General features: G+C 36.6%; 4 protein-coding genes across 10 annotated transcripts; 3 read left to right on the top strand and 1 right to left on the bottom strand.

Annotated features, from left to right (window-relative positions):
* Positions 1 to 42,558: 42,558 nt before the first annotated feature.
* LOC104232230 (transcription factor MYB3R-1-like) lies at positions 42,559 to 55,201 on the top strand. 5 transcript variants are annotated; one of them, XM_009785385.2, is made up of 13 exons: positions 42,559 to 42,667; positions 45,048 to 45,239; positions 45,819 to 45,867; positions 46,805 to 46,862; positions 47,469 to 47,563; positions 47,899 to 48,002; positions 50,159 to 50,287; positions 50,414 to 52,151; positions 52,867 to 53,183; positions 53,299 to 53,413; positions 53,570 to 53,773; positions 54,424 to 54,567; positions 54,733 to 55,201. In XM_009785385.2, the coding sequence occupies exons 2-12, from the start codon at positions 45,130 to 45,132 to the stop codon at positions 54,550 to 54,552; spliced, it is 3,048 nt and encodes a 1,015-aa protein (XP_009783687.2). In that variant the 5' UTR covers positions 42,559 to 42,667; positions 45,048 to 45,129; the 3' UTR covers positions 54,553 to 54,567; positions 54,733 to 55,201. The 5 variants fall into 5 exon arrangements, with proteins under 5 accessions (XP_009783687.2, XP_009783676.2, XP_009783680.2 ...); XM_009785374.2 differs by having other exon boundaries at positions 54,424 to 55,201; XM_009785378.2 differs by having other exon boundaries at positions 42,568 to 42,667; positions 45,053 to 45,239; positions 54,424 to 55,201.
* On the bottom strand, positions 55,202 to 62,572 carry LOC104232198 (8-hydroxygeraniol oxidoreductase-like). Of its 3 annotated transcripts, XM_009785340.2 has the most exons (8): positions 62,380 to 62,570; positions 61,890 to 62,032; positions 61,591 to 61,628; positions 59,279 to 59,681; positions 57,901 to 58,140; positions 56,542 to 56,700; positions 55,937 to 56,029; positions 55,202 to 55,423 (listed from the first exon to the last, which is right to left on the bottom strand). In XM_009785340.2, exons 1-8 carry the CDS (start codon positions 62,414 to 62,416, stop codon positions 55,286 to 55,288), a joined length of 1,251 nt encoding a protein of 416 aa, XP_009783642.1. In that variant the 5' UTR covers positions 62,417 to 62,570; the 3' UTR covers positions 55,202 to 55,285. The 3 variants fall into 3 exon arrangements, with proteins under 3 accessions (XP_009783642.1, XP_009783660.1, XP_009783657.1); XM_009785358.2 differs by lacking the exon at positions 56,542 to 56,700 and having other exon boundaries at positions 62,380 to 62,572; XM_009785355.2 differs by lacking the exon at positions 55,202 to 55,423 and having other exon boundaries at positions 55,685 to 56,029.
* Positions 62,573 to 67,581: 5,009 nt separating this feature from the next.
* On the top strand, positions 67,582 to 68,600 carry LOC138876927 (uncharacterized mitochondrial protein AtMg00810-like). The gene is made up of 2 exons (XM_070156182.1): positions 67,582 to 68,080; positions 68,140 to 68,600. The coding sequence occupies exons 1-2, from the start codon at positions 67,582 to 67,584 to the stop codon at positions 68,598 to 68,600; spliced, it is 960 nt and encodes a 319-aa protein (XP_070012283.1).
* Positions 68,601 to 71,280: 2,680 nt separating this feature from the next.
* Positions 71,281 to 71,868, top strand: LOC104232307 (serine/threonine-protein kinase-like protein CCR1). The gene has a single exon (XM_009785486.2). The coding sequence runs from the start codon at positions 71,281 to 71,283 to the stop codon at positions 71,866 to 71,868; it is 588 nt and encodes a 195-aa protein (XP_009783788.2).
* The last annotated feature ends 221 nt before the right edge of the window (positions 71,869 to 72,089 follow it).

Raw genomic sequence — 72,089 nt, 5'->3', positions numbered from 1 at the left:
CGCCTTACTTGAATTCTGTGCAGTATGCTAGGCTAGAATCACTTATTTCCTTAATATGAATTTTTGCCATTTCTGTATACCTTCTTTCTGCTGCTGTGTATTTATTTTGGAACTACGGATGTGGGATTTCGGTAGCTCCCCCTTGTTTGTTTACTTTGGGACTACTTGTTAGATTCCCAATAGATCCCCCTGCACATTTACTTTGGGACTACGGGTTAGATTTCTGGTAGATCCCCCTACACAGTTATATGGAACTACGGGAATGCACCCGGTAGATTCCCTCAGTACTGGGTATTTACATTTGGGACTACGGAACGGAATTCCGGTAGATCCCCACGCACTATGAGTTGGACTACGGGATGGTATCCCGGGAGATTCACTGGATATGTAAAGATGGGACTACAGGATGGTATCCTGGGAGATCCCCGATTGTTACTATCGGTGCTGAACTGTATTTCCTTTCCATGTTTACCTTGTTCTGTATAGTTATTGTTGTTCTATTCATCCTGTGTTATTTTACTGCTGTAATTATTTATACTGTTCCGTTCTATACCGTTGATCTTTATATTTTATTTGACCTCAGTAGGGCCCTGACCTTCCTCATCACTACCGAACCGAGGTTAGGCTTGGCACTTACTGAGTACCGTTGTGGTGTACTCATGCCTCTTCTGTGCATGTTTTTCATGTGCAGATCCAGGTACCACTGATCAGGTCTACTATCCTTGAGGGAGGCGACCGCTCTAGAGACTTCGAGGTACATCTGTCGCGTCCGCAGACCGAGAAATCCCTTTTTATTCCTGCTTTTAGTATTTAGCCCTTCTGTACCTTCCTGTTCTTATTAGACATTCCGGAGTTAGAGCTATGTAGTATTGATCTTAGCTTGTGATTCATGGGTTTCTAGGTCTTGGATTTATGTTTGGTATTGAGAGTTAAACATGGTGTATGCCGAGCGGCACATTTAAACATTGTTACTGCTTTATTTCTATTTTAAATTGTTTACTTCGGCAAATTTTGGTTTTTCTTCTGCAAATTAGGCTTACCTAGTCGTAAAGACTAGGTGCCGTCACGATGGTTCACGGAGGGTGAACCGGGGTCGTGACAGAGAATCTTCTCGGGAACTTGTCATTAAAGTTAATGAGTTTGAAATTGGAAAAGGCCATGGTGATTCCGATGAGCAAATTTGTGGCTAAATGTAAAGCTTAGAAATTGAAAAATCATTCCCTCCTCACTAGGAAGGAATCTTGGTAGCTTGTTTTGATGTTTTTTCTACTATCTGGGTTATTTCAGGGTTGTGATCCAGGTTTTATTTGTTTTATTTAGTCAAACTCTTCTATTTTGTATTCTGTTTGCTTGAGTCTTGTCTCTCTATTTTATTGCTATTTTCATTATCCAGGTTATTTTAGAGTTATAACTCGGATTTTAGGGTTGTTTGTCTTGTTATTTACTCAATAAAATACAGTTTGTCCTTCTGTGTTATTCCATGTTTAGTTCTTTTCCCCCTAGTTTTAGTGACATGACATGCATGCGGAATTTTTGGCCAGATTTTAGAAAATTGATTTAAGCTTGAATTAGATAACTGAGAAAAAAACACTTTTGAGGATGAAAATGAGTTGAAATACCTTGGAATTATGACCGAGTAAAATTTAAGTGGAACTAGAATGGTCATACCTGTGGAGGTCGAGAAAATTCACCTTCAAATCATTGTGAAGATCAGGCTTGAGGATATTGAATCAATTGAAGCTTGGTCGAAAGTTTGACATTAATGGATGGAAAGTGTCTTTCGACCATGACACACCAAGAAGATAAACATGCTCATCAATGTTGTGATCATAAAAGGATATTATAATTAGCATTCTCGAGGCTGGGAGGCCCTTTTCTGCTATCCAAATACTTTATATTCTTCGCTACCCCTATTGAGCATGTGTTATTTTCTTTGACCACCCTCTTTTGGAATCAAGTTTAGAGTCAAGAGTCAAAAAAAAGGTGAAAAAAAAGAAAAAGAAAAAGAGAAAAAAAAGTCCATGTCCGAAAAGTACAAACTGGGGCAATTCTTAGAAAGTTCAAATGAAAAAAAATGAAGAAGAAAAGAATTGTCGAAATTCCATGCCCTCAGAAGATAGAAGTCGGGGCAATTTATTTTTTAAAAAAAAAAGAAAAAAGAAAAAAGAGAAACAAAAAGAAAGATGAAAAGTACTTAGGTCAGATGTTTGAACTACGTTCGACCTGATTCCTTAAAAAGGGATGCGTAGGCAGCCTCACAGTTTGGTCCAACCAAATAAGAATTAAAAAAATAAAAAACTTCCCAATAGCTGAAACTGGGGCAGAGATTTTATTTCACTTTTGAAAGAGTCGATTTCAAGAGTTGTAAGTCCACAACCCCCTTTACTTTGAGTCTATTTTGAGCCTTCGTGATGTCCTTTCTTTCCAACCCTATCCAAAATCCTTCCAAATAAAGACCTCCTGATACGCTTTCAAGAAAATCCAAAAGAAGCATGCAATGAGCAACGGTTGTCACACGACATAGAGCACTGTCAAGTTGCTCACACAAGAAAACAAAAGAAAAAGAAAAATGAAAGAAATAAGAGAGTCTTACTAGTGAAAACCCTCACGGGCACTGCAAGGCGACGGTAAGCAGAGAAGAATAAATGAGAGAGACTTGTTGGTGAAAACCCCTTGGGGCACTACTAGTCGAAAGTGAGTCATGAAGCTGATGCAAAGAATTGGCACGAACAAGCCCGACTTCAAAGTCATAAGAATGGTAAAAGGGAAGGTTTGGTCAGTTTGATGGATCGGTTGTTAAGTCCAAAATGCATGTCATGATCATTAAGGCTTGTTATTAAAAAAAAATATTCCTTCTGTCCTTCCGACAGGGGCATCTCTTGTTAATACTATTTCTTTGCGATATTGTGTCCTTCACCCTGGGTCAGTCCTTCTCAAAACAAGCAAGAAAAGATTTCAAAATCTGCTACCAGCTTTTCAGTTGCATAAAGTAAATTTGGCCAGCACACTCAGTTGTTAATGTCAACATGCCTTGAGGATTCATGCAAAGGCTTCCCCAAAAAAGACTCTTGTCAGCCTACTTGGCGCAAAAAAGATAACGGGTAATTCTCTCTGACAGACAAATTGCTCAAAAAGCAGGAAGTCATTCAAGATATCAAAAAAGGTCACCTAAGCAAAGATCTCCAGTTGGGATAAGGCTGTTTGAGCTGCAAATACAAATGGTACTGGGTGTGAAACAATCAGAGTTGGTGCAGAACAAAAGTCTCTTGAGACCGACTCAGGCTGATCGAGCAAAAGCCAAGCTGCTCAAGACTCAAGGCCACAAACCGATCACCACTTTTTAAAACTGACAAAGTTTTCTTTGTTTGAAACATGAACAAAGCAGTGCAAGGAAAGTGGTTCAAAAAAAAATATAGAAAAAAAAAGATAAAAAGAGAAGAAAAAGAAAAGAAGAGAAGAGCCGACAAAGGGAAGTTTCTCAAATCTTTGCCTTTATTTGTCTTGCTATTGTGCATAAAATCTTTCCATTGATCTTCACATTTTTCCTCCTAGGATAAAAAGTCCTAGTCTAATGGATTTTCTCCCAATCAAAATCTTAGTCTGATAAATCTTTCTCCTAAGATAGAAACCCTAGTCTGAAGAATCTTTCTCCTAGGATAAACGTCTTAGTCTGATGAAGCTTTCTTCTAAGATAATAACAAAAAGGAAACCTAGTCTGATGAACTTTCTCCTAGGATGAAAATCTTAGTCTGATGAATTTTTTTCCTAAGACAAGAAAACGTAGTCTGATGAATTTTCTCCTAGGATAGAAATCTTAGTCTGATGAATCTTTCTCCTAAGATAACAAAAAAGGACCTAGTCTGATGAATTTTCTCCTAGGATCAAAATCTTAGTATGATGAATCTTTCTCCTGAGATAGAAGACATAGTCAGATGAATTTTCTCCTAGAATCAATGTCTTAGCCTGATGAATGTTTCTCCTGAGATAAGAAAACGTCGTCTGATGAACTTTCTCCTAGGATCAAATCTTAGTCTGATGAACGTTTCTCCTAAGATAACAAAAAAGGACCTAGTCTGATGAATTTTCTCCTAGGATCAAAATCTTAGTCTGGTGAATCTTTCTCCTAAGATAGAAAACCTAGTCTGATGAATTTTCTCCTAGGATAAAAATCTTAGTCTGATGAATCTTTCTCCTAAGATAACAAAAAAAGGGAACCTAGTCTGACGAATCTTCTCCTAGGATCGCAATCTTAGTCTGATGAATTTTTCTCCTAAGATAGAACACCTAGTCTGATAAACTTTCTCCTAGGATGGAAATCTTAGTCTGATGAATCTTTCTCCTATGATACCAAAAAAGAAGTAGAAAAGAGACCTAGTCTGATGAACTTTCTCCTAAGATCAAAATCTTAGTCTGATGAATCTTTCTCCTAAGATAGAAAACCTAGTCCGATGAATTTTCTCCTAGGATAATACTTTAAAAAAAGGAAAGTTTGAATTTGAAAAAAACAGGGGTCAATTTTTAGTTTTCGTAAGTTATCAATGTTTAGTTTTCTTGAAATCAGGAGCCCCGCCTTGAGAATAGGGTCGGTCTTTACTTTAGTCAAGCTTAGTTTATAGTTTTCCGCAAGTTCATTAGGAGACACACATCCTAGTCGAGTCATTAATTTTACTCTCATTATTGCATCATTCATCAGCAGCGTAGGTGATTTTATAGTTTTGCTAACAACTCACAAATCTTCCTAGTGCAAACTGGAGCAGAAAAATTTCTTTTGTTATCTGTTTTGCTGTAGTATCAGGCGCCCACCTGGAGTAGAGTCATTTCAAGATTCAAGTCAGTAGCAGGTGCCCACCTGGAGAACAAGGGAAGTTATTGCATAATTCAATCCAAGTTAGAAGTTGTAGAAGCTCGTGGCAAGAATGCGATTCAACAATCCGAGATGACCAACAAAAGTAGTCTCAATTCAAAAAAGAAAAAAAAGAAAGAGGGAAGTGAATCCAAATGCAGAAGCAGATGAAAGATGTGAATTGCTCAAGACATGGCTGAAGTCACAAGCTCTGCATGTCCGGTCTTGATCCGAAGAAGTCATGGAAGAATGACCTAACACCTGCAACTAACAAGCATCAAGATTCAGATCAGAGTCCGCATGAAGAACTATCCAAAACTCAAGATCAAGCTTCAGAAAACTCATAGATAGGAATCTTGTAACTCATAGCTGATAGGCTTAGTTGGTCTTTTTCATTTTTGATTTTGATGTAATAATAGGACCGTGGACTGGAACCTCGACGGAACGGCACCTCAATCGGCTTTCTACCTCGGTACTCTATCACCTCATTCACTTCTGAACTACACGTGGCCTGATTCCTTTATAGCCAAGGATATGTAGGCAGCTCAGATACCAGGGCTCGGTCACATTCTCCTTTCTTTTAGTTTTTGTTCTCTCCAAATAAAGGTCGGTCAAAAAACATGTCTCGTCGTTCTTTGTCTGAAAACTCTTCGCATTTCCAGTCAAAGAAGGGCAGCTGTAGATATGTGATTTTTGACCCTCTCCAAGATTTTACACATTTTTAGCATAAAATATTTAGTTTAGGTTTAATATTGTTATTTTAAATAGTTTTGACTCTTTTACTTTATTTTATCACAAAAAAATAAAAATACAAAAAAATAAAATAAATATTTTCATCTTTAGGTTAAAGTCAATTAGTATATTTATATTTATAGTATTATGACTTTTGAAATACAAAAAAAATTAGTTTCACTCGTAGTATTTAGTTTTATATTAGTTTATTTTAATTTAGAGTGATTTTTACATTTTTATAGATATATTATATTATTTGGTCTTTTTAGCCTAAGTTCAAACCCAAAAGACATGGTCCAATCCAATTACCCTTAGCTCATTCTTCCCAACCCATTAGCTCATTCCAATCCAATTACCCTTAGCTCATTCTTCCCAACCCATTAGCTCATTTAAGTGCAAGATTTAATCCTAGCCATCTATTTCCTTCTAATCTAATGACCATCATTCCTTCCTACCTCTATATAAAATACCCAATTATAGAAACCCTACCCCAAGTTTTCAATTGCTAGACCTAGACTCTAAACTAAGAACAGCGGGCTTCCCTCTCATTTTCCGATTTCAGCTAGCCCACCCCAATCTGACTTCCTTTTTCCTGATTGTTAGGGGCGAAAATCTAGGAATGAAAATCTGACTTCCTTTTTCCTAAATCTCATTTGTCTACTATTGGTGTACAATCAAGAAACTTTGGCGTTGGAAAATAATGGTGGCTACTCGTTACCATCACGTTATATGGATGCTGATTTCCAGGAACATTTCCTTTTTGAAACATTGAGCATTCACTTGTGTGTCAATCTTTTGGGAACAAGCATCATATCCTCTATCGAGGTTTTTCTGGTCCAAGGTCCAACATATATTTTGAAGTGGTTGTTCGAGTTTGCTATCGACATAGCCCGATTGATTTGTAATTTTCAGCTTTATTCATCAATAAAAGGTCTATTTCTCAATTTTCATTCTCATTTTTATTGTGTTATGATAGCTCGGTGCGCGTGTTGGCTGATTTGTGATTCTACGTTGTTTGAGTAGCATGTTTTAATTTTCATTTAAATTGTTTTAATTAGTTTATTTCGATCGTGATGTATGTAGTCTTGTTTCTTGAATACATGCTTTTACTTGGGTAGATGGAAAAATCGGAGTTGTTTCTTTCTTGGCAAGGAATAAGAATGCACCATAAGGTGGATTTCGGACCATGAGGAATCTACCAAGTAATAGATCATGTTAGCTAGCCTTTTTGCCCCAATAATATCTTATTCATAAATTTGGCCTCACAACAATCTTAAACTAGTTTTTAGAATAAATAATCCATGAACATTCGTGGCTTGCTTTAGACGCGATTTAATATAAATTGTGATTGTGTACACATTCGCGTGACATAATTACGATCTTAAAAACAAAATCGGGGTATGCATTCGCGTAGCTTCGACTAAACGGTCTTAATAATAATAAAGCGTTATCGAGTGTGGACATGTTCGCGTAACATAATTTTTTGACGCACCAAACGAAATGAGTACACGTACGCGTGACTTATTTTAGTATAGTTTCTTAATTAAAAAAGGCACATACACATAGGTTCTAAAATGAGTAATTAGATAATTTAACAAGCCAAGTATGATCAAAGAGACCGTGCTAAAACCACGGAACTCGAGAATGCCTAACACCTTCTCCCGGGTTAACAAAATTTCTTACCTGGATTTCTGTGTTCGCAGACCGTAAATAGAGTTAACTTCCCCGATTCGGGATTTTAACTGGTGATTTAGGACACTAAAAATTATCCCAAGTTGCGACTCTGATTTTTAAATAAATAATCCCGTTTCAATTGTCACTTAAATTGGAAAAAACTCCCTTATACCCTTCCGGAGGGGATAGAAAAAAGGAGGTGTGACAAGTAAAACAAGACAATCTATCTCCTACCTCCTATTAGTTCTTCTATCCAGCAGTCTAATTCTATACATGTAAAGCTAGGCTATGGATTGCATATTTAAAAGATCAACTTCTGTAGTTGGTTCCTCATGTCACTCGTGCCTCTAATGTTACATACACATGCTATCTCTCTAGCTATGCTCTCTTGATCTCTAGTTTCTCCTTTGAAAATTCTGTTGTTTCTTTCCTTCCATATTGCATGTATGAACTCTGCATATGTTATTTTGATAATCTTTGTTGTAGTTGTTCTCCCTTTAGCTTTCTACATTATCCATGTGAAGAGAGCATTCCATGTTTGTCCTATTGAACTTTGCATATGCAACCATTGTAGTAGTCTGCTCCACAATCCTCTTGAAAAATTGCATTTCCCAAAGAGGCGATTCATGCTTTTATTTGAGACTTGATACAACACACAAATTGATTGCACTGTGATACCTCATTGTGAAGTCTGTCTGTAGTAGCAAGCTTCCCATGACAGTGCAACCATACAGAGAAAGTAGCTTTGGGTCTGACTCTGTTATGGTACATCAACTTCCTCCATTCAACTTTAGGATGATCCCCTAGCAGCTGATTGTAGATGTATCTGATAATAGTTGATTGTAGATGTATCTGATAATAGTTTTCTTCTGTACAGTAGGCCTTATTTGCTTGATATCATCCCTTGCCCCTAATATCTTCTTTACCATCCAACTTGCCTGGTTTGGTATGCTCATTTCAAAGATGTTTTGTCCTTTGATATAGTAGAGATGAATCCATTTTATCCACATTTTATCCTCCGCTTGGGGCATGGATGTCATCGGTGCGATCGAACCTGCTGCTTCAAATAGATATAAATTTATTCTGGTGGCCATAGACTATTTCACAAAATGGGTTGAAGTTGCATATTACAAAGTTGTAACTAAGAAGGTCGTCACAAACTTTGTTCGGGATCGCATTGTTTGTCGATTCGGAGTGCCAGAGTCAATCATCTCCAACAATGCCGCCAATCTCAACAGTGATCTGATAAAGGCTATGTGCGAAACTTTCAATATCAAGCATAAGAACTCCAAATCATATAGGCCGTAAATGAAGGGAGCCGTAGAAGCCGCCAACAAAAATATCAAGAAGATACCGAGGAAAAGGGTAGATAATTACAAACAATGGCACGAGAAGCTACCATTTGCTCTTCTTGGATATCGTACCATAGTTCGCACATCGACTGGAGCAACTCCTTATTTATTGGTTTACGGTACTGAAGCAGTTATCCCGGCCAAAGTAGAAATCCCTTCTCTAAGAATCATACAAGAAGCCGTGCTCAGCGATGCAGAATAGATACAAAGCCGATACGAACAACTAGATCTCATTGATGGAAAGAAAATGAATGCAGTATGTCACATTCAACTCTACCAGAAGAGAATGACAAGAGCTTTCAACAAAAAGGTCAGACCAAGGCAATTCACACTGGGGCAAATAGTGCTAAAACAAATTTTCTCGTATCAAGATGAAGCTAAAGGAAAGTTTTCACCCAATTGGCAAGGTCCCTACATTGTTTATCGAGTATTAACAGGAGGAGCACTAATACTTGTAGGAACCCTCAAAATTCTAAGTCAAGGAGGTTGCAATATCCACAATATGTGTCACAGTCAGCGGTTCATCTAAATTATTTGATATCGCATACTACTACATTTTTAAACAATTATATTTATCAAATGCATGCATATTTTTCAAAAACTTTATTTCTATAGCAGCTAGATGTTGCCCAAGGTAACTCAAACAGGATCTCAAGACAGGAGCACAGGCAAAGCAGAAGACAGGAGCGCGAACCAACCTTCTCCCCACAGAACTCACAATTTTTCTTTGAATGCAGGCACAATAAGACAAATATACTCGTAGATACATCAAGACACTGCTTTCAAGACAACAAATTATCTAGCACAAACATCTTTAACTAAGAAATACTTTACTTTCCCATTTGCCTCCTATTCTTTGCATGAGGCTAAGCATTGCCTCCCTAATGGCATAAGGCTGAGCACCGGCTTTCCTTGCATGAGACTAAGCATTGTCGCTAAGCATTGACTCCTCAATTGGATAAGGTTAAGCACTGCCTTTCTCTATATGAGACTAAGCATTGTCTCCTCTTTGCATGAGGCTAAACATTGTCTCCCCAATTACATAAGGCTAAGCAATGCCTTTCTCTGCATGAGACTAAGCATTGTCTCATTTTTACATGAGGCTAAGCATTGCCTCCCCAATTGCATAAGGCTAAGCACAACCTTTCTCTGCATGAGACTAAGTCTCCTCTTTGCATGAGATTACGCATTGCCTCCTTAATTGCATAAGGCTAAGCATTGCCTCCCCAATGCATAAGGCTAAGCACTACCTTTCTCTGCATGAGACTAAGCATTGTCTCCTCTTTCCAGGAGGCTAAGCATTGCCTCCCCAATTGCATAAGGCTAAGCACTGCCTTTCTCTTTGCATGAGGCTAAGCATTGCCTCCCTAATTGCATAAGGCTAAACATTGTCTCCCTAAGGCTAAGCATTGTTTTTCCTTGCATGAGAGTAAAGATTGTCTTCTCCTCTGCATGAGGCTAAGCATTGCCTCCCTAAGGCTAAGCACTGTCTTTTCTTGCATTGAGACTAAGCATTGTCTCCTCTTCTTGTATGAGGCTAAGCACTGCCTTCTCAATTGCCTAAGGCTAAACATTGCCTTGTCCTTTAATAAGACCAAATGCTATCTCCATTACGCTATTTAACACCTAACATTATGCTCTATTCACCAGGGGCTAAGCTCTGCCCTAATCTTATACAGGACTAAGCTTTATCTTGTTTTATTTCGCATATGACCAAGCATCATTTCCTTGCATATCATGGGTTGAAACATCGCCATTTTTGTCCAAAGGCGTCATAGTCCAAAGGCATCATCCTCATCTCCATAAGATACCATTCCATGGCCTGAGGATATCTCAATATTGCACATCATTATGCAAAGGCATCATCGTCCGGAAGCACCATCTTCATGGCTTGAGGACATCATTTCATGGCCTACGAATCCCTTATCGCATGATTCATGGCCCAGGACGTCATGGTCTAAGGACATCATCCCCACCGTCTGAAGCCAACCTTCATGGTCCAAAGGGAATTTTCATCATGTTTAAAGTCTCGCAATAACCCATATATATCTGCATGCATCGTGTTTTAAGTTTTGCAGGTAAGTCAGGAAGTAATCGTTCTCCAAAGGGGAGCAAACTTTGCTCTGGTTTCCGTTCATAGCATTCACATCCATCAATTGTATCAAGCATAACCGACCACCATCAATCACCCTCCTTTTACTCTATGACTGTTCAGATATTGGGTCTGTGATACACCCATAGCGTTTCAAACTCACATTTATGACTTCGCATAAATTCATCTGATACTTTCCTACCCCAAAAGAACCCTTTCCAAAACATATGACCATTTCTATAACAACTCCATCGATTTCGTTCACCGTTGGATCCAGAACTACACACGACCTGATTCCCATAACACCAGGTATATGTAGGCAACTCAAGAACCTAGACTCCCCCCCCCCCCATTTTTTCCAAATCACATCATCCCTCACTCAATTCGGCCAAAATTGGTCATTATTTTCTTTACCCGACAACTCTTTCATCATTCCTGGGTAAAGAGAGGCAGTTGTTGATACCCAATTTTGCCCTCATATATTTTTTAAAATATATATATACACTTTCAAAATATCATTTTTGCATCATTATTTAGTTTTCAAATCTATACAAGCAGTTTCAATAATTTTTCATAATTTTTAGAGCTTTTAAATTGATTTTTCCGCATTTAAATTACTTGAATAATTATTAATTACTCCTTCAAATTACTTTGCATTTTCATAATATTTTTTACTTTATTTCGTATAATTATTTTTGCATTTTTAAGCTATTTACCTAATTTTGTAATAATAGTCTATATTCATATATAATTGCTTTTTATCTATATTATTTGTGTCAAAATAACCTTCTATATTTTCACAGTGCTAAATTATTATTTATAATTATTTTAGTACATAAAAAGTATTTTTACTCATTTACTAATTATTTTATAATACATAAAGCGCCCCTTTAAGTTATCCACGACGGTCATTTGAACACCTCAACTGAGAACTTTTTCACTTAAATATATCACGTGACTAAAAACTGAACTCAATAAACACACGACCTCACCCGAACAGCCCCCGTCGCATGTGTTACACCTCCGGATTCGCACATGTGTAAGTAATCCCAACGGTAATGTAACCGTTTTTTTGTGAAATTCCAAAAAAACCCTTAATGAACTCCCTAATATAAATACCCAAACCCAACCCTAAAAATTTATTTCACTTCTCTCACCTCTCCAGCCACGTATATCTTCTTCCCCTTTAGCAAAACAGCAAAATTTCTTTTCTTCTCTCTCTACTTCTTCTATTTCAATGGAACCTGTTGTTAATTGAATGTGGCCAAATTGCTCCTTTAAAACTTTCATGGTTACCATTTAATCCGGGTAGAAGATTCTATTGCTGTAGATTTGGGAAAGCTGCCAATGCTGGATGCGATTTTTTCCGTTGGTATGATGTTCAATTGTCCGAACACTATACCAAAGTCATGTATGGATTATTAAAGAGGGTAAAAAATCATGAAGAAGAGAAGTCGAAGTTGATGAAGAAATAGAGGATTTTGGTTTGGCTGCTTGTAATTGTAATTGTGACTTGGTTTTTGAGGGAATCTTCTATTATTTAGGTGTATGGTATATGTATATGGGCATGTAACCCCATTTATTTTACTGCAATATTATTTTTGATTTATTGCCAATATTGCCTATTCAATGTAGTTGAAATTTACAATGTGTATGATGAACTTTTCAATGATAAACTTGATCATATCAACTTGCATACTCATCATTTTGTTCCTAATTTCTTCAAGCATAGTGATGACAGATTTATGCCTAGGACTTAATATTCAGGAATTAAATGTTTCACACATGTTGTTTTCTACAATATCACATCTAACCTTCTCATTGAAATATGCCCTACAACAGTATTCTTTATCATAGGATAATAAACTTTCACAAATACCATTTCCTAATTCATCCAATTTCTTCATTTCTTCTCTTAACTTTACCTGAAAAGGAGCCTTAACACATCTCCAAAATTGCTTCCTTCTCTTCTCTCCCTGCCAAGATTTCTGCCAGTTTTCCCAATTGTGTCTTGCACACATTCCTGTTTCAGTAAGATGTAGCAAATCAACAACAACAGATGATAGTCCCTAATAACAACAACAGCAACATGCAATATTAGTGAGATACAATAGCAACAAGAATAATAATGGTAACAAACAACCAACATAATAAATGGATTGCAGTACCTTTTGCATGTCAGACACTGTTAAATCTTTACCATTCCTTAACTCTAAATATGTTTTGAGATAGTTGATGAATCAACTCCATGAATGTGCAGTCTCTTTATCTACCAAAGCCCAAGCAATAGGATACATCTGATTATTTTCATTTTTCCCAACAGCCACTAACAATTCACCTTTGCAAGCTTCCTTTAGGAAACAACCATCAAAACCTATGATTCTTCGACAGCCTGTCATCCATCCCTTCTTCATAGCCTCAAAGCATACACAAAAATATTTAAATAGATGTTTCCCAAGAACTGTTTCTCTATCTGTTCTCACCCAACATGAACTTCCAGGATTGGTGGACTTAATTATGTCGGCATAGTCCAACAACCTAGAAAATTCAAGGTTCCAGTCACCCATAAAATGACTAATTGCCTTTATCTTGGCTCTATATAAAAGTGATCTTCCTACATACAAACCCCATTTAACCCTTATAACCTCTTGCAACTCATGCACTGTGATATTTGGAGTTGAGATAATTCTATCTTGGAGCTTTCTTGCAATGTACTTGGTTGTGCAAAGTTTGTTCTTGTTCTTTGTTGGGCATTTAAGGACAGGTATATAAGTCTTCAGAGTAAAGTTCCTTGAATCCTTATCCTTACTAGAAAATATTTGCCACTTACACTTTTCATGCCTACACGTAGCTCTATCTCTATCTTTCTCATTAGGTTTAAGCTTTACAGACACTTTATATTGAATAGCATAGTCAGCAATAGCTTTCCTAAAATCTTCAGCATTATCAAAGATCATGCCCAACTCAAACAGAGGAATTTTAGCATCAAAATCATACTTGATCTTTTGACTTCTTCTTCTAGGAGGAAGATCAACACCAGGCTTAGCAAGTGGGTCTAACTCTTTATCATTGTCTACACTCCCACCATCTGAGCTGTCCAAATACTCTTCATCCCCACCTAGCTTTCCAACATATTTATCCTTCTTATTTATTCATATATCTTCAAACCCCTTATCAATTCCAGCCTCACCAAGAATTACCTCTTCTATAAAATAGGTTTTTTCCTCTGTTTCCTCTTACTCTGTGATCTAGAATTATTTACCTTTTTTTTCAGCTTGTTTCTCTTTACTTCCCTGACAGCATTCCTCACAGATCTTAACTCATCATCTATCTCACTGTCATCTTCTTCTGGAATATCTTCAAGGTCATCTTCACCAAAATCTGTAAGGTCATCTTCAAGATTTGTATCTGTTTCATGGTTTCATGCTCTGTAGCTGCACTCTCTTCAACATTTATATCCTCATCTGAAAATATAGCCCTAGTTTGTTCTGTGTTTACAGCACTACCCTCAGCAGTATTTACTTTTATATCCTCAATCATACTTACTCCAATACTCTCATCAACATTTACTCCAATACCCTCATCAATAGTTACATTAATACCTTCATCAACAGTTACATTAATACCCTCATCAACAGTTACATTAATATCCTCATCACAATTTACACCAATTCCCTCATCAACATTTACACCAATTCCCTCACCAACATGTACACTAACCCCTGGACCACCCCTATTTTATGTATTAGTTGTAGCTTGGTCACTATCCCCAATCTGTGAGGAAGGTAAATATCCCACAGGTACATCTTCCTCCACAACCTCTAAATTATCTATTACATGACTCACATAGACATAAAAGAGATCCCCATCCTTCAGGTCTTTAATCAAATTTAGTAGTTGATAGTCATTTTCAATTGGAAAGAACTTCTGAGTTTTAGGACATTGAACAAATAACCTACCAACTGAGTTGTAGCACATTTCAGGGGTTTCTTTTGTGTAGGACACAAGCTCGGGCAAAGAGAAGTGGTCTTTGTCCACCATATGCCCTGTTTTTTCACACCCTTGGCCCACATACTTTCCATCAGTAAAGTGACCCCCATGATGAAAAATAACACAAATATATTCGTCCATGTAACTCGATACTAAAAATAACAAAATAAAACTAGTTAATATTCCCTAACATTTTCAATTTTCCAGAAGAAAAAAAAACCTAATCTAATAGCACCATGACAGACATATAGACATAAAATACAAAAATGCATGATCTAAATATACCTTTATTCAATCGAAGCCACTTTACAACTGACTCCCCTTTTCATAAAAACTCCACTGTCAAAACCCTAGGACGACCTTCCTTCAGGCGATAAATCTTGAACCAAGCTACAATTCGAACAAACCACAACTGATAATACTTAGTAATTGAAAGAAAGGTTTAATTTTGCAACAAAAATGGCGATTGAACCAATCTTAATCGAAGAGATGAAGGTGGGTGGAATTCGGTGAGAGAGAGAGAGTGTGTAGACGGAAGAAACGATGAAATTAACCTTATGTTTTATGTTTTTAATTCTTTATTTCTTATTGTCTGTCCATGTGTCAGCTTATAATTCATTCTTATAATAGACACCGGAGGTGTAACACACGTGACGGGGGCTGGTAAGGTCGGGTGTTTATTGAGTTCAGTTTTTAGTCACGTGTTATGTTTAAGTGAAAAAGGTCTCAGTTGAGGTGTTCAAATCATTGTTGTGGATAACTTAAAGGGGCGCTTTATGTATTTCGCCTTTTATAAATTATTTTGCTAAATTGTATGTGCTTAAAAGGGCATACCAAATTTTGAGTGATTTTCGGACCAAATTGGCCCAACACCTTAGCCTAGAAACCCAGCCCAAAGCCAAAGGACCCTTGTCTAATACCCGGTCGGTACCCGTTTTATTTAACCTGCCTCGTTCCTTTTTAAATCCCAGCTGTTGATCTTTCAAGATCAACAACCCTTATGTTTGCCCCGTTTTAATTAACCTAACCAGCCCCAAACCCCTACCATTTCGTCTAAGACATCGCCCATGTATCCTTTCTTCTCTTCTCTTTCACAAACCCTATCTGCCTCCCCTTAATCCCTCTCCAAATCCCACTAATAATGGGATTCGACTACTATTCTCTTGTCATATTTGAAATCTTTTGGTACTAGTTGTTCGTTTGTGGTGTTACCTAGGTGCTTGCCTAAACATGGCAAGCAATACCTTCTGAAATCGAACCAAATGTGGTTCGAATCTTTGATTTTGAGCATTATTTTGTCTATATATGTTCAATACCATATTATGTGAGTCCGATTTCATTAAGATCTCTGTTGATTTACACTTTCTCTAAAAAAACTAGGGTTTACCCGATTTCACTCTTAAACTGATTTTGAAATGGTTTTGCATGCTTTATTTCCTTATGTGTTGTTTGATTTACTTCGTTTCCTTGTGTGTTCGTTCAATTTTTACTGCTATATAAACCCTTCCCCATTCCCCTTTAAGACAAGACTTGAATCAATATAATCTTACTAAAACTTGAGGCTTTGCTCTGTGAATTCATTTATTACCTTGTTCTTTGTTTTGTGGTGGCTGGCTGAAAGATAATGCCACTGAGAATCTATTGTTCAAACTCTTCTGGGTGCAAGCATTGCCCGAGGTTCTTTTGAATCTCTTGGGAACTTTGACGCATCGAGGTTTCTGGTTTTTTGGATCTTTTGCTCTTATTTGTTGTCTGTTTAACTGGTGAGCTACTTGAATTTGTAATTTCATCCCTATATGTATTTGATTTGCATGTGTTCTAACCTCTTAAATTCTTGGCTTAATATGTTTTCTGGATTACTTTTGTATGTGATTCTGTTAATTCTATCTTGTTCTAAGTCTTTTAGCATCTAACTTTTTTCGAATGCTGCTAGTTCTGAGTTTGCCTAAGCCTAACTTGGATACTCTGATCCTCTTAAGTTCGATTAACCAGTGTATTGGTGTTTGGATATTCCCTAAAATATACTTACTTGCTTTGTCCTTAATATCTATAGTGAATGTTTCATACTTGTGCTAGAACTTCCTATGTTAATTATGACATGTCCCCCTGCTATTGTGTCACTCAATATGATTCCCCCTACCCCATTAGTGATTGATTGAGATCTTAACAGTTACCTCAACCTATTTTCCATGCCCCATTTGAATCATTTTGTTTCATGGCATAACTTAGACTTTATTTAGTTAATTAGTCTATGGTGACAATCCCATGTGATCGCTATCTCACACTGCTCTGAATCTCTGCAATGTTTGTCTTGCATGTACCATGTGTTTCAATTTGTATTAAAACAATTTTCTATGGTATGTTTCCCAATTTGTCTTTCGTTCAATTGATACCCTGTTCTTCCAGTGATTATCACAATGTGTGTCCTTCATCATTTCTAAATACTGATTAGAATGACCCTAGGATGCATACTTAGCTTAATTTGTACCTCTTAGGTCTCAACTGGTTTAGTGTCATGCATGATAATCTATGTATATCTTGCAAACCTGTTTCTTCTCCAATTCTTTCAATATGAGGTTGTCTATGTGGTACTTTGTTGTGTGTAGAAATCCTGCTAAACCTACTGGCCTGCTTAATTAGTTGCTCTATGTGCTCAACTTGGCTATGTCTACTTTATGTTACATGTGTACTCCCAGTTCTGTTCCTTAGCCATTGCCCATTTTCCCTCATTTGCTACTTATGCAATTCTGAACTCCTTATTCTTAGCCGGCTGAAAGCCAAGGCTACCAAGGCTTTTACTACTGATCTTCCTAGTGTGAGCACTGCTCGGGGTCCATCTGAGGCCCTTGTGAACTCTGATACACTAGGATGTGGGCCCCTAATCACTCCCTTTAATGCTAGAACATGAATTATCCCAATTCCCTCTTCTTATTGTCCCATGAACATGTAAGCTGGTTGGTTTAAGTAATTCAATCCTTAGAAATATGATTGTGTGATTTGGCTCCGAGATCTTCTATGGATTCTGGGTAGTATTTATGAACATGGCTCTTTGTTGAAAGTCTGGGTATGCTGCTGAAGGCCCAGACAGTGCTGGGTATTCTTTGGGCCCGATACGGGTTTACTGTCGTTATGTGTACCACATTTGTAACTACTTTATTATGGTTTTGTAATAACTTTTGTAATAAGAAATTGGGGAATCGGTAAAATGGGGAAGGGTTAGATTCTTAATGTCTATATAAAAGGAGTAGACAACATGCCTATAATAGCCTGTTTGGCCAAGCTGGAGAAATCAGCTTATTTTGAGAAGTGCTTTTTTCAAAAGTGCTTTTGAAAAAAGTACTTTTGGAGAGAAGCAATTTGTGTTTGGCTAATCAGTCTGAAAAGCACTTTTGAGAAATAATTTGTGTTTGGCCAAGCTTTTTAGAAAGTGCTTTTAAGTGTCAAATTACGAATAAGGACATGAATAGATTTACTTAATAATTAATATTATAAGTAAATAAATAATATCAAAATTTTGTTATTACATGCAATAATTAAAAAAATCATTTTATTTAAGTAAATATGAAAATAAAATTAAAAAGTACTTAATTCTTTTAATATAAGTTAAATATATTAAAATTCCTTCAACAAATATAAAAGCATTCACCCCTAAAGTCATTATATATTAGAAAGTTTTCCTAAAAATAAGAAGAAATATTTATAAATTAATATCCTAAGTATTAGGTTTAAGGGTTATTTTGGTATATACTATATTTTGTTAAGGGTATTTTAGATAAGAAGAAAAGCCAAAACTGCTTATGTTTCTGCTTTTGGAAAGAAGCTACTTTTTTCTGCTTCTCTGAAACTGCTTCTGCTTCTTCCCAAAAGTACTTTTTTCCCCAAATAAGCTTGGCCAAACACCTCAAATTAGGAAAAAAGTGCTTTTGGGGAAAAAATCAGTTTTTTCCTCTTGAGAAGCTTGGCCAAACAGGCTATAAGACTCGTTGATTTGCTATATGTGTCGGTCAGTTTATATGTGCACTATAGAAACCATGTCATTAGGGTAAGTGCGCGCGCACACACACACACAGTATTTGCTAGCAAACATGAATCCAAATGCTGCAATCATTATTATTGCTACGTGCCACTAGAAAATCGGCCTATATGAACAAATGTCACTAAACCTTTCTTTAATTTGTTGTAGCACATCAATTAGAAATCATCTCATTCGTTACTGCATCGCACTATTCATCCTGAAAACATGTCTATAGGATTGAGTATATTAACAAAATCAGTTGCAGGTGTTAAACATTAGAGATATTGTCTATCGTACATCACTGTTTGTTTTAATAAGAGTCAATATTTCACATCTCAATATGATTTATTATGCACTTTTGGGATCTTCCCAATAGTACTTTCATTATTCCTTACTTCATGAGTCACCTAGACACAACAGGCTTAATAACTAGAACCAAAAATCTGCAATTTCATTAATCAGCATGCAATCATATAATCTTGTCCATAAGCAACGCTTGGCCTCTAAAATTGCTTGCAAGCCTTGCTATCTTGTCACATAGAAATCATGTCTATAGGGATTTAAGTTTCCAATTCTGAATTGCGTAATTTGGGGATTTGTCTTGCGTGCATTTGCTGCTTAAGTGTGGAGCAAAACTCGAGACTTAACTGTTTATATGTGAAGTCCAATGTATTTTTTGTATGTCGCCTAGTTTAGACATTTTTTGAGTTGCCTAACTGAGGTCTAGAACCACCTCAAATAGAGGTCCAAATTCCAATACCTCATGGACCATAGGTATGGGATGGGTAGTGCACGCATAGGGTACGACTTAGAATTGAATTAGAATGCTTTTAGGTAACAATTTTAACATAGTAATCAGGTAGCATGGGATGATTGTCTGTGCCACTGAATAATATGAGTAACTCCCTATTCTAAGGGAGTTGTAAAATATTATTTATGTTGTACGGGATTATCCTTTAGGTTAAAAATCTTAGGACCCCCTTCCTCTTTATGCATGGTTATAAATAATTGTATCTCTGCATTCGTGTAAGACTTGTACTAATTGTGTTATAATAGAATCCTTTGACTTCTAAATTTCCTTTGTTTATTTGATCACCTAGTTTAATAGTAATCCACATAATCTTAAGTTCGGTCGGGACCCACAGTTGTGAACATCGAAGAATGCCTAATACTTTTTTTTGAGGTAATTTGAGCCCTTACTCTATCTTTGGTGGCGTAAACTAGTCAAACAGAGTTATTTGCAAATAGGTGTCCTAACACACCTTAAAAATCATTAGGTGGAGACTCTTCTCCTTTAGAGCTCTATCTCCCATTCCAAAAGGAGTTGTCACGACATCGAAAACCGCTTTCGAGAGAAAATTGGGCGCGACACTATGTTTGATGTGTGATGATGTGGAGTTGGTAGATGAGATCCTAGTGACCTACTCTATTTTTTTGTTGAGTTTTCAGTAGGTTGAGCATCATAAGTGTTGATACCACACACTGGATCACTAACAGTAGAAAGGGGAGTTTACTGGGAATTAGTACCTGCAAAAAAGAAGAAAAGGTTAGTGAGGTGATTGTCTTGGCTCTGCTCCAGGTTGGTTTGATGTACGTGGTAGACATTTGGATTATTACATTCGATCTCTTTGTCGACGCCCCCTTTTTCTACATGGGTCGAAATCGGGTATACGACATTGGGAGGACAACTCTATTACCTTTCGAGAATTGGGTCTTAGAAGTTGAAGAGTCGCCACCTAATGATTATAGTGCATTAGGACACTTTTAAGAAAGGTTTGAGTTGGAAAACCAGAGTTCGGGTAAGGGCTAGAAATTATCTCGAGGGGAAGGTGTTAGGCACCCCTCAAGATCCACTAGTGTGGTCCCGGCCATGTTACAATTGTGACTTTACAAGTAAACAATCAAGGCTCAAATAAGGACTCGCATTTAACATTGCAATTAGGTTGAAAACTTTTGAAGGCAAGTAGAGAGGGCAAAAATTTATGAAAAAGGATTTGAATAGTTTTACAATAAGAGATGAAAGCAAATAAAGGGAAGGGGGTCCTAGGTTTATGATTAATATGGATCACTTCAATGCAATATCCAGCAATCACTCCTCAGAAGAGGGGTCACACGTGATATTAGCGCATTGGTCATCATATCTATATTCTACCCTTCCCACCCCGTTAAGGTATTAAAGCGCGGAATGGTATCGTTACTTATTGCATGCTAGTACCCGTCCCAATCCTATCAGTCCCAGAGGCATTTAGGACTACTAATCCTAAAGGGAAAGGGATTTAGGGCCTTTTAAGAGTTTCAAAGGACAAAATACTAAGGCGTAAATCAAAACACATAATACAAGTAAAAGTGGAGGCAGATAAGCAAGTAAGGCTCAAGTAAACCTCCTTAAATTAGATAAACCATAGAGTTTAGCATGTCTTGCATGTACTGGTTTGGTCTTTAAAAATTAAAGCGATAAGCGGACTGATTCAACACATACTTTTAGACAGGAAGTCCGCATTAGGCTCACTCGAATGCAGTTGTCAAAGACTGAGCCACTTTAATTAGTCAACTTTACCTTAAGTGTGGGACAGAACTACTGATTGTAAAGGAGTTGCAGAAAAAGATAAGTTTTAGAAAAGATTACAGACTTAATACAAAGAAAATGGTTTAAAATGAGTTTCAGAAAACATACTTGTTTAAGAAAAAGAGTTGCCGAGTTTTAACAAAAGAACTGAATTGCAGACTGATTCGAAAGGTTTATCAGATAAGTATAAAGAAGTAAATTCAGATTGATTTGAAAAAAATATTTGTCAAATTATCAGGAAAGCAGTAAGTTTTTAGAAAATATGCACTGATTTGAGAATATTTATCAAGAAGGAAAAAGAAGCACTGATTTGGTTGCAAGAAAAACTTTAATGGCTCAGAAAACGTGTAGAAAGTCGCTTGTTTTTTTTTTGCAAAAAAGGTCAGTACTGCATTAGACGAGTGAAATAATTCTGATTTGAAGTTCCTTTAGGCATGATCTCTACGAGTTACTGATTTTAATACCTTTCAAACGTTAACAGTCTTATAAACATGATATCTATATGCTGATTTATCATTAAACCTAACGGTTTGCCTAATGTCATTATAAATGCAAATCCCTATAGGCATGGTATCTATATGCATAGTTGCAGAAATAAGAAAGTTAGATCCTATAGGCATGGTTTCTACCCTTTTGTGCATAAAAGTAAATCCCCTCACCTTTTCACTAGATCCCCGAGTTTATACAAATTATTACAGACCAGAAAAATAAGACAGAAATAAAAATACATCAGAAATTACAGCTACATCCGAGCAGCCTAATTCAGACTTAGTATCTAACAATATGAGATTGAACCACTTCCGAGATCCAGATTTCCAAAGCCTTCTCTTATCTAGGGTGTTTCAGATATCCAAGGAGTTTCAAGAACTCCAGGCAGTGCTTACACCCAAGATATTAATTAGAAAGAGTTATAGTGCAGTGTGAAAGGGCCAGCCTTCAGGTGTCCAAGTTCAAAGGGAGCTCAGGGGGTCCCAAGGCAAGGCTCATAAGAGAGGGGTAAAACTTAGTTTCTAAGAATGAGTATAAGTGCAAGAGGGGGGTTAGGGAGTGCCATGGCAGGCTGGTGGTCATGCCTAGCCATAGGATAGGCTGGCACACCCGTGACCAGGCCTGTTCAGCCAACAAAGAAGAGCACAGACCTATTGAAGGTCAGACTATGGTCTGGACAGTGATTAGGACACTGCCAGACCAAAGTCTCAGGCTCAGAATACACATAAAGGGAAAGGGGAATGGGAATTGAAAGAGTTTAGGACTCAGGGAGTCCAGTCCATATACATGAACAACAATATCAAGTGTTGTCATGTTTTCTGAACCATAACTCAACATACAAAGGGTTTAGGGATGGGGATTCATATAGGAGCAGGAATAAACAAACCTGTAAAAAGCAGTAAAATAAACAAAGAGAAGACTGAAGCATAAACACATAAGAGAGAGGCAAAATTTAAACAAGAAGAGACATACTAGTTGCAGAAAAGTAAGCAGGAAGAAAAGCAGAATACTTGCGGCCAAAGCACAATCAGAGAAGAGTACTCTAGCTTATGAGTTCAGAGAAAAACTCGAATACTTTTAAGAAAAACTAAGAGTATTTGAGAGAAGAAGTAGTGACTTATGCTGTGTGTGTTCGTCTTTGAAAGAGAAGAGTATAGGTATTTATAGTTTTGAAAATGAGTAAAGAATAAGGTAACAAGTATAGCTTTAACACAAATATGGGCATGATCACAATCAGAATTAATTAACACAAGACTTCCCTTTAATCAAGGGATTATTGTTCAAACGGATACTAACAGGATCAAAAATAAGAAAAGAAAATCGGTCTGTAAGCAGAATGGTTGTTGCCATAAAAGGAGTAGTAAAATCATACAATAGGTATTTAAGTTCAAGTACATGATTGTACTTATTTTTGTAAAGGGTTTAGTAAGGCCAAACCAAGAAAGAGAATCAATTAACCCTTAATAGGCGAGTAAGAGGGAAAAGTTTTGAAATCAGTTATGAGTTTTAAAATCAATCACAGAAGGGACTCAACATATAAAGGAATGCACAAGTAATAGACATGTGAGGCCAAGCTATGGCAAAAGAAACAACATACAGTAGTAGCATAGAGCAAGCATTCGAAGCATGATAGTCAGGTTTCAGTCGTTTAGTAATAGAGAAAAGGATCAGAGGCATGCAAAGAGTTGAGTGAAAATCATAGTCGAGTTTGACAGGTAGCAAAAACTCAGAACCAAAAGAGTCACCTAAAGAAAAAAGAGAGTTGAAGTAAAGGAATCACATTGAGCAATTTCAACAGACGAAGAACTTCAGGAACTCAAATAGACCCCAAAGAACTAGGGTTTTCAAAATCAGTCAGGTTTAGAGGCAATAAACAAGTGAAACAAGCAAACAAATTCAGAATCTCGAATAAACCCCAAAAATTAGGGTTTTCAACATGCTAACTCAGATAGAAAAACAAGGTAAACGAATGTTAACAAACAGACTAAGAAACTCAAACAAAATCTCAAGAATTAGGGTTTTAAACATGCTAACTCAGATAGAAAACAACACAAGCAAAACACAGTAAAACATGTCGAGAATCAGAGAAGAGATTCGAAATACCTTAACATAAAACCCTAATTAAAGAATAAAGAGTTTTGAAAGCAAAAAATTAAAGAAACTTTGAGAAAGATGCTTAGAAAGTTCAAACACATATAGATCCGGGGCAGATCTGAAATAAAATCGAAGGAACCTTAGAGATTAGGATTTCGTAAGAAACCCAGGCGATGAGAAAGGCTTTGAAAACCATCGATCTAAGCAGGAAAGTCGAAGATCGAACTCGAATAGCCATGGCTGGCCTGGAAAAAGGTTGAAGATGACCGGAGAACAGCCATCAAGCAAAGGCTTGGTCGAAACCCCTTCAAGATCTAGTCATAGGACCTCAAAGACGGGCACGTAGAGGCCATGAGAGGCTGGTACAGGTCTCCGATGAGCCTGGGAAGCCATGGATTAGGGTTTCAGTGAGAGGCGGTGGCTAGGGTTTGAGGTGGGTTGAGAGAGAGTTGAGAGAAAGAAGGGATTTAAAGGTGGCGTTTCTGAAGGAATGGGGTAGGTTTAGGGGTCGTTTGAAATTAAAAAAGGAAAGAATCAATGGTGGTCGTTGATCTAACTGATCAACGGCCGAGATTGAACGGGGTTATGGGCTGGGTCGGTTGAGTAGGTGCTGGGTCGGGTTAAAGGTAATTGGGCTGGGTAGTTTGGGCTCGAATTTGGGGTTGAGTTGGGTTAATTAGGGGTGCCAAATTGACTGAAATTGAAATACAATTAAGGCTAGATTGTAAATAGCCACTTTTCCCATTTTGTTTTATAAAAAATAGCAATAACGATTTTAAGAACAAATTAAAAGTATCGAGTAAACAAATATCATATAGCTATTAATTAAAAAATGTTGGGGTTAATTTTATAATTATAAGATGCTATCAATTACAAAATAGGCTATACTTGCAATTATATGCAATTTATCTTTTAAAAATGCCAAACAAATTTGTAAAAATGTGCAAAAATCACCTTAATTGTATTTTGGTGTAAATATGAGGATAAAATAAGTTATTCACCAAAATTGATGATTTTGGAAATAATTATGGATTTTGTACTGCTAAAATAGACAATAAATTGATTTTAAAAATCTTTAAGAATTAGGAAAAATACCAAAATTCTTGGGGCATGCTTATATATGCATGTACATGCTATTTTGAAAGTATTTTGTATAGAAATACATAGAAAAAAATTGGGTATCAACAGCTGCCCCTCTTTACCCGAGGAGGATGAAAGAGTTGTCGGGTAAAGATATGATGACCAATTTTGACCGGAAGTGGCGATTTGAAAGGAGTTTTGACCGAACTCTAGTTTTTGAGCCGCCTACATATCCCTAGTCTTACAGGAATCAGGCCATATGTAGTTCAGGAACCATTGACGGAATATGCCGATGGAGATTTGAAACGGACGAACGCGATGTTTAGATTGAGAGAGGTTTCTGAAAATCGATAGGTTGCAGGAACCGGAATGAGATCGCTCCTATTGAGACGGCCGTTGCTAGACGGTTTACCTGCAAATGAGCAATACGAACATATATTGTGCACAAATTTAAACATGATGCAAATTCCCATTGGACCATGAATGATGTCTTTGGACGGTTAGGATGACGTCCTTGGACCATGATGTCCCGGGCTATGAAGAGCGTAAATAAAAATTCGCAGGCCATGAAATGATGTTCTCGGGCCATGTAAATGATGCCTCCGAACTATGATGCCTTTGAATAATGATATGCAAAAGATAAAATGGGGTCCTCAGGCCATGGCATGGCGTTCTCGGGCTATGCGACGCCTTTGGACAATTTGGCGATCTTTCAGCCCATGAAATATAGAGGTGATCTTTCAACCCATGAAATGTAGGATTTGGCGATATTTCAAATGATGCAAGACGTAAATAAAAGGTGGCGATATTTCAGCCATGCGAGAGAGATAAGGTGGCGATCTTTCAGCCGATGCAAGAAAATAAAGTGGTGATATTTCAGCCATGCAGGATGGAAACAGAGCTTAGTCTCGGAAGGCAGAAAGGTAGCCTTATGCAATGCAGGAAATGCAGATGGAGGTAGAGCTTAACCTCGGAAGGCAGAAAGGTAGCCTTATGCAAAATGCAGATGGAGACAAAGCTTAGTCTCGAAAGGCAGAAAAGTAGCCTTATGCAAATGATGATGGAGGTAGAGCTTAACCTCGGAAGGCAGAAAAGTAGCCTTATGCAAAATGCAGATGGAGACAGGGCTTAGTCTCGAAAGGCAGAAAAATAGCCTTATGCAGATGATGATGGAGGTAGAGCTTAACCTCGGAAGGCAGAAAAGTAGCCTTATGCAAAATGCAGATGGAGACAGAGCTTAGTCTCGAAAGGCAGAAAGGTAGCCTTATGCAAATGATGATGGAGGTAGAGCTTAACTTCGAAAGGTAGAAAAGTAGCCTTATGCAATGCAAAGATATGCAGATGGAGGTAGAGCTTAACCTCGGAAGGCAGAAAAGTAGTCTTATGCAGTGCAAGAATATAAAAGGACGATTAGTAGTAAGATCTCTTAGCTGATAGCCGATTATGACAATATGATTGCTGGGGAGATTGTGTACGGATAGCAATTGCGGGCACGTGATGGTTCTGAGAAGTTGCATTCTTGGGAAAGTGTGAGTGCATAAATATACCTAATGATATTGTGAATTGAGTGCATGCATCCAAAGAAAAATCGTGAGTTCTATAAGGGGAAAAGGTTAGTTCGTCTTCCCCAGGCTCTTGACGTTGTGTGTCATTGGGGTAGCGTCACTAAACAACAGCAATCCAGATAATAGTTATGCATGATTTAGTAAATATAACGTAAGTATATAATCGAAAATAGTTTTCTTTAGATGAACCAACGACTGCGACGTGGTTCAAGACATTGCAACCTCTTTCGCTCTGGAATTTTGAGGGTCCTCCTCAAAATTCTGCCCTAGTTCCAATAGCAGGGAAAAATGGAATTTTTATTAAATTGTGACTGAACCCATATGGCTGCCTACGTATCCCCTCTTAAATGGGAATCAGGTCAGGCGTAGTTCAAATTACATCATAAAGGGAATCATAAGTGGTTACACATTGTATCGTTTCACTGCATCTGAATTGATTTGCTTCGGCCAGACTTCTCCATCCATCTCTGCAAGAATAAAGGCTCCTCTAGTTAGAACCCAATGAACCATGTACGGACCCTACCAATTGGGAGAGAACTTCCCCTTGGCTTCATCTTGATACGGGAATATTTTCTTCAACACCAGCTGCCCTGGTGTAAACTTACTTGGCTTAACTCTTTTGTTGAAGGCTCTGGACATTCTGTTCTGATACAACTGACCGTGGTAAACTGCATTCATCCTTTTCCCATCTATAAGGGCTAACTGCTCGTAGCGACCTTTTACCCATTCTGCATCATCCAACTCTACTTTTTGTATGATTCTTAAGGAGGGAATTTCTACCTCGGCGGGGATGACCGCCTCTGTACCATAAACCAGCATGTAGGTAGTTGCTCCGATCGATGTGCGGACGGTGGTGCGGTATCCTAATAAGGCGAATGATAATTTCTCATGCCATTGTTTATGCCTTTCGACCATCTTCCTTAGTATCTTCTTGATATTCTTGTTGGCTGCCTCCACAGCTCCATTCATCTGAGGCCTGTAGGATGTAGAGTTCTTGCGCTTGATCTTGAATGCTTCACACATTGCTTTAATCAAGTCGTTGTTAAGATTGGAACCATTATCGGTGATGATTAATTCCGAAATTTCGAACCGGCAAACAATGCGGTCGCAGACAAAATCTGTCACAACCTTCTTAGTGATCGCCTTGTATGATGTTGCTTCGACCCATTTGGTAAAATTATCGATTGCCACTAAGATGAACCTGTGCCTATTTGATGCGGCAGGCTCGCTAGGTCCGATAACATCCATTCCCCAAGCGGCGAATGGCCATGGTGAGCTTGTTGCAGTAAGCTTGTTTGGAGGCACCTTTATCATATCTGCATATATCTGACAGCGATGGCATTTGCGAACATACCGAATATAGTCTGTTTCCATAGTCATCCAAAAATACCCTGCTCGAAGTATCTTCTTTGCTAAGACAAAGCCATTCATGTGCGGCCCGCAGGTCCCTGCATGCACTTCGTCTAATAGCCTGGATGCTTATTTTGCTTCGACACACCTTAGTAAACCCAAATCGAGAGTCCTCCTGTACAGGATTCCTCTACTGTGAAAGAAGTTGCTAGATAACCTACGAAGTGTGCGCTTCTGAGTAGCGTTGGCAAGTTCTGGATATTCCCCTGTTGTCAAGTACTCCTTGATGTCATGGAACCATGGCTTTCCATCTGCTTCTTCCTCAATATGGGCGCAATAAGCTGGTTTATCATGAATCTTTACTAGGATGGGATCAATGAAATTTGTATCTGGATGCTGGATCATGGATGATAAAGTAGTTAATGCATCAGCAAACTCGTTCTGGACTCTAGGGACGTGCTGAAATTCTGTCTTTGTGAACCTTTTCCTCAACTCCTGTATATGATGCAAGTAGGGAAGTATCTTAGAGTTCTTGGTTGCCCACTCTTCTCGAACCTGATGTATGAGCAAGTCTGAGTCCCCGATCACTAGCAACTCCTGAACGTTCATGTCAATGGCCATTTTGAGCCCCAAGATGCAGGCTTCATATTTGGCCATATTATTGGTGCAAGGGAACCTGAGCTTGGCGGATACCGGGTAGTGCTGGCTGGTTTCTAATACTAGGACTGCTCCTATGCCAACTCCTTTGAAATTCGCAGCTCCGTCGAACAACAACCTCCAACCATCATAGGATTCTGCAATATCTTCTCCTATGAAAGATACCTCTTCATCGGAAAAATACATTTTTAGGGGCTCGTATTCTCCGTCCACGGGATTCTCGGCGAGATGATCCGCCAAGGCTTGCCCTTTGATTGATTTCTGGGTCACGTAAACAATGTCGAATTCACTTAGCAGGATTTGCCACTTGGCGAGCTTGCCAGTGGGCATGGGTTTCTGGAAGATATACTTCAGAGGGTCCATTCTGGATATGAGATAAGTAGTGTAAGCACAAAAGTAATGCCTCAACTTCTGCGCGACCCAAGTTAGAGCACAACAAGTGCGTTCTAAAAGAGAATATCGGGCCTCGTACGGTGTGAACTTCTTACTGAGATAGTAGATGGCTTGCTCCTTTCTCCCTGTTTCATCATGTTATCCCAAAACACAACCGAATGCTCCATCCAATACCGCAAGGTAAAGCAATCGGGGTCTTCCTAGCTCAGGCGGAACCAAGACCAGTGGCGTTGACAGGTATTCCTTAATTCTGTCAAAAGCTTTCTGACAATCATCAGTCCACTTGGTGGCAGCGTCCTTTTTCAACATTTTAAATATAGGTTCACAAATGACCGTGGACTAGCTATGAACCGGCTGATATAGTTGAGTCTCCCCAGGAAACTCATCAAGTCCTTCTTGTTCTTTAGCGGTGGCAATTCTTGGATAGCTTTGACCTTTGATGGATCCAATTCTATTTCTCGACGACTCACGATGAAACCCAATAATTTTCCAGCATAAACCCCGAATGCACACTTGGCGGGATTCAGTTTCAGATTGTACCTCCTCAGTCTGTTAAAGAACTTTCTTAGGTCTTCCATGTGATCCCTGGCTTTCTTGGGTTTGATGATGACATCATCCACATATACCTCGATCTCCTTGTGTATCATGTCATGAAAGATGGTAGTCATGGCTCTCATGTAGGTGGCACCAACATTCTTCAAACCGAATGACATCATTTTGTAACAGTACATTCCCCATGGCGTGATGAAAGCCGTTTTCTCTGCATTTTCCTCATCCATCCATATCTGATGATACCCAGCGAAACAATCAACAAAAGGCTGCAACTCATGCTTGGCACAGTTGTCAATTAGAATGTTTATGTTCGGTAAGGGGAAGTCGTCCTTAGGACTAGCCCGGTTAAGATCCCGGTAGTCAACACAAACTCTAACTTTCCCATCCTTTTTTGGCACTGGCACAATGTTGGCTAACTATGTCGGATACTCTACTACCCTGATAACCTTGGCTTTGACTTGCTTGGTAACCTCTTCTTTGATTTTCAAACTCATGTTGGGTTTGAATTTCCTGAGCTTCTGCTTTACCGGCAGACATGTTGGATCTGTTGGCAGTTTGTGAGCTACAATGGACGTACTGAGACCAGTCATATCATCATATGACCAGGCGAATATGTTTTCATATTCCTTTAGGAATTCCGTGTACTCTTTCTTTTCTGATGGTGACAGGTGAACACTGATGCGCGTTTCTTTGACGGCCTCAGTTTTGTCCAAGTTAGACTTAGGCCTATTCTCAACCCCTCTGACGACCTCTTCTGGTATATCATCCTCTTCTGAATCCATATCCGTTTATTGCGTTGTCTCATTGCAAGTCACAATCATTGGTTCATCGTCAAGGCAAGTAATAGTAATGCTGTGTAAAATAAAGTGAATGATAGAAAAAATAATAAGAGAGAGATATATAATAAACTAAAATGCTTCGATTGAATTCATAATTGTTTTGAATATCAGAGCTCTTTTCAAAATTAAAGATAATGCAGAAATAAAATCAGCTAGTAAAAAGTAAAAATGTGATGCAAGGTGCTTTTGTTTAGCCTTGCTACCCCGAAGCTTTCCGGGCCCTTGGATCTCGTATTGTATGATGATGGTGCCAGAATGCACGAACTAACCTTTGGGGAGGGGAATAAAAATAAAAGAAAAACAAAAAAGGTAACAAGTTAGCGCGAATTATGAGGAAAAATGTTGCAGTATTTAAACACATTATGCAAGAATATAAACCGCGTCCTAATTTGGGTGCGTGCCCGAGGTAGGCCTAGAGACAAATTAATTTGGAGAACTTATAATGCTAAATGCCTCATTTTATTGACAAAAATAAGACAAATCCCAAAACGACACTAAAATAGCGGAAAGTAAAAATGTCACTAATGGCCATTGGCCTTATTACATCATTAAAGCAAAATGAAAGACTCCTAACTAATTGGTCCCAGAAGGACCTTCTTTAGGTTGAATGTTCTCGTTGATCAAGTCCTCCAACTCGCGCAGATTTTCCACTAAAAATGATATCGCCAGACGTTCTCCTTTGCCTTCCTCAGCATTTTGACAGTCGATGACTCTTTTCCTCACTTTCCCTTCCAATTCCAGCAAGTTGTACTCCAGGTATTCTAGCTTCTCACTAGCCTTGGTGACTCTCTCTTTCCATTCGTTGATTTGGTTGCTCGATGGGAGGTTTCTTCACCAAGTCTGCAAGAGTGAAGGTATGTTTATCATACCGAAGTCATGAACTTTGTCATTCATTTTCTGCAAAACAAAAGGGTTAAGACCTCACCCCCACCGGACTCGACTATTTAATACCAATAATCAGCATAAAAAGCATTTAGTTCTCCAAATAAATGTATAGAGTATGGTGGTGTCTGTTTGGGTTTCAAGGAAACCCAGTGGACTTTGGACAAGGCTATCTTAATGAGTCATTATGTGGACAACATAACTGACTCGGCTAGGTTTGACCATGATGCATGCACAGTTAAATAGAGTAAGGTTTTTATTGGGGTATTAGAGAGGTACCCTTGAGCGGACAACTCAAGAGGGAAAGGCACGGAACCATCGACTGCACCGCTGATCGACTGGTTTTACTGCAAATACGCCTTTGCCGAATTTAAAGGGTAATAATATTGGAAGAGCGCAACCACTCATTATAAGCATTGCTATGGTATTTGTTTGGCACGAGTGGAATATGATGTTGAAGATGCAGTTTACAAGAATGAAACAAATTGATATGTATTTCCACATTCATAAGATAAATGATTACAGTAATTGCAATAATTACAACATTATTGAAATAAAGCAGTAAAGGAAAGCAGTTAAAGGAAAGAAAATACATGAAGAGCCAAGTCAGTTTCGTAGTGAAAGAATAAAAGACAGTAAATAAAGCAATTAATGAGATGGTAAAGTCACAAGCAACATGCAATGGTAAAAGCCTAAAGAGTCCCCAGCAGAGTCGCCATGCTGTTGACGCCCCCTTTTTCTACGTGGATCGAAATCGGGTATACGACATTGGGAGGACAACTCTATTCCCTTTCGAGAATTGGGTCTTAGAAGTTGAAGAGTCGTCACCTAATGATTATAGTGCATTAGGACACTTTTAAGAAAGGTTTGAGTTGGAAAACCAGAGTTCGGGTAAGGGCTAGAAATTATCTCAAGGGGGAGGTGTTAGACACCCCTCAAGATCTACTAGTGTGGTCTCGGCCATGTTACAATTGTAACTTTACAAGTAAACAATCAAGGCTCAAATAAGGACTCGCATATAACATTGCAATTAGGTTGAAAACTTTTGAAGGCAAGTAGAGAGGACAAAAATTTATGAAAAAGGATTTGAATAGTTTTACAAAAAGAGATGAAAGCAAATAAAGGGAAGGGGTCCTAGGTTTATGATTAATATGGATCACTTCAATGCAATATCCAGCAATCACTCCTCAGAAGAAGGGTCACACGTGATATTAGCGCACCGGTCATCATATCCATATTCTACCCTTCCCACTCAGTTAAGGTATTAAAGCGCGAAATGGTATCGTTACTTATTGCATACTAGTACCCGTCCCAATCCTATCAGCCTCGGAGGCATTTAGGACTACTAATCCTAAAGGAAAAGGGATTTGGGGCCTTTTGAGAGTTTCAAAGGACAAAATACTAAGGCGTCAATCAAAACACATAATATAAGTAAAAGTGGAGGCAGATAAGCAAGTAAGGCTCAAGTAAACCTCCTTAAATTAGATAAGCCATAGAATTTAGCATGTCTTGCATGTACTGGTTTGGTCTTTAAAAATTAAAGCGATAAGCGGACTGATTCAACACATACTTTTAGACAGCAAGTCCGCATTAGGCCCACTCGAATGTAGTTGTCAAAGACTGAGCCACTTTAATTAGTCAACTTTACCTTAAGTGTGGGACAGAACTACTGATTGTAAAGGTTGCAGAATAAGATAAGTTTTAGAAAAGATTGCAGACTTAATACAAAGAAAATGGTTTAAAACGAGTTTCAGAAAACATACTTGTTTAAAAAAAAGAGTTGTCGAGTTTTAACAAAAGAACTGAATTGCAGACTGATTCGAAAGGTTTATCAGATAAGTATAAAGAAGTGAATTCAGATTGATTTGAAAAAAATGTTTGTCAAATTATCAAGAAAGCAGTAAGTTTTCAGAAAATATGCACTGATTTGAGAATATTTATCAAGAAGGAAAAAGATGCACTGATTTGGTTGCAAGAAAAGCTTTAAGGGTTCAGAAAACGTGCAGAAAGTCGCTTGTTTTAGCAAAAAGGGTCAGTACTGCTCTAGACGAGTGAAATAATTCTGATTTGAAGTTCTTTTAGGCATGATCTCTACGAGTTACTCATTTTAATACCTTTCAAACGTTAACAGTCTTATAAACATGATATCTATATGCTGATTTATCATTAAACCTAACTGTTTGCCTAATGTCATTATAAATGCAAATCCCTATAGGCATGGTATCTATATGCATAGTTGCAGAAATCAGAAAGTTAGATCCTATAGGCATGGTTTCTACTTGTGAGGTTGCATAGATTAACAGTAAAAGTCATATAGGCATGGTTTCTACCCTTTTATGCATAAAAGTAAATCCCCTCACCTTTTCACTAGATCCCCGAGTTTATACAAATTATTACAGACCAGAAAAATAAGACAGAAATAAAAATACATCAGAAATTACAACTACATCCGAGCAGCCTAATTTAGACTTAGTATCTAACAATATGAGATTGAACCACTTCCGAGATCCAGATTTCCAAAGTCTTCTCTTATCTAGGGTGTTTCAGAGATCCAGGGAGTTTCAAGAACTCCAGGCAGTGCTTACACCCAAGATATTAATTAGAAAGAGTTATAGTGCAATGTGGAAGGGCCAGCCTTCAGGTGTCCAAGTTCAAAGGGAGCTCAGGGGGTCCCACGGCAAGGCTCACAAGAGAGGGGCAGAACTTAGTTTCTAAGAATGAATGTAAGTGCAAGAGGGGGTTAGGGAGTGCCATGGCAGGCTGGTGGTCATGCCTAGCCATAGGATAGGCTGGCACACCCCTGACCAGGCCTGTTCAGTCAACAAAGAAGGGCACAGACCTATTGAAGGTCAGACTATGGTCTGGACAGTGATTAGGACACTGCCAGACCAAAGTCTCAGGCTCAGAATACACATAAAGGGGAATGGGAATTGGAATTGAAAGAGTTTAGGACTCAGGGAGTCCAGTCCATATACATGAACAACAATATCAAGTGTTGTCATGTTTTCTGAATCATAACTCAACATACAAAGGGTTTAGCGATGGGGATTCATATACGAGCAGGAATAAACAAACCTGCAAAAAGCAGTAAAATAAACAAAGAGAATACTGAAGCATAAACACATAAAAGAGAGGCAGAATTTAAACAAGAAGAGACATACCAGTTGCAAAAAGTAAGCAGGAAGAAAAGCAGAATACTTGCAGCCAAAGCACAATCAGAGAAGAGGACTCTAGCTTATGAGTTCAGAGAAAAACTCGAATGCTTTTAAGAAAAACTAAGAGTATTTGAGAGAAGAAGTAGTGACTTATGATGTGTGTGTTCGTCTTTGAAAGAGAAGAGTATAGGTATTTATAGTTTCGAAAACGAGTAAAGAATAAGGTAACAAGTATAGCTTTAACACAAATATGGGCATGATCACAATCAGAATTAATTAACACAAGACTTCCCTTTAATCAATGGATTATTGTTCAAATGGATACTAACATGATCAAAAATAAGGAAAGAAAATCAGTCTGTAAGCAGAATGGTTGTTGCCATAAAAGGAGCAGTAAAATTATACAATAGATATTTAAGTCCAAGTACATGATTGTACTTATTTTTGGAAAGGGTTTAGTAAGGCCAAACCAAGAAAGAGAATCAATTAACCCTTAACAAGCGAGTAAGAGGGAAAAGTTTTGAAATCAGTTATGAGTTTGAAAATCTATCACAGAAGGGACTCAACATATAAAGGAATGCACAAGTAATAGACATGTGAGGCCAAGCTATGGCAAAAGAAACAACATACAGTAGTAGCATAGAGCAAGCATTCGAAGCATGATAGTCAAGTTTCAGTGGTTTAGTAATAGAGAAAAGGATCAGAGGCATGCAAAGAGTCGAGTGAAAATCATAGTCGAGTTTGACAGGTAGCATGAACTCAGAACCAAAAGAGTCAACTAAAGAAAAAAGAGAGTTGAAGTAAAGGAATCACATTGAGCAATTTCAACAGACGAAGAACTTCAGGAACTCAAATAGACCCCTAAAGAACTAGGGTTTTCAAAATCAGTCAGGTTTAGAGGCGATAAACAAGTGAAACAAGCAAACAAATTCAGAATCTCGAATAAACCCCAAAAATTAGGGTTTTCAACATGCTAACTCAGATAGAAAAACAAGGTAAACGAATGTTAACAAACAGACTAAGAAACTCAAACAAAATCTCAAGAATTAAGGTTTTAAACATGCTAACTCAGATAGAAAACAACACAAGCAAAATACAGTAAAACATGTCGAGAATCAGAAAAGAGATTCGAAATACCTTAACATAAAACCCTAATTAAAGAATAAAGAGTTTTGAAAGTAAAAAATTAAAGAAACTTTGAGAAAGATGCTTAGAAAGTTCAAACACATATAGATCCGGGGCAGATCTGAAATAAAATCGAAGGAACCTTAGAGATTAGGATTTCGTAAGAAACCCAGGCGATGAGAAAGGCTTTGAAAAACCATCGATCTAAGCAGGAAAGTCGAAGATCGAACTCGAATAGCCATGGCTGGCCTGGACAAAGGTTGAAGACGACCGGAGAACAGTCATCAAGCAAAGGCTTGGTCGAAACCCCTTCAAGATCTGGTCATAGGACCTCAAAGACGGGCACGTAGAGGCCATGAGAGCTGGTACAGGTCTCCGATGAGCCTGGGAAGCCATGGATTAGGGTTTCAGTGAGAGGCGGCGGGTAGGGTTTGAGGTGGGTTGAGAGAGAGTTGAGAGAAATAAGGGATTCAAAGGCGGCGTCTCTGAAGGAATGGGGTAGGTTTACGGGTCGTTTGAAATTAAAAAAGGAAAGAATCAATGGTGGTCGTTGATCTAAGTGATCAACGGTCGAGATTGAACGGGGTTATGGGCTGGGTCGGTTGAGTAGGTGTTGGGTCGGGTTAAAGGTAATTGGGATGGATAGTTTGGGCTCGAATTTGGGGCTGAGTTGGGTTAATTAGGGGTGCCAAATTGGCTGAAATTGAAATACAATTGAGGCTAGATTGTAAATAGCCACTTTTCCCATTTTGTTTTATAAAAAATAGCAATAACGAATTTAAAAACAAATTAAAAGTACCGGGTAAACAAATATCATATAAATATTAATTAAAAAATGTTGGGGTTAATTTTATAATTATAAGATGCTATCAATTACAAAATAGGCTATAATTGCAATTATATGCAATTTAGCTTTTAAAAATGCCAAACGAATTTGTAAAAATGTGCAAAAATCACCTTAATTGTATTTTGGTGTAAGTATGAGGATAAAATAAGTTATTCACCAAAAATGATGATTTTGGGAATAATTATGAATTTTGTACTGCTAAAATAGACAATAAATTGATTTTAAAAATCTTTAAGAATTAGGAAAAATACCAAAATTCTTGGGACATGCTTATATATGCATGTACATGCTATTTTGAAAGTATTTTGTATAGAAATACATAGAAAAAAATTGGGTATCAACACTCTTTATACCTATGAAGTCAACCATATCCATTGGAGTAATAGTGGGCTAGATGTGGTGGTAGCTGAACCTTGTTGATCTGTTTGTGCCTGAAAGCTGGTGTACCATTTTGGCCTAGTAGGATCTGACCTCTAATCTGGGTAGGTAGATCCAATTGGTTGTGGTAGTGTTTCAGAGAGGTGGGTGTGACCGAGTTTGGATAGGGAGTCTACTGGACAGTTACCTTCTCTGTAGACATGGGAATAGATGATTATTTCACATTGTTGACACTTTTCTCTGAGCTTTTGGATATCAATTGAAAGGTTACATGGTGTGGTTGAGTTTTTGGTTAACCAATGGATAAGTAGGCTAGAATCTGCCTCTATATGGACTTTGGTGTATCCATTCTCCATACACCATTTGATGCCAATGACTGCAGCCTGTGTTTCTGCCTGATTATTGGGTCCTTCCCCTAGAGGGCATGATATGTCATGAAATTCACCTTGGTAACCCCCGATGATCACTCCTGCTCCAATTTTCCTAGGATTGACCAAAGCATTGCCATCACTATTTGTTTTGACAAAACCAAATTCTGGTTTTGTCCATCAAACTTTCTGCACCTTCGTAATGTGGCTGATACTGTCAATAAGCTGGAAGAGTTCTGGCCATTTCATTGGCCAGTCTTATTCTCATGAGAAGCTTTGAGGAGGAGATTGATATCTGAATCAATTGAGTAGCATGCCCTGATTAAGGATGATTTTCTTCCACCATACTTGGAACTACATCTATTTTTTAGAGGTTCCAGCATATGATGATGGGCAGAGTGTCAAGAATCAGCTTCTGCACTGCATTTGTCCTCTTCATATCTATCTGTAGGTTTCTCCTGACAAACCTCCTTTCCTCCATTAACTTCAGAAATAGAAGAACCAACATGGGGGTTGAGAATATTGGGAACATGATGCTGAGCATCTGAAGTATTAACTTTCTCCAGATCATTAGAGATCAGTGGAGAGGGAACATGGGTGATACCTGGCTGGAGAGTTGTAGTATCCAATTGTGTGGATGCATTGTTAGGCTAAACTGCATTTTGTTTTGGCATGTAGACTTGTTATTGCTTTTTGTTTGTTTGTGAGTTGCCCTTGAAGTTTTTCCTTTTTTGTGTTAGCCATTCATCTTTTGAATGAGCAACTCTTGAACTTTGGTATTCTTCATTGTTTTGTGATTCATTAGAATTTTGGTTTTTGCTTTGGTCTTTCCCTTGGATTTTTGGTGTGCCTTTATTCATTGATGCTCCTTGAAGGTTGTGTATCACTAGGAGCAACTGCAACTTCTTCCTTTTTTCTCTGTACTTCATCATCTGTTTTCTTCATTGGACAAGCATGAATAGAATGTCTCTGGTGTCTATAATATGTGCAGTAGTCAGGGACATTGTCATACTGGATCTCAAGCCATTGACCATCTCCATTGACATCTTCATCATATCCAAGCCATGCATAGGAAGTCCTTTCTTTGGTGAGGTCTATCTGTATTTTTACCTTGACAACACTGCCTCTTATTTTTGAAATGAAGTCAAGTACAGGAACATGGCTTTACCAACTAGAGACAGTAAATGAGTGAGTATTTATATGTAGTAAAGATGCCAAGGCAACTCAGGGATGACAATCCAAATAGGAACAATAGGTGAGGCTTCATTGGGCTTAAAGTCAGGATTCCATCATTTTTTGTCCTTGTATATACATGTATTGTTTGGTCCACATTGTTGAGTGATCATACTCATTATCTAGGTCTATGTACACAGTCCTAGCATTGATGTGGGCAATCTTGACTCCACCCCGAGTTCAGTTTGAGCAATGAAACTTTTTCTAATTGCTTCCATTTTAGGCATGGTGTTGAGGAACTTACCCACCACAACAAATTTAACCATGTAATCCTCCCTTTTGAAGATGACATCAGGCTTACCTTGTTTTGTTGTAATGATTGGTGGAGTGAACTGGATTGGAGTAATCTCAGCTTCATGTTTAGGTCTTAATCTGGTGACATAAGATTGAGTAATAATTGAAGGAGGGGGGAAGTGAATTTGCCAAAGCTTTGGTTTTCATGTTAGGGTTAATATGTTGAATGGTGCTATTAGTGGTTGGAAGGGATTGCATTGCTGGTTGTGCAGGTGACGGGGCTTATGCAATTTTAGCTGGAGGTTTGTAGTTTTTCTTGCGGTGTTTTGCCTTCTCAAAGTTGGACGAGACTTTAATAGGAACTGTGGGAGATAGGGTGGATGTATCTGGGATTGGTGTTGAGCAACAGGGGTGGAGTTGTTACTATTGTCGACCATTTGGACAGTTGGTGCTGAAGGATTAGCTTGGTCTTTATGGTTTTGGTTTGTTGCTAACGCAACTTCTATAATGGAAGCTTTGGTGGGGAAGGGGGGTAACAAGGGTTGTTTGAATTACCTGGGAGTGGTTTTGGGATTGATGGGAAACTTGATCACCAGTGTTGACTACTTGGTGCACTGAAGGAGAATGTAAGGTTTGACTATCAATTTTTTGAGTTATTTCTTGCAAATTCTTTTGATGAGTAATTTCCTGGGGATCATGAGTGACTTGAGCAATGCTTGGATCATCTAATTGAGTGGCAGAAGTGGCTATGGCATTTCGTCAAACACCTGATGAACTCAATTATGCAGAAACACCTTTTTGTAATGTTGTGGAGATTGGCTCGATAGAAATTGGGTTTGAGGGGTAGGAAACAATCTCCTGAACATCAAGAGTCGTTTGGCATTGGTTTTGTGACAATTGATATACCGAAACACCATGCCCGGTCAACTGGAGCAATTCTGGGCTTTTCGTGATCAATTGCCATGTTAGATTGACTTGAATCTTTGAATACATGTTCCTTAGGTGTCGTAGAAGGATTTTCAATTGGTGGTTGAGCACAATTCAGCCCGGAAGTGGAATTTGCATTTCGTCGAACACCGGGTGAGCTTCGACCGCCAGTGGTCATTGATTGCAAAATTGATGCAATTGGTTGATACCCATGTGCAATTGATGATGCAAACATATTCTCCTTATCAAGGCGAACAGATTGGTATCGAGCTTTTTCCATTTGGACTATTGGAACTCCATTTCCGGCCATTTATGCTTCACCCGCGATTTGCAGCTCATCGAAGAAGACGATTCCCACGGTGGAATTGGCTGAAGCTTGGTGGAGAGGTGTACCTGATGATGAAGTACAATCTCCACGACTTGGAATTTTCAAAATTGACCCAAAAATCACTTGGGAAATTTCAGAAGCTCCTAGGCGATTTTGATGAACAGTGATTGCAGCGCCATTTTTGAAATCTGTTGCGACTGAGATATTGTTTTGGAATGGGGTTTGTTGGGGTGGGTGCGCATTTATAAGGCACTCATCTTGGCGGTGGTCCGGTGGTTTTTCACCGGAGGACGATGGAACAGTGGCCATATCGCCAGTGTCGTGTACAGAGAGAAAATTATTGGATGTTTAGAGGTGGCACAGTATACCTTGAGAGGAATGGGAGACTGTTTCTAATAGACCATCGGCTCAGGAAAGCATAAGCACAAATAGTAAGGTGATCAACAATGAAAGAAATAACGGTTAGTCATAAAAACCTACTACTAACAGAAAGCGAGACTGAGTGCCGATACTATTATTTAGGGGTATCAATGGATATTCGAAAACCGACTAAGCCGACTGAATCGTATCATACCGAACCGATTTTTAGGTTTCTTTTTAAGAAACCGTAGGTTTTTATATAAATCTATAATCGCACCGATAATTAGGGTAGGTTTTTTATTTTATAAAAATAAATCAAAAAAATACCGAACCGTATTGAATAAATTTTACATGTGGAAAATATATTTATTTGGTAAGTTTAAAAATAATAATGCATTTAATTTTCTTTGGGCCTTGGAATTATGAAAACTATTACAAGCCAACAAGTAATTAAACTCAAAATACTAATTCCTAAAACATAATATGTTACTTCTACTTAAACTAAGTTATTTCAAGTATTCGTATTAGCAAGACACAAAGTATTCTAGCGATTATGAGCAGCAAACTACAATGTATTGAATATGTTTCCTTTCATATAATTTATATTTCTTTTTGAATATTTTATCTTCTATAGATTTTATTCTTGAGGCCCATCTTGATATATCTTTCAACTCGTGTGATTTATATTTTCTTTGTCTTTGTTTGATTTCTTTTACGTCATTGTAGAATAATTGATGGATCTATACTCTAGCCATTTTTTTTAATTCATCATCCTTTATGCAGTAAAAATGTCTAGAGAGTTTTGCTAAATCATATAAAAGAACGTATGTTATTGCATTCTATTTCTACTGGTGAATTTTACATGATATTTAGAAAAATACCGAAAATTAATTGAACCGTACCGATACCGAAGAAAAACCGATATGACTGGGACGGTTTCGAAAAGTCTAATTTTGGTTATACATAATAGAATAACTGAAAAAATGGCAGGGTACAAATTTTATATTCCGAACCGAACCATTGACACCCCTACTATTATTATGAACATTCTAGACTAACTACTCTACTACCCTAATCCTCGGCCTACGTACCTTCCAATCAAGGGTCATGTCCTCGCTCAGCTGAATCTAAACTTAATTCCTAAGTCATGTATTGCGCATCAAGCAACGTTATTCTTCTGTGGGAGCTAAACTGTATGCTAAAAATATTGAGCTTTACCCGAAAGTATTGTTAGAATGGTGAACTCTCGAAGGAAATTTTGGCTACTTTTAGCCAAAATAGGCTATTTGGTACATCTTTTTATATCTAGGTACATTGTTTATATCAATTCCATGTAACCATTCTCCTCTATTTGGTGCCAATTCATTTCATTGCAAAAAAAAAAAAAAAAAAAAAAAAAAATTGAACTTATCTACGATTTATTTGCCAATCCAATTTGTCGCTAAGTAGCTCGTAAAAAATAAGATGTTTTGATAATGCCCCACTAAATAAGATTAACAATGAATTTTTGTTACTTGTCAATGGAAATTGACTATCACTAACAACCTGTTTGGTCAAGCTGCAAAAAATGACTTATTTAAGGAAATGCTTTCGAAAAGAAAAAAATACTTTTGAAAAATAATAATTTGCGTTTAGCCAGTTTATTTGAAAAATGCCTTTTGCAATATGAAAGTGCTTTATAGTGCTTTCGGCCACCCACAAGCTTGGTCAAACAGGCTCTAAGTATTGTCCGTTGAATAAGATTTTTTTCCAAATATTTTGCAATAATTGCTTTAAACAATAGAAAATTTCTGATTTCTTTAAACAATTAAGAAATCAATATTCGTATTTATACCAATGCAGGCGTAATAAGAAACAGTGCAGGCTCCTAGATTATGGCATTCACCAAAAAGATGTCAACATTATCTTTTACTCAGGTGGAGCTCCAAGCCCTCCAGCAAGGTTTACATGCGATATTGGATCACAACCTATTTTCAATAGAAATAGAGACAGATGCATCGGAGGTGATGAGTCAAATGACAACATAATAAAAAGTCATTTGATAATTTTAGGACAAAATTAGTTATGTTAGGCAATAATTAATTTTTAAATTAAATAAATTATGCACTATGTGTTATTAATAATTTGTTACGGTTTTTGAATTTGAATTTAAACATAGAAGAAAAGTCTAATTTAAATTTGATAAATTTTACAATTATTCGTGAAAAAATTTTAAACACACAAAAAAATTAATCAAGATGCAATTATAAAGTTAGTAAATAATATACAGAAGTATTATTTAATACTCCTTCAAAAGAAAAAGAGAAAAGAAGACCCATAAAAGCGGTAGCAAGTAGAACTTACCGTTGCACTTGAAATTTTTGAAAAAAGTTACCAAAAATAGAAACAATCAACGGCTGAGATTATCTCGTCTACAAAAAATTTACCGTCAACCGGTCCTAAGTCCTAACAATTTGAATTCCTATAACCATTTCTCTCTCTCTCTCTCTCTCACACACACACACACACATTCTCTCTCTAATGTGCACCGAGTTCATCGTACCATTGGTGAGTACACCTTTTTAAATGTTCCTCTCAGCATATCTGATTGGTGTTTTTGATTGAAATTTAATTGCTTTATTATTGTAGTTCGAATTATTATTGATGATTTCTTGCATTCTTGAAAAAAAAGGTCAAATCTTTGCAATAGTTTTCATATAAAATTTGCCTCTTGAATCCTAATTTGGGTTTGTGATTGAATTAATGAATACCTAGTGAAGTGATCTGATTTTAGTTTGATTAAGTGTTTTACTTTTCTGTGTATGGGTTTTCTTTTGATGGATTAAATTTTTGTGCTTTTTGTTCATTTAGCTTAGTGTCTCATATATGTAATTTCTTTTCTGTCTCAAATTTGAATGTCTCAAATTCACCATTCAGTGGATTCATTTATGATCAAACTATTTTTACGTTAGTCTTTGGCTTAGTGCAATTGTCAACTACAACAACAACGACCCAGTAAAATTCTACTAGTGGGGTCTGAGGAGGGTAGTGTATAGGCAAACCTTACCCCTACCCGAGAGAGTAGAGAGGTTGTTTCCGAAAGACCCTTGGCTCAAGAAGACGAAGAGAGAAAAGAGACAATATATCAGTATCATCAACAGAAAGCTTTAGTGCAATCGTCCTATAAAACAAAAAATGGATACAAATGTTTTGGAACATTGGTGGTTCTGATGATGACAATATAAGTTGTTCAGCTTTTTCAGCTTTGAGCTAAGAAGAATGCAGCAATATTAACTTTTTAAGAAAGCTTTGGCTTTACTTTGGTGTAGTAGTGGCATATGAAGGTAAGATTATAAGTTTATTATCAGAAGAGGAAAAAAAAAGGATGAAATGTCAATATTAGTTGGGACGCAGAAAGAGAGTTACCTAGTTAATGGGGAAATTTATAGATTTAAAATTATCATTTTTACTTAGTTCCATTAAACTTCAATTTTGAATATTTTATTGATCCCAAGTCCTAATCTTTATCTCATCATAGACATTTTGTGAGATTGGTGAAAACCCTCTACAAACAAAAAAAGATACTCACTAGGGGGTTGAGAAGTGATTACACATTCTAACTAAATTTTATTACCATAGGCTTTTTGTGAGGGAGGAGTTGGGCTTCCCGCATATTTCAGTTTGAATTCCTAGTGCGCGCAGGTGAACTTCTTCGTTTGCATGGTAGTAAGGGGACCGACTCAGACATTGAGAACTTGAGGAAGAGAAAGATTACATATGTTAGCTAGTGTAGTGAAAGGACATCCTACATAGTTGGGTCTTTAGAAGAAGGAAGAGAAGATGCTGGGACGAGACATTGCTCCATTGCCAACATGTGAATCCTGTGAAAGAAGAGAAATAGCAGTGTTTTTGAGTGATGAAAAATTAACTTTTGTACATGTAAGGGATGATCTATTATTGTTAGTTAGTTTTTGGTGCACCCATGAGATTCTTTTTCTTGTGTCTTAGATCAAATATGTCCGCTCAATTGGGGTTTTCACATGCTAGTGTTCAGATGACTCAGAATATTTGCAAAATTCTGTACAGCTGACTTGTGCCTTGTGATTTTTTTTCATGCAAATTTTATCCACAATGTTCTGTGATAGGGGATGAATAGTTTCTTGTTTGGTGCTAGCTCTTGATTATTGGAAAAAGGAGCCTTTGTGTAGCTTGCATTTAGATGTAGAGACCAACGATTAGTTGTTTGGTGCTAGCTCTTGATTATTGGAAAAAGGAGCCTTTGTGTAGCTTGCATTTAGATGTAGAGACCAATGATTAAGTAGCTTTCCTGGTTTTCTTTTGACCTTTTGTTGTAATTTATGAGAGTTCATTTTAAATATTTAGCTAGTATTTAGAGGACGCTAATTTGCTCCAGAATGTTCTTGTATTTGATATATTCTGCTTGCTTGATTCTGCCTTGTAGTTTTTCAGTACACAAACTTGAGGTTTTCTGATCAATAGATGAGCAGGAAAGGGATGGATAAATAGTGATTCGTGTTTCTGTTAAATTGAAAATGTTTACACATATGCATAATCAGAGGCTAAAAGTATCTTTTGGCTTTAGTTCTGAATTTTGAGAAAAAAATTCATTGCATAGACTACTTTCTGGTGCTAGGAATAAGGACTTTCCTTGTTTTGTTTAAGTTTTTTTGTGGTAATCCAGGCTACTGACTCTGACAATTTAGCTTCATATGAAACCATCGTAATGCTTGAATTTACCATATCTGGTTGATTCATGACAAAGCAGTTCTGGCATATTAATTGATGGGATAATAAATTACTTTCTTCTCTCATTTTTCCTCCAAGGAAATTCTACAAATGTTCTTATTTCATGCTTTGCTAGATCAGCTTCATAGCAACTATCACGTTATCTGTTGTGCTTTAACAGTTCATCTTATTTTGTCATTAGATCAGGTAGGATCTCTTACATCTTAAGGTGTGACACATAATGAATTTGGGAAGACATTTTGGAGAGAGTTTTCGACCTTTGGATGTTGGATTATCCAGATTTGCCTTTGTCTTTGACCATGGAAAGTGATAAAACCAGCACGACGCCTTCAGATGATATCAGTAGTCTGCAAAGAGTTCAGCCTTCGCACGGGTAATTCACCAAGTCACATTGACTTTCTTTGACTTTTTCCTAAGTAGTTAGAAATCAGAGATGCTTAAAAAAGTAGATGGAGATGTAGGAGAAGAAGCCAGAATAAGTTTGTTGTGTTACCTCTGTAACATATGTTCAGACAAGATATAATTTTCATTAGTATCTATAATTTTCAATGTCAAAAATGACTTCCTAATGTTCAATTTAAGGGTCAAGGTAACACAGCCTTTTTGCTCTGCTATAATACACTTTGCTAATCTTTGACAAAGTACACTAGGAATTCTGGTGCTTCATGAGATCCGTTAAAGGTTGATAGTTCTTCTCATAAATTGGCTGTCTAGTTTGGATGTTTGGGGACATTAGATGATCTGTCTATTTGCTTGAATATTACTAGTCAGTTCAGTTTACTTTGTTCTATACTTACCATGAAATAATTTGAACTGTTTTGAAATTTATACTTGATTGTGAGCTTTGGGAGGATTATTATATTCACACCCTTTCTGTTGTTATTTTGAACTTCAGAAAAGTTCACTTCAAAAAGTTTGCGGAATTTTTTATTATTTCTTTCTAATGTTGCAGGAGGACGAGTGGTCCTAAGAGACGTTCCAGTCAGTGGACTCCCGAGGAGGTAAGCTCTAAGCAGGCTTTTCCTAATGAATTAGCAAACATATGCATTTGTTCAGTGTTTTTCTTTTTAGTTTTATGTTCTTTTGCTTTTGGGGTTAAAACTCGGGTTCTTTTCTTCTTTTTTTTCCCCCACTTTTCGTGTATATATAATGTAATATGCTGTGTTAAGGATTCAAATAGTTTAGCTCTATCTGTTTTTAGGGGGTAGGAGGGTGGTGATCTGTTCCTAGTATGGAAATTCAGAACACCATGACATATGAACATGGCATAATGCTGGTAGCCGATTAAAATTGCTTGTCTATTGCCTTTGAGCTATGTTTCATGGACGCTCCAAAATGCTACCGCACCGTGTCGGATCCTCCAAAAATGCACTACTTTTGGAGGATCCGACACGCACCTGGAGACATTTTGGGAGAGTCCGAGCAGCTTAGCCTTTGAGGAGAAAACAATGATGCTTCAAACCAAAGTTCAAAATTATTGCTACTTAATTCTGTTTGTTTTATATTTGTTATAGTATTTAAATTTGTACCAGAATTGTTTCTTGGTCAAGGGGGATTGAGTAATTCTAGTTCTCTTTTGCCTTCCACTAATGATCTCAATGAATGTAGATCAAGGCCCAAAAATAAATGCTGGAAAATGCTTTGGCTAGCAACTGCAAAGTCATGGTTTTAGTATAAAGGAGAAGCCAAAAACAGTCAAAAGCTTGTACAAGCTCATCTTAGTAACTTTTTCTGAATATATTAGTTCTGGACTTTTATGGTTCACTTCTAAAACCCTAAGCTGAACTCTTCCTTCTTATGAAGGTAGTGTTTCTTTAAACTTTTAATGTGGTGAATTACTTGTCAAAGACCATACATTATTCTTATGTATTAATGTGGTGAGTTTACATTTATCTCAATTATGTTGTATTACAGTGCAAATTTCTTTATCCATTTCAGGATGAAATCTTGCGCCAAGCTGTCCAACAGTTTAAGGGGAAAAGCTGGAAAAGGATTGGTAAAAACATTGTTCTTTTCTTCTCTTTAACCTACTACGTCTTACGCACTATGGGCGTGTACTGCTCATATTTTCAGCAAGATCTAGAGTTCTCTCAAATGAGTGATAGAGGGATTAAACTTAGGGGTTTCATTTTATGTTTGTTTAGTTCTTTTGATTTTTCTGTGTTTCTTTTTCTCCTTTCCCAAATTGAATGTCTCTTTCTTTTCTGTAAGGATCATTTAAAAAACAATGCCTCCTTTCCTGGAAGGGAAATTCCATCTTTGCTTTGGACAATTCTTCGATCTTTTCCTATAACAATACTTCAAAACATAAAGTAACTTGTAGTATCCACATTTTTTTCTCCATTTGACATGCGATAACGCACTTTCTATCCTTTCTTAGTAAGTGTTACTTGTTAAAACTGACAGTTGCAGGTAGGAAACCAACTCCAACTCAGGCCAGAATCATGAACATCTGATAGCTTAAGACTTGGGTTGTTATCAGCTTCTGCAACAACTATTCATTGCTAACTTGCCCTATTTGTTCTACTCATTTAGCTAGTTATATTTTTCATGAAAAATGATAAACATTGAATGCTTACAAAATCTAAGATTTAACTTGCAGCGGAATGTTTTAAGGACCGGACAGATGTGCAATGCTTGCACAGGTGGCAGAAAGTTCTTGATCCTGAACTTGTCAAAGGCTCATGGACTAAGGAGGTAAAACACTGTGTATTCCTATTAGCCTATTTGAATGATATGTTAGTACTCCTTTGGTCTCATTTTATATGACACTATACTATTTTGGGAGTCAAACTATGATTTTATTCAAACAGTTTCTAAATTTTATAATTATACAATTTATGACTTGTATTATTTTTAATACCTAAGTTTTATATTTTAAAAAAGAATTCGGAAACCATTGACAGAATTGAGAATGAAAATTAGATGTTTTGACCAGCGTTTTATTTTTGGGGCAGAGGAAGTACAATTCTTGAGAACCTGTAATCCATGTCCTTATGTATGCTAATTTAACTCTTTTGAATTATATGCAGGAGGATGATAAACTAATCGAATTAGTGAACAGATATGGCCCCAAAAAATGGTCCACCATTGCACAAGAGTTAGCAGGACGTATTGGAAAGCAATGCCGGGAAAGGTAAGCACGGCAATTTTCTGTTTATCTAATGATTCAATGTATCTTTTTTTTTCTTCTATGATAAAATTCCAAAGTTTTCAGAATATGTTCGGCAAGTGAAATGTCAAGAGGTGTAGCTTGTGGAGTTTCTGCTTGCTAATTTGACATTATGGTCTCACTCAATTCAATGAGAATTTTGCATTCCTAGCTGCTCTTTTGACATCACAAGCGCACTTTTATGCATTCTTCCTGCAAAGAACATTCATTTTTCAAGCGTATGTGACTGATATCTTCCTACCCGAACCCTTTTCACTAACTAGTTAGATGTTGTTTGACGAGCACAAAACACAACACAAAATTGATGCTCGCTAGCCAAAGATAGTATAGTATAATTATCGTTTCCACATGGATTGGATTTAAATAATGCTCTAGTAGTTTCTAGTTTAGCTGCTATTCAGGATGATCAAAACTTGATTTGAATTGATTACGAACTACAACTAATTATTAAAAATAAAGCAACTGACAATTGACTGCAAAGAACTAGAGATTAGCAGAGTTAGTTTTTTATCAATGTGAGAAATAAGGGTGTTGACAGGATATGTGCAAGATAGCTATTTGGGATCTAACTCTAGTTTAATTCACCTAATGTCCTAATGATTCTCGCGAATTCACTCGATAATTAGTTCAAACGTGTAGTCAAGACTCCTCTCTCGATTAAGTCTTAACTCTACGAGGTAAACTAATATAAGCTATGTTGCTCGGACTCTCCGAAAATGTGGCCGGATACGTGTCGGATCCTCCAAAAGTAGTGCATTTTTGAAGGATCCGACACGAGTGCGGCTACATTTTGGAGAGTCCGCGCAACATAGAATATAAGCACTGTGAAGGTATGCAAGCATGCGTTAATGGATTAGTCTTTAGGAAAACGTCTCTCGAATATTTTCCTAACTTAGTTTAATCAACAATTCAACAAGCTCTTTCGATTACTTAAGAGAATCACAAAATTAAATCAAACAAAATAATGCAAAGATAATCACCAAAATATTCCTCTTTCGATTAAATAAACCGGTGAATAAAGTTGCAACAATTCAAAACTTCATAAACGAATTCAAGCAAGAGCTAGAGTTGAAATCCACAAATATTAATCAAACTACCATATCCGTCAAACTCTAAGGTAAACTACTCCATAATCATGGAGGAAGTCATCACAAATATAATTAACGAGTAAGAAAACATCAATATAAAGTTATAATCCAAACTCCCGTAATGAATTGATGGAAAGATGATGAAATCTTGTGTTTTCTAGCCTCCAATGCTCTCCCAAAGCTTCCAAGGTCAAAAGTCCTCTAAAAATCGTGTTTTTGATGTATTTATACCATGTAGGAATGGTCCCGGGCAAAACTATCCTTTCCAATCCGAATTAGGAAAAATACTCTATAAAATTTGCACATGCGCAGCGCATGGCACGCCGCCCCACACGGTGCGCCTGTGGAGAAGTTCAGAGAGTTGATTTTTACACTCTGCAGGAATTTTGCACTAGCGCCCCATGCCCCGCTACGCGTGGCGCGGCGCGGTAGTGCGGTTTTCTTAGATTAATTTTTGTTTTCTCACTTTTTGACATCCAAACTTTGTCCTCGACCCTCGAACATGATCCCGGCTTAATTTCTTGGGCTTTTACTCGGACTTCAAAGCTCCAACTTGTTCAAATTAACTCCAAATTATCTTAATAGATCGGAATCATTTCCTGCAAGGCATAAAACACGTAATAAGCGCAAATCACGATTATTTAAGCTCAACTCCAAGTAAAATGCAGTGATTAGAGTGCAAACTATGACTAAAATACGGGTTTCTAGCCTACCATCACTGTTCCTCGGCTAATGACTCAACAAACCTCCTAAAACCTTAAATATATGAATGCTGATGGCATGATAAGCTGAAGGCAGATAACTACTGCCACTTGCTGTCCAAGAATATTTATTACTTCTTATTTTGGAAATATAACTTATAATGTGTATCCTTTGACTTCATAGGACTTCTCTGTAGGGGTCACATTTTTTCTACTTCCTTTGATTTATTGACGTAGAGGTTGCAAGTCACTCCCTGAAAAAATAAGCTTTTAATTCATCTGCTTATATGATTAAGAATGTTATAATAACTTTAATGAATGACCTTTTCAGGTGGCACAATCATCTGAATCCTGCAATAAACAAAGAACCTTGGACACAAGAGGAGGAATTGACTCTAATTCGTGCCCACCAAGTTTATGGAAACAAGTGGGCAGAGTTAGCAAAAGTTTTGCATGGAAGGTATTTTTGAGGTTTTACTTTTATGCCAACAAGAGTTTGTTTCCGTCTTGATTTTCTTTTGAGTTCTTGTTCAGAGAGTTCTTTCAAAGCTCCTTATAACATGAAAAATCTTATGGTCAATTTCAGGAGTGACAATGCAATAAAGAATCATTGGCATAGTTCTGTTAAAAAGAAACTGGACTCATATTTGGCATCAGGTTTACTTGCACAGTTCCCTGCTCTACCTAATGTCAACCATCAGAACCAATCAGTCCCTTCTTCTTCTATGACGTTGCAACAAAATAGTGAAGATGAAAGCGTTCACAAAGAAGGAACAGAAGCGGAGGATAGTTCTGTTAAAAAGAAACTGGACTCATATTCGGTATCAGGTCTACTTGGACAGTTCCCTGCTCTGCCTAATGTCAACCATCAGAACCAATCAGTCCCTTCTTCTTCTATGACGTTGCAACAAAATAGTGAAGATGAAAGCGTTCACAAAGAAGGAATGGAAGCGGAGGAAGTGCCTGAATGCAGTCAAGGCTCGAATTTTGCTGGCTGTTCTCAGTCTACAAGTGACTTGGGCAACACATTTGTGCATATAAGAGAGAACGGTGGGATGTCGGAGGAATCAATTTGTAAAAAGGATGCAACCTCCAGCACTGCTCCATGTTGTAGGAACTATAGCCCAGTTTTTCAAGATGTTTCTTGTTCAATGCTAAAAGTTCCTAGTGAACTTGCGGATTCCAAGTTCCTTGAGCATAATTTATCACATGACTGGGGCAATTCCATGGAAGAAGATTGGCAGTTTAATAGGGATGACATACCTAATATTTCTCCTCCGGAGTTTATTCAGGAATCTTCAGGGATTTCCGTGCACTGTTTAAATGGCAACGACAACCATGACATGGTAGCAACTGCTAATGTAGGAAACGTGGTTGAGGATCCATATAAGCCCAACGAAATGTTTGTTTCTGTGGACGGTTCCATGATGGTATACCCCGAGGAAGGAATTCCTCAATGCTCTCCGTCTGAAACTGGGGTTAATGGCTGTGGTCAACCTTCATATTCTTTATTTTACCAATCATCAAACTATCAGATCCCTGAAGTAGGAGATATGGTTCCACAAAACTGCAATGCTTTAAGTTTTGATGATTTTGAAGCTTCATTCCATCAGCCATTTTCTGTTCCTTCACAATTTTCTTCAGAGGATAGATCGTCTGTGTTTGACATTGTTTTAGATCAGTTCCATAATCCTCCGCTTGAAGGCCCAGATCATATGAAAGATTCCTCAAGGATAGTTCCCGTGAATGATATTGGCTCAACTACATCAAACACTGTTCAAACATATCTGCTGAATGAAAATTCATTTGTACAAGAAGAGCAGAAAGATGGAGGAGCTTTATGCTATGACCCTCCTCGTTTTCCAAGCTCGGATGTTCCTTTCTTTTGTTGTGATCTTATACAATCTGGTTCAGATACACAGGAAGAGTATAGCCCTTTTGGCATCCGGCAGTTGATGATGACTTCGGCGAACTGCCTTACTCCATTAAGGTTGTGGGATTCACCATCAAGAGATGATAGTCCAGATGCTATCTTGAAAAGTGCTGCCAAAACTTTTACAGGGACACCTTCTATACTAAAGAAGCGACATCGTCACTTACTGTCGCCTTTGTCAGAAAAGAGATGTGAGAAAAAGCTTGAAAGCAATCTCAATCAGGAATCATTCTATAATATGTCTACAAACTTTTACCGACCAGACGATATGTTTGATGAGTCAGCAAATGAAAAAGCATCTATGGAAGACAAAGAAAATCTACATCCATCCTCAGAAGATGGAAGAAAAGAGGAGGGCGAAATTTCTGGAGCCAATGATGCAACGGGAATGGTGAGTTAAAATTTGTCATTGCATTTTTCTTCTCTGGCATCACTCTTTTTGTTTTTGGGAATGGGGTTGATGGCATGACAGTTTAGGACCTCCATTCAAGATAGTATTTTTCTGTAAAGAAGTATATCCCGGCGATTTCACAGTCAGACTACTAAATCTCACTTAGTGAATGAAGTCTCTATTTACTATTCAGAGCTCTCCACTGGCTACATTTTCTTGGTTACAGATAGTCTTGGGATGCTGAATAGTTCGATATTCATCACTTCTGTTTCAGCTATTTGCATTTCTTTCAAAGTCAATTTTTAAGTTTTTAATGTGATTCAGGCAAATTTGCTCTTGGCTGATTGAACCATGTGGTTTATAAAACCCATTCAGCTTACCTAAGCATCCTCGTTTTTAACTTAGAGGATGGAAGAAATAGGTGACATCTACTAGTTGGGAATAGATTTTAGACTTGTTATTATGTTAGAACTTCTAATACTATTATTGTTACTATTGTGTGTGTGTATATGTATATATATATATATATAAAATTATAATTAACCTTTTTCTTTACTTTTATTTTATTTAGTATGATGATGAGATGAGTTGAGTTTAACTGAAAAAGTGAGGATTCATATAGCCGACCTCAACTTATTTGGGATTGAGGCATAGTTGTTGTTGTATCCTCTTTTTAACTTAGTTACAGCTTTTGAGTTCTGATTCCTGGTATCAGGTAAAACAGCATCCTGGAGTGCTGGTTGAGCTTAGCTCAAATGACTTGTTCTTTTCTCCTGATCGTTTCTTAATCAAGTGTGATAGAGCTACAAGTCTAAGTAATAAAGCTCTGGGTAGGCAGTATGCTAGACGACTTGAAGCTGCATCAAATCAAGTTACTGTTTCGTCCTCTTTTGAAACTTCATGCTTGTCTGTTGTATGCTCTCCTGACATATGTGGGAAGCATAGAGGCAGTGTTGTCATAGCTACATCAACTGCTTTGGAGAATACAGCTGAAGATTCTGAAAATGGATTTGGTGCTGAGACTTTAAGCATGTAAGATTACTGAAATGTTTTGTTCCGTTGCTTTCTGTCACTTCTCTTTCCACATAGCATTTATTGTCTACAAACCTTTTCCTATCGGTCCATTTACCTAATGATTGGTTTACAGATTTGGAGAGACACCTTTTAAAAGGAGTTTTGAATCTCCTTCAGCATGGAAATCTCCATGGTTCATGAGTTCTTTTCCGCCAAGCACAAGATATGATACAGAACTTGAATTTGAGGTATATACATTATTTGTTCTACTCTGTTACTAATATCATAGTGTTTGTCAGTTCTTTTCATATTTATGTGTTCATGCCCTTTTTGTGATAACGGTGCGTTTCTATGCTCATGTTTTAGTGCTTTGATTTGTTTGTTTGTTTTCTTTACTTGGATAGGATCTTGCCCTTTTTATGAGCCCGGGTGACAGAAGCTATGATGCTATTGGGTTAATGAAGCAATTAAGTGAGCAGACAGCACCTTCAATTGCAGATGCCCATCAGATCTTGGGAAGTGAAACTCCAGAAACAAACTTGTCGAAAAGGAATTCCAAAAAACCGAAAGCAGATGAAAATTGTACCCTTCTGGCTTCAAATGCTACGGTACGTCTGGTCCCAAATTCAAGCATATTACGAATTTTTTATACAAATGATCTGAAAACGTGTCTTTCATATCCCATACATATTGTTATTTTTACAAAATCGTTATGTTTAACTACAGTAATCTATTTAAAACCTTTATCTTCCTTATCACGGGTTCAAGCCGTGGAAACAGTCTCTTGAAGAAATGCAGGGTAAGGTTGCGCACAATAGACCCTTGTGGTCCGGCCCTTCCCCGGACCCCGCGCATAGCAGGAGCTTAGTGCATCGGGCTTCCTTTTGATCTGAAAACATTTCATATCCCATACATATTGTTATTTTTGCATAATCGTTATGTTTACAGTAATCTATTTAAAACATTTCTCCTCTCCATTTTTTCTCTCGTCTTTTATATCCTATACTAATTTATTGGCATGTTTTAAACAGTAACCTTGCAGTTTTTTACTTAAAACACTTGACCATCATTATCATTCTACTGTAAGTTATGACTTATTAGGAACACAGCTTTCTTGTAGCTTCATATAGTCTTTAATATAGTAAAATCTTTTCTCTCAAATGTCACGCGGAACATAGCTATGTCCCTGTCTCGCATTTATAGCAGCAGAATGACAAACTAGGATCTGTGTATCTAATTATATATCTTTCCTCTGCAGAGTGAGAGACGAACACTCGATTTTAATGAATGTGGAATTCCAGGAAAGGGAAAGGAAACTACCAAATTTGGCAGCAACAACAACAGCTTTTCAAGTCCTTCCTCCTACCTGTTGAAATATTGCAGATAAACAAGTCTTTTTAAGGTAGAACTTTCAGCAGTAACATTTTTAAGATTTACATGCGTGTGCGTATATATAGTATACACGGAAGTGGCAACTTCTGTGCTTGTTGCTAATGTTATTGTGGAAATGTTTGGCTGTCAATTTTCTCCCGAGTTGGCCATTTAAGATTGGCTTTTTTGTCAACAGTAAGTTGAGACAACTGCAACAAGGAAAAAACTGGTTCGCGAACAAATGAATGCAAGACATTTGTCTGACGATATATTTGAGGGTACCAATTGAAGTTACTCCTATAATGTGGATCTTAATCATTGCTGTTGATACTCTGCTAGATATGATCATCTTTCAGTTCCAATAACTTTTTCCTACACAAACTAAACTCTTTGTTGCTGCGACTATACTGAACCAAGGGTCTATCGGAAACACAAGGTAGGGGTAAGGTCTGCATACACACTACCCTTTCGGGACCCCACTTGTGGGATTTCACTGCGTTTGCACCAGTGTGATTTCACTGCGTTTGTTGTTGTTGTTGTAACTAAACTCTTTGATAAGGTCATGAGCTTTTGAAGTAGAACCCACAGATTCACCTCAAATGTTTTCAGACCAAGCATGGTTAAATTGAAAGAGGAACTTGGTTCAAAATTTAAGGAACTTGGAAATACTTAACTGTGATTATCCTTTTTCATATATCAATCTAATGAAGAAGAGTCTTGGAGTGACGGTAAATTTATCTCCATGTGACCTACATGTCACGGGTTGAAGCAGTGGAATCAGATACGCACTGATGTTTGCAGTAGGGTAGGCTGTCTACATTATACCCCTTGGGTGCGGCCCCGAACCCTGCATGAATGCGGGATGCTATGTGCCCGGGCTGCCCAACCTAATATGAAGGGGATAAATGATTAGCTACTGTACTACGAAAGAGGTCAATCCAATTTGCATATTGATAAGCTAGTATCTATCTTAAACGTTACCAAATTCTTTTGTTATTTCCCAAAAGAACCAACGTAGTTTAGAGCACAAATTTCATTACAATCCCTTAAACTAAATCTTTAGTACTAGTACACACACCTTAACATAGTAAGTTCATTATCCATCACAAAAAATAGAAGCCATTTCAAGATTAAGTCGATCCTCGAGGTACAGTAAAAGTTCACTGCTCATTCTGATCTTATTAAAGTAGGGCGCAAGTAGGGTATTGCCTTGTTACTTTATGTTTCGGAGTCAAATGATCCGTTAATCAAATCCTAACTAGAAACATCTTAAGGGAAAAAAAAAGAAGGCAAAGAACATTACAAGCTTGATCATAGTCTACATTACACTATTGTTGTAGAAGGAGAAAAATAAAGACCAAATATAGGAATATTTGGAGAGATTAAAACTTGATAAGAACCTTCACGCAATTTGGTTCTTTCAAGTACTCAAATGCCTTGTTTATATCATTTAGTGAAACTTCATGAGTCAATAATTCATCTAGTTTGATCTCCTGCAGAAAGTGTTAAAAACTTATATTCAATATGCATATATAAATCAAGATTTAATTAAAAATGGCTTGTGTGTTATTTCAAACTACTAAACATTTGGCAGAAAAATTCAATACATTATATGGTCTATTTTACAAATTCTATAGATATAAAATTAGATTATGCAGCCATTGGACATGTTTGCATGTACTTTTTCATATCACATTATTAATTTTTTGAGAAATTAAACATGATATATTGCTAGTTTATATAAAAACAATGATTTTTTTTCGCCTTCTTAAACTATTTTATGTTCCATTTTACATGACATCATTAATATTTGAGAAGTTAAGCAACTTTTGTTTGGCTACATGGTTTAGCATTTCCAAACATCTCTAATACTATGTAATTTTTGAAATATATAAGTTTTATTTTTAAAATTTTTTTGAATGAAATGATGTTTAAATTCACACTAAAAATTAGATAATTTGACCCTTGTTCTCAAATATAGCAAATATTTTCTAGTAATTCATACCTTGTTAATACATTTGTCAAATACAAATGGAAGGTCTGTGCGAGTTCTAATGCCACCATAAATGGATCCTTTAAGTGTTCGACCAAGCATGAGAGGAACATAATTCATTTGCCAATCTAACTCAAGTCCAGCCCCAAGCAGTATCACTGTCCCATAACCCTAATAATTGGTTGTTCCAATATTTTTCAAGTCATACAAACATAGTTATTTAATAATAAAATTAACTAACTAACAACAGCATACCTAGTATAATCCACCAGGTGGGGTCTAGGGAAGGTAGTGAGTATGCGGAACTTACCCCTACCTGGAGAGGTAGAAAGGCTGTTTCCGAAAGACTGTCGGCTCAAGAAAAGGTAGAAAGGAAGAATAACGGAGAAGAAGAGGAGGAAAGAGGGGGGGGGGGGAGGGGGGAGAAAGGCGATAAGCAAAGAGGAGAAAAAGTAGCATCCAATAGTAACCATCAGGGAGCAACAATATCCAGTAAAAGGGAAGAAAAGGTTGCATAAACGGTAACAATCAGGGAGCAACAATCCCAGTAACAAAATGGAAAATTAAAACAGTGCTTTTAAATTTTAAAAAATAAAGTTATACAATGTAACATACTACTAATATATTTGGTACATAAGTGCATTCAAAGAGGCTTTAATTAATTAAAGGTTTTAAGCAATGCCTAACTATCATATAGTCAGATTTTTAGACAAATATATGTACATGCTTTTATATGATCAACAATAACAACAACATACCCAGTACTATCCTACACCGTGGGATCTCGCGAGGGTAGTGTGTACGTAGACCTTACCCTACCTTATGAGGATAGAAAGGTTGTTTCCAATAGACCCTCGGCTCAGAAAAGCATAAGCACCATATTAATACTTTTATATGATATCAGAGCCAAAAAAATAAAAATCTACAGCCATTTTTCTCTTAAAGCCCCGTTTGTCCATAAAAAAAAAATTATTTAAAAAAAAAAGTGTTTGTCTATAAGATTTTGCAAGATTTTGAAAAAATTTCGAAAATGAGTTTTTCAAACCACTTTTTTCAAAATATTTAGAATTTTTTCCCCCACTCACAAAACTACAATATTTTTTCAAGTGAAATGGATGTCCAAAACATAATTTCAAATTCCAAATACGATTTTTCAACGTAACTCCAAATATTATTTTTTTTATTTTAAAAATTACAATTTTTATGTTCAAACGCCTACTAAAAAGCCTCTGAAATTCTAGCGTAAAGTATATGATCGGCCGAATCATTTTACTATTCTAGAACATATATACTTAATTTCTTTAACAAAAATTATATTTCCTCTCTAAATATTGTAAAATTTGATAATATTTTTGAGGGTTTTATACATACCATTCTTGTGGATTGAATGGCTTCATTGATCATAAGGTCAGGCACATTTGTACACTCAAAGAAGTAATCAACACCAAGTCCACCAGTGGCTTCTTTAACTAATTCTGAAATTGATTTTTCACTGATTTTAATATTTATAAAATCAGTAACCCCAAATTTTTTTGCTTTTTCACTTTTCATTTCATGTATATCAATCCCAATGATTTTGGCTGCTTCTTTTTGTTTAGCTCCTTCTACTACCTGTATTTTCAAGAGCAAAATTTCCTTTAGAAATACTGAGAAAAGAAAAAATGACAAAGGAGAAATGAATTATTCCATGTTCTTTAAGAAAAGATACGCAATAACGGGAGATCGGTACACTTGTATATGAACTTCCAACATATTATGCTGGAACTCCAACACTCGGAAAGTTCCAGCATAATATACTGGAGATTGGAGCACCTGTGTATGAACTTTTAGCATATTATGCTGGATCGGTATATTATACTGGAACTCCAGTATAATATACTGGAGGTGCAGTATACTTATGCTGGAATTCCAGTATATTATGCTGGAGTATTTTTCGGATTTTAAACAGTGTTTTCATTCAGATTTATCTTTACTTGAGTAGCTAAATTTCGATTACTTTTGAAACGGTAGCAATTTTTAAATGACCACTTGTAAATCTAGCTATTTTTGAATTTTTCCCTAGGTACATCTCTATGATAAGTATATACTATTAGCAGTTGATAGCGTAATTGGTAAGTAACCTGTTATAATATGTTAAATTATATTGGTAGTATAAATTTTTTTGACAGTATCCGTGTATATTTAAAAGCTTATAAATAAACTACCAAATAACTAATACTAGTGTCTTGATCTCCCCTCTCAGTAGGTTTTGTTAACAAAGCAATAATATTATTTAAAATAATTCCTCACAAATTTTACTCTTTAGTCAATATTTCCCCCTTTTTTGCTATTAGTTAGGATGGGGAATGTGAATTTCACTTTAAATACAAACTATTACCTTTTGGAAAATTAATTACTTCGAATTCAAGAAACTCAAGGATATAAAATGTGTTTACAATTATTCAAAAGTTTAAGGGTATAGTGTAGGTTGAGAACATTTGGGGGTCATTTGACAGGAAATCGTGGAGCAACGGTCAAGTTGTCTTCGTGTGACTTATAGGCTATGTGTTCGAACCGTAAAATCAGCCACTGATGCTTATATCAGGGTAGACTGCCTACATCACACCCCTTGGAGTGTGACCCTTCCCCCGACCCTGCATGAACGCAAAATACTTTGTGTACCGAACTATCCTTGAAAGTGTTAATTATCTCGAGATTATAATGATAGAGTCATTAAATAGTAACGAAATTATTTAGTGAATATACTTACACCAAGTCCAACACCTCCAAGACCAAGAACAGCAACAGTTGATCCTTTTTCAATGTTAACATCCTTAAATGTTGCTCCAAATCCAGTTGTAAATGCACAACAAAGGAAAGCAACATGTTCAATAGGGATCCTAGGATCAACCTTAATAACATAATTTTGATCAAGAACTAAGTATTCTGATAATGTTGAGCAGCTAACATGGTGATAAATCCTTTGACCTTTAATTGACATTCTTGATGTTCCATCCAACAATAATCCACTGAAATTTAAAGGGTATTTGTGGCATAAATTGGACTTTTTAGACTTGCAATTGGGACATTCTCCACATTCTCCCAAAAAATGTGGTATCACTATGTCTCCTTCTTTCAAATTTTTTACCTTTTCACCCACACTTTCTATCACACTGCAAAAAACAAAAAAAAAAAAAAAAAAAAAAGAAGGAATTTCATAAAAGAAATACACAATATTAACTTGGAAGAAATTTCTATTTTGTTAAGTACATCTTTATTGTAATTGTGGTGTCCGACCAGCTTGCGTGCATTTAGATTATTTTCAAAGAGTAATTGTTATCTTCCACCAGCATAAATACCGAGTAACTCTATTCACCTAAATTTCAACACAGAAGAATTAACTTAAATAGCTGCCTACCCAAACACTTAAATTTTAAAATAACTAACGGATGTAAAGAAATGGATAATCCACATATAATATGTATATACTTGTGTATAATCATTATGTAATCTATGTATACTGGCTAAAAAAATAAATAGTGAATTCGATCGGCTATTTGTGTAAAGATCCCTTGGACAAACGGGAAGAAATCACCAAACTTTTGTCTCTGCTGGGATTTTGAATCCAAAACTTCAAGATTCTTAACGCACTTTATTGACCACTAGGTCATACCCTTAAATACATGTTATATTGTTTTGCAAGATTTGTCCAAAAGGGTCATTTTTGAAAAATAACATATTACAATAATTTAAGAGCATGCATGATTAGGCTTGTAATTATCTAGATAAGCTATTGTTATTCAGTTATTTAAGAAAAAGTTTCATATTAATAACAGTTAGTTATAAGAAAATTTGATCTTTGTAGAATAAATGAACATTGATTTTGATTCACAAAAAGAACCCATCTTTATCAACAAAGTCCAATGAAACAACTTAAAATAGATAGGTACAAGACCAAAATGAGACTAAGAGTGTTTGGTACGGAGGAAAATATTTTTCGGAAAATATTTCTCAATTTTCTCATATTTGGTTGACTTAAATATTTTGAAAAATATTTTTCTTTATGAATTCAAAATGTTTTCCTTATCAAGAGAAGGGAAAACATTTTTCAAAACTCCTTCTCAACCTTCTCCACTCTCACCAACCCACCCCACCCCCTCTCCAAAAAAGCTTTTTCCTTTTTTCAAATTTCAGTTTTTCCGTTACCATCCATCCTAGTACCCCCACCCCCACCCCCCACCGCAAAAAAAAAAATTATTTTTTTCAACTTAATTTTTTTTTTTGCAATTTCAAATTTTTATTTTTACGTTTTTCTGCACCACCCACCCCTACCCGTAAAATATTTTTACTGTGTACGCCCCCCCCCCCCTAAAAAAAATTATTTTTTAAATATATTTTTCAGTTTTAATTTTTTTATTTATCTGTTTAAAGGTTCAAAATTTTACAAGTTCCAAAGTTGAGTTTAGAAGTTGTTTAGAAATTATAAAGTTTACGGGTTAGAAATTTCGCGGTTTCGAAGTTTAGCGGTTCGAAAGTTTATGAGTTGGTTTGAAAGTTTATGGCTTCATGTTTATTATATCCAAATTATTTATGAATACTCTTGAGAAGTCATTTTCCTTAATTTGCGTACCAAACACCGGAAAATAAATAAGATTACTACTTGTCTTTCAAAAAAATATTTTCTTGAAAAATATTTTCCACGGAAAACATTTTCCGTTATATCAAACACACCCTAAGACTACTACAAATGTCCCTAATTATATTGTAATATAAATCATTTAATTGTATATACAATATTATTTTATGAAGCAAATTAAATGTGTTTGTTTGTTTTATCGTTAAGGATTGTGGTGGGATGGATAGGACCCTCCACTCTTAATCATAGTCCATAGTTCTTGGGTTCTATCCCACGAATGGAAAAAAATTCTGGTAGAAAAAGCTTCTCTCTCTAACAATGGGCCTTATTACGCGACATGAATCCAGATTAATTGAGACCAAATGCGAGATCCGAACACCTAATGGAAAAATAAAAAATTTAAAAAAAGTCTTTGCATGTATTGAGTGAGAGAGAGAGAGGTTTACCCAACTCCTTCATGCCCAGGAATGCGAGGAAACAAAGGCTGGGAATTGAGACAACAAAAAAGAACCAAAAAGGAAATTAAAAAAAATAAAAGAGAGATGGTTAGAAATTAATATATGTGTGTAATATGACAAAGATTACTTATAAAAATATAGGTTGGACTCTCCAAATATGTTGTTACACCTGTATCAGGTCCTTCAAAAATGCATAATTTTTGAAGGATCGAACACACACTCAACAGTATTTTTGAAGAATCCGAACAACATAGGTCGGACGTTGATTCAAGAGCAAACAAACTCACCTTGGGAAAGCCATTGCAGCATAGAATATCAGTTCCACACAGACTTGCATAAATCATCTTAATTCTAACTTCTGTGGAATTTGGTGGATCTACTTCTATCTCTTCCAATTTCAATTCCTCTCCTGATTTCCATACTACTGCAGCTGCATTTTTAGGTGCAAATTAAATTAAATCCATTAATTAATTAATTAATATATATATATATATATATATATATATATATATATATATATATATATCATCAAAGTAAAAATAAAAAATGTTATTTACTCGCTAAGTAGGGAACCATTTATGAGCGAAGCTATGGTCGGCCAAGGATGGTTAGTAAAACATGCTTCGTCAGAAAATTATACCGTTGTATATAGGTCAAATTATATATATTATAAATTATGAACATTCCTTAGTAAAATTTCTGATTTTGTCACTCGTTAGAAGAGAAAAATATTTTCTTTTTTTATTTCCTAATAATTAAGTAGAGAGAAAATCTCACCTTTACAAGAAATGACCCTGTGACCACTTGAATTCATTATTATGGTGAACTAGAAATGAAGAGAATTTGAGAAGAAGTAGAAGAAAGAAGAAAGACTAGTTGAAATAATTAGTTCAAATGACTTGGTGAAGGAACTGAGAATTTAATAGAGCTAAAGTTGGGAATTTTGTGTTTTGGCATGAAAAAAACATGTTTTTTTGTAAGAAAAGATTGTGTAAAGTGTTTTGTGGTTACAAATGAAAGTTGGCAACTAAGCTCGTACTCACTTGGTCTATCTGTGAAATAAAGAAAAAAAAAATGGACAAGTTACATATTAGGCCGGTTAGCAAAAAAATAATGGAATTTTTACCTTCTTATGACACATATCAAACCTTATTACCATCCATGTTTAAGGTTAGAGATAATTACATTTAGTATACTAAATTACCATTTATATATCATAATTTAAAAGAGGGATATAATTAATGGGGCATTAATTTTAGGCATAATTATAGGACCGTATATTCCCACGTTTCTCTTTCCTTTCAGCTCAACCCCTCCTCCCCACCTTTTACCTTTACCGTAACTCCCCCCCCCCCACCTTTTACCTTTACCCTTCACTCCCCCACGTTTTCTTCAGTTTTCTTCTATACAGAACAAAAGCTACCCACGTTCTTCATTTTTCTCAGTTTAATTTCACCAAATATTGAAGTTAAACCATGAAGAACATCAAATCTCCCAAAAAATACATAAAAATCTACAGTATGTGATATCCCCGCTTTCGATTTGGTTGTTTTAACACCAAAATCACCACAAAAACAAGTAAAATCTACACATGCAATGGAACCTACTACTCACAGTTCATCTCCTAGACAAATCCGTGCCGAAATGCGAACAAAGAAAATGCACGATGTAGATGTTGGAGGAAGTGCTACACCAGGCGGCAAACAACTCAAAAGAAAGGGGAAAGAGGTATGTGTAGATGACGACTTTGTTGAAGATGTCCCTAAAATTCCAACAGTTAAAAAACCCAAGTTGCCTCCTGCTTCCACAAAATAAAAAACGAAGAAACAGTCCAAAGAGCTCCCAAAATTGGTTCAGAAAAAAATTTGGTGAAGGTAAACATTTAGTATTTTCGTTTCCATTTTTTTAGTTTTGTTTTGGATGTAAAAATCTCTGTTTTAAATGTTTTGGTAAATTGTAGATTAGTTGTCTTAATTTTCTAGATTTTTTGTAGTTGTGATTTAAAACACGGATATAATTGTAGTTATTTTGTAGTCGTGTTGTAGTTATATTGTCCTTAGCTTTTAAATTTTGAAACAGAGCTGTAGCTACTTTTTGCTTCCTGCATTTTTGTAGATAATGTTTATATGTGTAGATGTCTTGTATGTTTTTGTAGTTATATGTGTGGGTTGGCTGTATTTTTTTGAAGCAGATTTGTATGTATTTTTTCTCCCTGATTTTTTTTAGCAATAAGTGTAGTGATTATGTAGTTATATGTAGATATTATTTATATTAATGCTTAATTTCTATGCAGTTTACTAATGTGAAATAATTTATCATTTTGTGCAGAATGGACATTATTTTGCCCCACATAATGTGGATTATGGTGTGCTTAGATTCCACCCTAAATGTCGCCCTAAATGCTGACGTGGCAAAAATTAATTATTTTAAAAAATAAGCGTGCACAATATTGTGATATAGGGTTAATTGTGGAGGTCAATTTGTAATTAGAGAAAGTCAGATGATAACAAAATTAGTCGGTTAAGAGGTGGTTAACACTGTTCTATATAAGAACAGTGTACTCATGTGTTAGCTACAACAGAAATAAGAAAATCTTCTTCCTTTCTTCTCTCTAGAACTTTCCTCCATTGTAAATCCATTTCATTGCATGTTTCAATTACTAGAGATCTATATAGAATTTATGTAAATTGACATGGTATTAGAGCAGCGAGATTGAGGACGTTAGCTCCGACGAGAAGTTTCGGCAAGTCAGCTAAAGTTTGGAGAAATTCACCGGAGACGAAACAGAATTTTAGATCACCGTGGCAGGAAACGAAGTAACCTCACTCGAACACAATCATCCTCTATTTCTTCAAGCAACAGATGCACCAGGTCTAGTTTTAGTTTAATTAAACTCACAGGGCAAGAAAATTATGCCATGTGGAGTAGGACAATGAAACTAGCACTTATGGGGAAAGGCAAGCTTGGATTTGTAGATGGGATGTGTGTCAAAAATTCGTATAGAGGAGAATTAATAGCACAGTGGGAAAATATGATGCGATTGTACTTCGTGGATTGGAAGCACAGTCTCTAATGAATTGATGTCGTGTATAGTTTTTGCACCTAGTGCTAGAAAAGTATGGAGTGATTTAAGGAGAATTTTGATAGATGTAGTTTGACTAGAATATATCACCTCTGGTCAAAGATTTGCTAGTCTTAAATAATGCACTGATTCTTTGACTACTTACTATACAAAGATGTCAGATCTATGGAGTGAATTAGATGTATTGGTACCTCTACCTTCATGTGATTGTGAAGAATCGAGGCCTTCAGTAGAACATCTGAGAAATCAAAGACTTTTGACATTTCTCATGGGCCTAAATGAGAGCTACAACAATGTAAGAAGCAATGTTCTTCTCAAAAGATCAGTTGTGACTGTAAACGAAGCATATGCTATAGTGACACAGGAAGAGAGTCAACGAACACTAGGTATAGTTGACACAAATAAATATCCATTGACTATGTTTGCAGGAAAAGGACAGGTTTTTTAGTCTAAGAAGTTTGAGCTGATTTGTGAATATTGTGGCTACAAGGGACATTTGAAGGAAAATTATTACAAAGTTGTTGGCTATCAAGCTGACTTTAAAAGCAAAAAGAAATCTCATCCAGGAGGAAACAGATCTTTTGCCAATGATGTAAGAACTAAAGAAACATGAGGGACAAGCACTCAACCACAAGGCCATTTCCTCACTGAAGAACAATATCAACAGCTTATAGGGCTTCTGAACAAACAAGGAGGTGAAGAATGCTCCACAAACATGGCAGGTATTATGACTTTACTATCCAATATTTCTTTAACTAGTTGGATAGTAGACTCTGAGGAATCTCATCATATCGCTCATGATAAGAATATAATGAGTGATATAAAACAAGTTGGAGGACAGGGCGTTCAATTGCCAACAGGGAATAAGGCAGAGATAATGTATACCGGAAAAGCTACTATTTTAGGAGGCAAATGTATAAAGGATGTATTACATGTGCCAGATTTCAAGGTTAATTTGTTGTCAGTAGCAAAACTCACCAGAGACCTCACTTGCATAGTGAAGTTCTTCCCTGATTTTTGTGTGTTTCAGGGACTCTACAGTGGCAAGGTATTGAGGATTGGTAGAGAGTCTGATGGTCTATACATATTAAGGGAATATGCACAAGCAACAGGCATAACAGTGGGAGCAGTAATAAAAGAAGAGCAAACACAACTTTGGCACTACATACTAGGACATGTATCCTGGAATTCTATACAACATATATCATCTCTAGCTAAACAGAGTAGATTGCAGTTTTCTAACAGTGTAAGCAAGTCTAAAGTAGTTTTTCAGCTGGTTCATTTAGATGTGTGTGGACCTTACAAGACACCTATATATGATAGAAAATATTACTTTGTGACTATAGTTGATGATTTTACTAGATACATATGGTCATGTTTGATACAATCTAAATGTGAAGTGTGTGTTGTATTGAAGAATTTTATTACAATAATAAAGACACAGTTTGACACTGGAATCAAGACCCTAAGATCAGATAATGGCACAGAATTCTTTAATGCCAAGTGTAATGAATTACTACCTGAAAATGGGATCATACATGAAAGTAGTTGCCCATATACTCCTCAACAAAATGTCCTAGTTGAGAGAAAACATAGGCATATTCTAGATGTTGCTTAGGCACTGAAGTTTCATAGTGGAATACCTTTGAAGTTCTGGGGTGAATGTGTTAGGACTGTTGTATACTTAATTAATAGACTCCCAACACTAGTGTTGCAAGGCAGGACACCATATGCAATGCTCTATGGGAAGTCAGCTATCTTAGATCATTTGAGAGTGTTTGGATGTCAAAGTTTTGCTTGTAATCTTCCTAAAGGAGACAAATTTGCTCCCTGGGAGAGCAGTGTTCATTGGATATTATGAGACACAAAAAGGTTATAGACTATATGATCTTGATACTCATACAATCTTTGTTAGCAGGGATGTCAAATTTCAGTAGTATGTTTCCCCTTCAAACAGACTTCTAACAACCATGATGAAGAAGCATTGTTTTCAAAATCTGTTGAGCTTGTTTTGATCTCAATCCACCTCCACAATATATACCATCTACCTCACAAGATGAGGAAGCCAACTTTAAAACTATCTTGACAGATCCTGAAATAACATCAGATGCTTCTGAAACTGTTGCTATTAATGAAGGCCAAAATGCTCTTTCCCAAGTGGAGGAACCAGCTCCTACTACAATTGTTGAAAATACTAGAACTCACAGACAAATCAAGCAACCACTCTGGCTCAAGGACTTTGTCACCACTAAACTACCCGGCAAACATACATATCCTATGTCCAATCATCTATCTTACACTCAACTTTCAACTGCATCTCAGACATATCTTCAAGTTTTTTCTTCTTCAGTGGAGCCTACATCATACAAAGAAGCAGCAGCAGATCCATACTGGGCACTTGCTATGCAACAGGAAATCAAAACCTTAGAAGGCAATCATACATGGGAGATTGTAAATCTTTCACCTGATAAACAGGCTATTGGATCCAAATGGGTGTACAAAATCAAATATAAGCCAATGGTGAGATTGAAAGATTTAAAGCTCGATTGATAGCCAAAGGCTACAAACAACAGGAAGGCTTAGATTATCATAAATCTTTTTCTCCTGTTGCTAAGATGGTGACTATTAGAACTATCATTGCTGTTGCAGGATCTAAAGGATGGCCTCTTTTTCAAATGGATGTCAACAATGCCTTCCTATAAGGGGACTTATGTGAGGAAGTCTACATGCAGCTACCTCAGGGATTTCACAGTCAGGGGGAGTCTAAAGTATGTCAACTGCTTAAATCCCTCTATGGCCTAAAGCAAGCTTCGAGGCAATGGAACATCAAGTTGATACATGCACTATTACAAGCTAGTTTCACTCAGAGCTCTTATGATCATTCATTAATCACCAAAATGGATAAGGCAGATATTGTCATTATATTGGTATATGTGGATGATCTTCTAATATCAGGAAGTAATAGTAGTTTGATTCAGGAGGCAAAGCAGACTCTACACAGTAACTTTAAGATGAAAGACCTTGGGGAACTTAGATACTACCTAGGAATTAAAGTGATAATATCCAACAAAAGCATTTTACTCAATCAGAGAAAATATACCTTGCAACTGATCTCAGAAATTGGACTAAGTGCTTGCAATCCAGTATCCACACCAATGGAACAAAACCACAAGCTTACCACATTTGAGTATGACAAGCATGTTGGCAATGTCAATGATGCAGAGTTGCAGGAAGCAGGCAGCTATCAAAAATTAATTGGCAAGCTATTTTATTTAACAATCACAAGGCCAGATATATCCTTTGCAGTCCAAGTGTTGAGTCAGTTCATGCAACATCCTAAAGAGTCACATATGGAAGTAGCTCTAAGGATTGTCAAATATGTTAAAGGGAGTCCAGGTCTGGGAATTCTACTAAAGGTTGGAGCCACTGATGAGCTCACACATACTGTGAGTCAGATTGGGTAGCTTGCCGAAACACTAGGAGGTCAGCGACAGGTTATGTGGTGAAACTGGATGATTTTCTACTATCCTGGAAATCCAAGAAGCAGCAAACTGTTAGTAGAAGCTCTGTAGAAGCAGAATACAGAAACATGGCAACAGTTGTAGCAGAGCTCATGTGGATGAAGGGTCTATTGGAAGAATTGAGAAACAAAGTGAAGGAACATATACATCTACATTATGATAGCAAGGCAGCATTACAAATTGCAGCAAATCCAATTTTTCACGAAAAAATAAAGCAAATAGAAATCGACTGTCATTTTGTAAGGGAAAAGATCAAAGAAGGAATGGTCACAACTAACTACATTCCCACAAAGCAACAGATGGCAGATCTAATGACAAAAGGACTTGGAGCAACCCAACGCAAGTTACTCTTCGACAAGTTAGGAGTGCTCGATGTATTCCGCCCTTCATCTTGAGGGGGAGTGTTGTGATATAGGGTTAATTGTGGGGGTCAATTTGTAATTAGAGAAAGATAGTGAAAGTACAAGAGGGGGGTGAATTGTACCCTTTTGAAATTTCTAGTCGACTACTCTTCAGACCTAGTCGACTTATGCGGAGACAGCCTACACAGAACTGTTAGTTCTTTTGATTTAAATAAGTGTTAATCACAATAGAAAATAAAGGAAACAGAATATAATACGAAAGCAATAACGTAAATGACACCAGGAATTTTATATTGGTTTGGAACCAATGTGGTATCCTAATCCAGTCCTCTTAGGTTGCAAGAGTGTTGTCTTTTAGAGCTCTTTGTAAATTGAATTGAGTACAGCCTTTGTGATTTTAAGCGATCACCACCAATGCTGACAGGTTTGGTTTTCACTCGCTCACCAATAACGACCGTTTGGTTTTTACTCGCTCATCAAAGAAACGAACAATGACACAACCTCTAGGACACACTGCCTCTCCAATATTTTTCTATCTCTCTTCTCTCTTTTGTGTACACAGTAAATCTACTAAAGTGAATTACAATGCTTGTTAAGAGTAGAATAAAGAACTTCTAGTTGGATAGAAAATTGTATAGAAGGCTGCGTGATTTTCTTCTTTCCTAGAAGCGCCTATTTATGTCCTTTTCAACTTGTTCTGGCTATTTCATGACCCAAGGGAATTTTGAATATTCTCGCGATCTTTTTTGCATCCATTACTTCCTTGAATCTTGGAGTAATATCTGTTTCCATATCTAGCCTTGATATAAATTTGGTCACGCCATGAGATCCTCCTTCGAACCAATATGATTTGTGGCTTTTTGTCCAAGGTTAGATTGCTTCTTATTAACTTGGACAGAATATAATCTTTGTCTTGCTTGAAATCATTTCCTTGCGGGTCTCTCCTTAATTGTAGGACATGATAATCTTTCTTTTCTGATCTTTCCAAACATGGCCACTAAGTCTTTGAATATTGATATTCTTTTGTGCACCTGCTAGACTTTCCTTAATAATTGTAGGTAAGAATCTTTGCTTAATAGCTTCTGATAGTCTTAGATAGATTGGCAAGGCTCCTTGTATCTTGACAGATGGCAAATAGATATTCCTTGATTTGTTTCCTTCTCTGAAATCTTCAGCGGCTTCTTTTTCTTCTACAAATTGTGGTGAATATCCTTTTTGAATTTACTTTCCTTGCTAACTAATATTCTCTTTAGTTGTCCAAAGTTCTTTCCATAATATAGAATATACTATACCCATAATATATTTTCTTTCCATAAAAAATATATTCTTCCTTGATCTTGTAGTATCTCTTCCATATAGTATCTTCCTTCCACAAAATAATAGATCTTCGCTACGACTTTAGCAACTTTCTTTCAAGATGTTGAAAACCTTTCCATCCATAAATGTCATAGATTCTTCTTCTGATATTGTAGTGAGCCATTCAATATTTGGAGCCTTTGCTCGATCCATGAAGTTGGTTGGTGGTCCGGGTGTTGTGGTTGTGTTGCATATACTAGGTTTGGGATTTGCATGGGGTTATGTTGTAGGGTGTTGTCTTTTAAGAGAAAGGGGGAAAGCTGAGTAGATGGTGAAAATGATTGTGTATCTTTTGTGGGCAATAAAATTGCAACTAACAATAAACACGTGAAGAAGGGCAAGAACCTACTCCTGCTTTATCGTAGATCTTAGAATTGACTTATATGTCTGATATGTTTAAATTTGGTCCATGTGTAAATCTTAGAATTGACTTATCTATACTATATTAAAAGTACGAAGACCCTTAGCGAAATGTCGTTCGTCTTTTTTACTCTTTAAAAATAGAGTTTATATTGGACAAAATTGTAATTTAAGTTACTTTCCTACTATTTAGAATTTTAAATTTAATTCTCATTAATATACTTGGCCTAAAATTTAGGACCTTCCTTAAATTGAAATTTCTCTTCGTTAGGCAATATAATAAAACCTTTAAATATTAGATGTCAAACCCAAAATAACTAATGATTCGTTATTAGATGCGTATTTTCTTTTATTATTTATGTTAAGAAATCTAGGAATGTTTTCTTTTTTACCTTTTTTATTTTAAGAAATTTTAGAATACTTTATTTTATTAAGAAAACAATTGACTAAACATAGAATTAAAAGTAAATTACATTCCTCTAATTCCATGCCATCGAAGTTACACTTTATTTAAAACAAGTGACTAAAGTGTTTACAATTGACTAAACAGTTACGAACTCTCAAAACATATAAAGATTCAAACATATGAAAATCAAATTCTTATTGAAAAAAAATATAATTATTGTCAAATATTTAAAAATTAGAATAAGCTAATGTTTAGAATTTAAATTAATAAAAACTAACTTATTTCTTTAAACGTTGAGAACAAATAATTAATTTATTGAATTAACTAATTAGCAAATCCAATTCAATTATTTTACAAATTTATCATATAAGAAAAGTTATTTGATAAATTGACAAAACACTTAATTTATTTTTAGGCGAAATGGCTTCCTGGCCACTTAAACTTGTCGGATTTTTTAAAGCCGATACATAAACTTTCTATTTTTCCATTTGAACACTCGAACTCATTTTTTTCATAACTAATAAACGCATCTGACAAGAGACCATGTGCGCGTGTATTACACATACACATACGTATCCATCCAGTCAGCAAATGACCAATAGATGTCTTACACGTCAAGGGAGCGAAAACCCTAACCCTGGTCCCCTCTTTAATACAAGCCTTTTGAATGAGCCTGATTTGGTAAAGAGAGTCAATGCTGCTACGATTATACACACCAACAGCCGAGAATTTGAGATGGAGCTAGAGATCCTCTGCAGTGTTCGCCACAGCAGTATAGTTAATTTGTTAGGTTATTGTGCAGAAATGGGGGAGCAGATTCTTGTTTACGAACTCATGCCTCATGGAACGCTTTACGACCATCTCCACGGCGGTCTTTCTTGTCTGAGATGGAACCTTAGGCTGAAGATTGCGATGCAGGCTGCAAAGGGGCTCGAGTACCTTCACAAGGAAGTTTCTCCTCCTATTGTGCACCGTGATGTGAAGTGTTCGAACATTCTGTTGGACGCTGATTGGGGAGCTCGTATTGTAGATTTTGGATTGCTTACACCTAATAAGAAGGATCTTAACGGAGATGTGACAACTGATGTCTATAACTTTGGGATCGTGCTGCTAGAGATTCTTAGTGGAAGAAAAGCTTATAACCGGGATTGTACACCTTCAAGTATTATTATCTGTTAATCTTGTTCTGATCGAGCTTCGTTTGGTCCAAGTGATGCAAAACTTAGCTTCAACTCTACAATGATAAAATATACAACTTTCCACCATTTTCACGGTCTGAAAAAATGAAAAAAAATGAAAATGGAGCTTCAGATTTTTAAAAATGGAGAGGGGTATTTTAGAAGGAACAAATAAGAACACACCCCATTTTGTACTGTTGGGCGTTGGGAAGGGGGATTTTC

This window comes from Nicotiana sylvestris, chromosome 9 (genome assembly GCF_000393655.2).
Source record: "Nicotiana sylvestris chromosome 9, ASM39365v2, whole genome shotgun sequence".
NCBI classification, from domain to species: Eukaryota; Viridiplantae; Streptophyta; class Magnoliopsida; order Solanales; family Solanaceae; genus Nicotiana; species Nicotiana sylvestris.
This window is presented reverse-complemented; position numbering and strand designations above follow the sequence as displayed.

What these genes read in the sequence shown, in the direction of transcription:
- LOC104232198 (XM_009785340.2), bottom strand. Translation starts at nt 62,416, where the DNA reads ATGAATTCAAGTGGTCACAGGGTCATTTCTTGTAAAG. An exon ending in CAGGGTCATTTCTTGTAAAG is followed by an intron (nt 62,033 to 62,379) that starts GTGAGATTTTCT and finishes CTAAAAATGCAG; the next exon opens with CTGCAGTAGTATGGAAATCA. An exon ending in CCTGGGCATGAAGGAGTTGG is followed by an intron (nt 59,682 to 61,590) that starts GTAAACCTCTCT and finishes TGTTTTTTGCAG; the next exon opens with TGTGATAGAAAGTGTGGGTG.
- LOC104232307 (XM_009785486.2), top strand. Translation starts at nt 71,281, where the DNA reads ATGACCAATAGATGTCTTACACGTCAAGGGAGCGAAAACCCTAACCCT.
- LOC138876927 (XM_070156182.1), top strand. Translation starts at nt 67,582, where the DNA reads ATGGATAAGGCAGATATTGTCATTATATTGGTATATGTGGATGATCTT. An exon ending in ATATGTTAAAGGGAGTCCAG is followed by an intron (nt 68,081 to 68,139) that starts GTCTGGGAATTC and finishes ACTGTGAGTCAG; the next exon opens with ATTGGGTAGCTTGCCGAAAC.
- LOC104232230 (XM_009785385.2), top strand. Translation starts at nt 45,130, where the DNA reads ATGTTGGATTATCCAGATTTGCCTTTGTCTTTGACCATGGAAAGTGAT. An exon ending in GAAAAGCTGGAAAAGGATTG is followed by an intron (nt 46,863 to 47,468) that starts GTAAAAACATTG and finishes TTTAACTTGCAG; the next exon opens with CGGAATGTTTTAAGGACCGG. An exon ending in GGTGCTGAGACTTTAAGCAT is followed by an intron (nt 53,184 to 53,298) that starts GTAAGATTACTG and finishes ATTGGTTTACAG; the next exon opens with ATTTGGAGAGACACCTTTTA.